Genomic DNA, 72,089 nt, shown 5'->3' on the forward strand with positions numbered 1-72,089 from the left:
AGTAACAAAAAATAAAGGGTAAAAAGGAATTATGTATCTAAGTCTGTATAAAGGACCCTGTGCATACTAAGCATGTGTAAAGGACTGCTGTGTAGTGATTTAACTATATTGCGTCTATAGACAACTGTATTTTGTATCGTAGGAGAAAATGGAGAGGGTTGGAGATAACGAGACTTTGATTGTTTTAAATAAAAGAGTGGTCAGTGTAAATTCCTAAGAATTTCTATGAGTCCTGTAGTATAGCAAGAAAACAGCTCAGACAACTTACTTAAATATACAGATGTGAGTCATTTATCCTCAGGTTACTACCTATAGTACCTTCAATTTCTTTTATTGAATATATTCCTGTATTCTATGTGTTCCATGTTCCATTTTTGTTTTTTATTAATTTAATGTTGTAATAAATTATGTGTTGATTGTCTTCTTTCCCTCCTCTCTATTCCTCCCAGATTGTCTCTCTTATTCACCCAATATGACACTTTTAAAAATAAACTCTTCAAAGGATCTGTCTCTCTGTCCATCTGCATGTATGCACACATGTATTAGAAATGAGTATGTTATTTAACAGAGGCCTGGGTGCCTTCAAATTATATGTATTGGCCAAAGGTAGAGAGATATACTTTCATCTACTAAGCAATAGTGAGCATTGTAGATTTACTTAATCATTACAAAGACTACGTTCTCACTGTCAGCCCTTGTGTCATAAGATGGAAATTCCTGAAAGTGTAGCTATAGAGGGAAATTATGTAGGATGGTATCATCATGAGTTAGGTTTTTTTTTAATAGGCAGTCTCCTAATTCTTGAATTGTGGACTGCACAAATGATCACCAGCTTCAGTAGGTAGCATGGTCTAGGAGATTGGTCCCACTCATTGGCATAAGAGATATCGTTGTTTAAGTCCTGGTACTATTTCTTTGAGCTATTTTGGCCTTGGGCCACCATGTGAAACTTTATGAGCTCGGTACTCTCGCTCCTAAAATTGAAATAAAAATAGCCATTTTAGAAGGCCATTTTAGAAATTAGAGACGGGACACATTTCAGTGCTCAGTGAATGGAAGACTCACCTTCAGTGAAAATTCCCTCTAAGAGATTTTTTTCCTCTTGCCTTCAGATCCCTCCGGAGAAGAAACCTGTTAAGGAATAAAGGAAACTAGCTAGTCAATCACACATACCTCAATGATGGGAAGGCATGCCAGCAAAGGCACAGTGCCAGTACCATATGCCAATTAAATACGCAAATGCACTTTCTCTGTGTCTGTATTTTATTATGCACCAGGTCCCTGAATAAGATAGCTTTCTTTTGACCAGAAATAAGCATCACTGATGACTTTATTGTCTTTTGATGCATAAATGAGTAGGCAGACTGTTAATACATTTTTTTTGTGACAGACGCAGACGTGTACACTTTCTTTTCCTTACAGAATTATAAATTAGCATCTTTACAGAGGCCTCCCTTAAAATATTCCATGGAGTTTATGCCTTGTCTAATAAAATCACAAGTACTGTACATGTATTTGTGCCTAAGCATTTTTCTTTTTGTAACTGAACACATTTACATGAACAAAAACCAGAACCTGTCACATTTCCCAGAAGCTTATTTTTATGCTATAATTGTGTTTCAGAAAATTTACCCTCTGTGTAACCCTTAATCATATTCACACGCACCTAAAGTGTATTGCTTAATGTCAGAAGTTAATAATAATAATAATATGCCTCATTTACATTTTTGTAAGATTGAAAGAACAGAAGAAATTGTAAACGTTTAAAGTTATTTGCTTCATTAAGACATGAATTAATAAAGGTTTTGTGCATATAATTCTCTCACATTTTATAATTTTGGTCATATTCTACTTATCCTTTATTCAGAGAACATGTTGAGAAATTTCAAAGATTAGTATACTGAATGCTGCTTTTAACTGGTTTTAAATGACTTTTATATAATAAATCAAACAGAAAGAAAAATGTAAATAATTACATATTATGTAGGAGCTTTAGAAACTGATAGTATAAGACTAATTTTCATGTACTTATAAAGCATAAAACATCTTTCTGTTCTAGACTGTTCTTTTTATTTCTACTTATTATGTACAAAAACACATAGTACTTTACAATATACACTTGTACTCAGATTTTTTAGAATAATGGTAAACTATGAAGGCGAACTTCATGACACTTCTTATGAAGCTTTCAGATAAGAAAATATTTCTGACTATAAGCAAATGATTTCATTCATGTACCCAACAACTCTTTTCATGTGCTTAAAATAATAGTTCACAATTCTACACTGCTTCCTAATTTAGTGCAAATTTAAGTCATGCTATCTCATTGTGTTTTCAATGCAGCCTTAGGAACTACAGTCCCTTAAAAATGACAGAACAAGAATGCCAAGACTATTTGTGTTGATAATATTATCTAAACATTTGAGTGGCTTCTTGACCAATGATGTATTTGACTAGGTTTAGATAAGGACTAAGGATTTTGCAGATGAGGGAAACGCCACAGATAAAAAAGAGAATTGATGAGGAAGCACAAATTATGCCTGAAAATCTTGTAAAATTGGGTTATACTAGAAAGAACATAAAGGAAAAGAAATGAAGTTTTAGTTTGTTTCTTTTTGAGTGAGGAGTAATTAGAGGAATTTATTTTACCTCTTTGAGTCCTTAAATTACAAATCCCAATGCTGAATGTTACATTTCTAAAGCAAGGTTTGGGTGGTTAAATTTTTTTTTTTTTTGGTTTTTACGAGACAGGGTTTCTCTGTATTGTTTTGGAGGCTGTCGGTCCAGCCCGGCATCGAACTCACAGAGATCCGCCTGCCTCTGCCTCCCGAGTGCTGGGATTAAAGGCATGCACCACCACCCCCAGCCTGGGTGGTTAAATTTTATTTTCTTCAAATAATTAGTTTATTAGTTAACTAAAATTATAATATGACAATATTACTATCACTTTCATTTTATAAATCTACCTGTATTATGAAAAAATTTATTTTTGGAAAAATTTTGGAAGACTCTTCAGAAGAAGGGAATTTTTAGCATCTTGACTGTATACTTATTCTTTGTTTGCTATAAAGTTCTGCTTGTGCTAGAAAAACAACATGGTTTGTTATATTGTACACCTTTCACAATAATTCTGTTTCTACCATTGACATAGTAACCATAAAATTACTTTGCAGTTTCCTGGAAAACACAAATGAGGCAATCTGCCTTTAGAGAGTAAAGGCAATGGGGCATCCTATAGCTGTAAGGCTTATGCTTATGCCAATACTATGCTTGTATGAATGACAATAGAAATTGAAGGAAAATCTTACAATGTAAATGTAGCTCATTGTTTGGTGGCACTAAAGGCTATGTCATCCTTCCAGTAAACATTCCACAGATCTGAATGGAATTGTATATAGGATACATTTGGAAATAAGGAAAATGCATTTACAAAAAACGAAAGCTTTAGATTCAAGTTCCTGTTTATCTTTTTGTTGTTGCTGTTGTTGTCCTGAATGAGCTGAAAATAAATTTCAAAGCCTATTTTGTTCTTTGTTTATTTCCTATCGAGGTTCTATTACTTACAGCTGTGATTAAAAACTAGCAATCATTTTGGTTACAAAATTAAATGATGTGACTAGAACTATCCTTTTTATCCCCTATGTACATTTTATACATTGCAGTTGCTGGAGTCAGTGCTAATTTTATCCGTTGCTTGTGTTGACTTTACATATGAACAAGGCTAGCACAAACACCTTTTAGAACTTTTATGGACTCCATTTGTGTTGTCTCCTCTGCTATATCTCTGATGTACTAATTTTTCTACTTAGTAACACACCTGCTTTGAATGTTGGCTTGCCTATGTTGTTTAGTGTTTTTTCCAAGATCTGTTTTATAATCAGAAAGCTTGCAAACATGTGCCTGTGTGTGTGCATCCATGTGAGAGTGTGTGTGCTCTTAATCCATGATCATAAGCAGATAGAGAAACCAGGGGATGGCCAATATCCTACTCTATAATTTTCCACATATTCTCTCAAGACAGTTTCCTTACTGAACCTGGAACTAGACTGTCAGCCGGAAAGCCATGCAATCCACTTATTTTGAGCTCCTACAGCTCTGAGATTATAGGCTTCTGCTTGACCATGCCCTTAGTTTTACATAAACGCTAGTGATGTGAAGTAAGGTTGTAGCACTTGTAAATGAGCACTCTTGCCTGATGATCTATTTCCTTAGCTCGCTACCCTCCCACGAATCCCTCATATACTCCCACTCTAAGGTTGATTACCTCTTTTTGTTTCGTTGTTTTTGTTACATAAATACATGAATATTTGTTTATGTTATAAATACAACCCATGGAATCCATTTTTGTTGTTTGTGTGTTTATGGTTTCAAGGCTGAAAAATTCTGCTTTGGATAACCAGTAAAGTACCCCATCCCTGGAAAAGGATGCTGGGAAATAAACTTAGAATCTCTGCAAGAGCACTGTGTACTCTTATCTGCTGAGCCACCTCCCCAGCCTCTAGAAAGAATTTTTAAAAATGATGTAGTGGTCAAAGTAAGTTTTAAAAGAACATTTGTAAGAAAAATTTGTGTTGTGAATAGTATGTACCAATCCTGAATAGTACTGGTAAATATAAACAGATATATGCACTTGCCTCATTTCTAGATGCTTGTTTGCAGAATAAGAAGAAATTGTACTTTTATTTGCCAGTCTGTCTGTAACGTTTCCTTCAGTGAAAGAATAATGTTTCCAACATTCCATTCATTATGCTTACCATAATGTTTGCATTCTTCACCTACTCAAATGAGAACAAGCAAGGATCCTCCATTGCCCTAATGCATTTTTTAGTGTTTCCAATTGCCCTTACCTTGTAGATTGGATAATAGAAAACAAATTTAAAGGGGTTTCAACTTATGAAGTTGGCCTTAAATCAACCAGAAACAGTAAGATTGGTGAGAACATGATACTCAGCCCACTTCTGCACTAGTGGACATGTCTTGCCAGCTAGATTGATGTAGCATACAAACATATGCATGTGTCTATGCAAACATGCTTGAGTTTGTGTGTTCACACGTTTGTGTGTGTTTTAAATTCATGATCATACGCAGACAGAGAAGCCAGAGAATGGCTAATATCCTGTTCTATAACTTTACACATGTTTTCTCAAAATAGTTTCCTAATTGAACCTGGATCTAGACAGCCAGCAATCCCATGATGCTTTATCATTTGCAAGTTGAAGAAAAGCAAATAGGAAAATGAAGCAAATGCTTCGAACAGAAAGCAGTCTTCAAATAGATGTAATTAGCACAGTATTTGGCATAATAGATACTCAAAAATTTAAAATAAATATGGTATAAACTTTTGAGAATGTGTATTGAACTGAGAACATGAAAGATCAAATAAAGTTTGCTGTTACAGTGATTAGTGTAAGCAGTATGGTGGAAGAAATAAAATTACTTATGTGTCTGAGTGCATGTACACAGTGATTTAGCTATTCTGTTATAATTCATGAACAAAGCATAGTAACAATAATAATACATTAATGATAGAAAAAGCATAGTATAAGCAGTTTTTATTTACTTATGTAATTATTTTATTTATTTTATATCCAGACTAGAGTTTCCCTTCCTTCTGCTAGTTCCAGTCCGTAACCCCCAAGTTGCTTATGCATGACCCCATTCACTCCTCCTCTATTCCTATTAACAAATGGCAGGCCTTTCAAGGATATCAACAAACAAGACTTGTCAAGTTTCAGTAAGAGTAAACGCCTCCTCATCTATTAAGAATGGGCAAGGCAACCCAGTATGGATAGGATCCCAAAAGTCAGCAAATGCCTCAAAGACAGCCTTGGTTATATTGTAAGGAATCCCACAAGAAGACCAAGCTATACAACTGTCACATATATGCAGAGGACATAGGTCAGTCCCATGCAGTCTCCTTGGTTGTCATTTTAGTCTTTGTCAGCACATATGAGCAAAGGCTAGTTGATCCTGTGGGTTTTATTATGACGTCTTTGACCCTCTCATTCCTGTAATCCTTCCTCCCTCTGTTCTGCAAGAGCTGAAATCAGGGATGGTGATACTTTGGGAAGTCCTTTCATTGTGCAGATTGTTTCACCTATCCTGGGGTTTTTGTCTTTCAATATGAAGTTGAGTGTTTTTCTTTCAAGGTCTGTAAAGAATTTAAAATTTCCCATAATTGGAATTTTAAAGGGGATTTCATTGAACCTGTAGATTGCTTTTGGTAAGAGCCATTTATATTATGGTAATCCTTCTAATTAATGAGCACGGGGAATATTTCCATCCTCTGATATCTGCTCCACTTTCTTTCTTTAAGACTTGAAGTTCTTACTATACACATCTGTCACTTGCTAGGTGAGAGTTTTACCAATATATTTTCTATTATTTGAGGCTATTGTAAAGGGTCTTGATTCTCTGATTTCTTTCTCAGCCCTATTGTCCTTTGTGTGTAGGAAGGCTACTGAATTTTTTCTTTTTTAGTTAATCTTGTATCCAGCCTCTTTGTTTATCAGCTGTAGCACTTCTCTGGTACAGTTTTTTGTGGTCCCTCATGTATACTATCTGCCTAGCTATTGGCTAGTCAGCTTTTTATTAGACCGTTCTGGTGTCTGAAGCAGTCAACTTAAAACAGCAACACATTTTTACATAATTAAACAAGTGAAACATAAACAAATGCAACACATATTTGCCTAGTTAAACAAATGCAGCATAAAAAATGTAGCACAAATTTACTTAGTTAAAGAGATGTTCTACCACAAGTGTTTCTCCATTTACTTTGCTGTTGGCTTTTGGCTTGCTATTACTACTTTTTTATGTTTAGGAATGTCCTTTGTATCCCTGATCTCTCCAAGACTTTTATCAAGAAGTGGTGTTGGATTCTGTCATGTTCTTTTCATCGTCTAATGAAATGGTCATGTGTTTTTTTTCTTTCAGTTTCTTTATATGGTGGATTATATTGAGCGATTTTCATATGTTGAACCACTCCTGCATCTCTGGGGTAAAGACTACATGGTCATGATGGGTGATCATTTTGATGTGTTCTTGAATTCAGTTTGCTAATACTTTATTGAGTATTTTTGCATCTATGTTCATGAGAGAGATTGGTCTGTAATTCTTTTTTGGTGTTGTTGAGTCTTTGTGTTGATTGGGTATCAGGGTCCCTGTGGCCTGCTAAAATAAATGTGAAATATTCCTACTGTTTCTGTTTTGTGGCATAATTTGACGAGTACTGGTATTAACTCTTCCTTGATGGTCTTGTAGAACTCTGTGCTGAAACCATCTGGTCTTGGTTTTTTTTCGCGGGGGGAGAACTGTTAATTACTGCGTTTATTTCCTTAGAGGTTATAGGCCATTTATATTGTTATCTGATCTTGATTTAATTGTTGTGGTTGCATTTATCAAGAAATCTGTACATAGTTTTTCAGTTTTATGGAGTAGAGGTTTGTGAAGTCTGACCTAATGATTCCTTGGATTTCCCCAGTGTCTCTTGTTATGTTCCCCTTTTTGTTTCTGATTTTTATTAATTTGGATATTATCTCTCTGCCTTTTAGTTAAGGAGTTATCTATTTGTTGGCTTTCTTCTCTGATTTTATTGAATATATTTTCTGTGCCTTTGAGCTGTGTATCTTTTCCCTCTTCTATTCCTATTATTCTTAGGTTTGGTCCTTTCATTGTGTCCCTGATTTCCTGGATGTTTTGTGGGTTATTTCAGATTTAACATTTTCATTTATCTATTTCCTCTCATGCCTTCAATGTCTGAGATTCTTTCTTCCATCTCTTGGTGATGCTTGCATCTGTATTTCCTGGTCACTTATCCAGAGTTTCCATTTCTAGAATGCCTTCAGATTTTGTTTGTTTTCCTTATTGCTTCTATTTCAACTTACAAGTCTTGAATTGTTTCTTTTACCTGTTTGTCTTTTCTTGGCTTTCTTCAAGTATTTATTTTCTCTTTAAGGACCTTCATCATCAATATAAAGTTGGTTTTAAGGTTGCTTTCTCATCCTTCAGCTGTGTTAGACTATTCAGTGCTTGCTGTAGTGGGGTGACTGGGCTCTGTTCATAACATTGCCTGGCTGTTGTTGTTTGTCTTCTTACACTTACAGTTAGGCATCTGGATTTGTAGTTATTATAGGTCCAGATGCCCTTTTCCAGAATTGTCTTTGTTGGATGGGTGTTTATTTCCTTTGTTTCTCTTTCCTCTCTGGTCTTCTGGCTGCTGTGGTCTGTGGTTGAACAGACTCTCCACTTGTGTTGGTTGCTGGATGTCTGATGTTTGTATGGCCACTCCTTCATCCAGTTTGGGGTTGGAGTTCTAGCTATGCATATGGCTTCTGATCTCATCAGGTATCCTCTTGAACTCAGGATTGTGGTTTGGTTACAGTGGGGTAGAAGGCTTCTGCCTGGTTTTCAGGGAGTTGGTGTGGTCTCTGAGTTTCAGTATGGTGGTCTGACCTCTGGATTTCAGCATTCTCTGGTGGAGTAGGAGGCTTCTACCAGAGGTTTGAACCAGGACAAGGTGACAAGGACAGGAAGGGCACTTGAGATTAAGTTGGGTGGGCACAAGCCAGGCAGCGATGGATGTTTGGGGGATGGCTTACCTGGTTTTAAGGGAGCAGTCCTAGCTTCTGATGGGGTGGAAATGTGCTGGCCAGGACATGGTAATGACAGAGATAGGGCAGTTGGAGGTATGCTGGTTTTCAGAGATCTTGCCTGGCCTCTGATGGGGTAGAACACAAGCAGTTATTTATTTATTCTCTTGAAAGTTATGATTCTGATTGAGTATATTACATTATCCAAGATAACAGTATTGGCTAATTTGTAGCATAAATAGGAATGATGATTTTCATTTTATAATACTCATCTATTTGCTTGTTTTACCCTTCTGTAAATTCACTGTTTTAGATTTGTAAATATAGCTCTGATTAGCCTATTTGTATTAAAACCTGTAGTATAACATTGTGGTGAAGAAGTGTTCATGATGATCTCTTCATATTTAGTATGAGTTCTTTATGGCCTCAGTGGGGAAAAATAGTTATTTGTTCTTTCTGGATGTCCAATATTGCAATAATTAGGAAGTTTTAGGTTTCAGAGAAAATTCTTTTCAATAATAATATATGTTTATTATTTTGTACCTCTGGTTGTCACACAAACATGCCTTCAGAAAGTCTACAGATTCCCCAAACTCATCTGAAATGTTGAACAAGTGTATCAGAAGCTTTGAACACCCAGAAAGCGTAAATGAGCAGGTTTTAAAATTTTGATTTGTTTAGAAGCAAAAACTCTTGTGTTTTTACATCTTCCAATTTGTACTGACACTTTAAAAATAGATTACAGAATGAAATACTAAATTGATAGCTTCAAATGAGCTTAGAGTTCTCAATTTCCCCTAGCACAGAGTGACAGTAATCCTCTCTGACAAAAGAGGGTTACTACCATTGCTTAATCCTGTTATGGAATATTTTATACAGCCTGTAATATGCATTCATAAAAATATGAGGGTTCATAAATGCCAGATGGTGAAGGAATGCTATTCACCTTAAGCTTAGAATAATACGTGGGTGACCCAGATGTTCACGGCAGATTTTTTTGTATAAAGCAGGTTGGCCTTGGCTTCAGTCTGTGAACTTATTATTGTAAAGTATCTCATTTATGAATTTTATTTAAATTTTAATTTCCTTATGAAATTAAACACTTAGATTTATTTATTTTATTTTGTGTATTTGAGTATTTTGCCTGAATCCATGTCTATGTATCATCTGTGTGCCTGGTACCGTGGATGTCAGAACAGGGCATCACATCCCCTGGGACTGGAGTTGCAACATTTGTGAGCCACCGTATGGATGCTGGGAACTGAATCCCAGGTCATTTGTAAAAGTAGACAGTGCTCTTAATTGCAGAGTCATTTCTCCAACTACGTGGGAAATTTCTTACATTTGGAGATGCTTCCTTGTTTATTTTTGAGAAATCTAAGATATAAAATATAAATTTCATTTATTGATCTGTGATTACAAACTGCCAATATACAAATACCTCACATTAGTTATTTCAGACTTGTAGTTGTCGAATTGATGCCATCAGTATTATTATCTCTATTTCACAGATGAGATTACTCCATATAGACAAAGAAAGAGTCATCAAGTTTTCTGAAGTATTATGTTCAATTCCAAACCGTCATTCGAAATTTAGTTTCTTAGACTCAACCCATCTACAAATAATTTGATGTACTTTTCTCCTAGCTACAAATATTTTAATGTGATCCTTTCTGTAAGAACTCCCCATCAGTGTAGAGCAAATATTCATTGGTTTGTGATATGGAATTTTTATTTATTTATTTGATTTTATTGAAGATGGATTCTTTTCTCATATAATATACACAGTTTCCCATCCATCTACTCCTCTCGTGTTCACATATTTGGGACTCTCATAAAAATACTAAACTAAGTTTAGTTAAGTGTAAAGAGAAATCAAGAAGTCAGTATGGAGTATGCTTGTTTATTTCTTTTCTTGGCTGTGAATGTAGCGTAAGATGCTTGAATTCCTGCTTTCACTTCTTAGAAATGATAGGCTATAAGCTAATTGTATTGCTCATTGACAGAATATTTTCATCACCACAATAGAAATGAAACTAGAACAACATTGTCAGTTTTTATAAGTTTTATTATTGCTTTTATTATACCTGTTAAAGTGGCAAGGGTCTATGAAACGGACTTAATGTGGAATGTCCACTGTCACATATGTTTGAATAATTTGTTCCCAGCAGGCTGTGCCATTGTGGCCCAGCATGGAACGTTTTGAGATGAGATCTAACAGGAAGTTTATGGTGCTTGTGTGCTGGGTTTTGTCCTTATACTGTAGAGAAGTCGTTGGTTGGTTCGTGAGCAGTTGGGCTACATTGTTTCTGATAGACATGGATTTTACCAAGCTGTTTGACCTCAATACAGTAAGTTTGTTTCCCTGACTTTTAGTTTTGGCTTTTGGTGTTATTTATTTATTGATTTTTTTGACAGTATTGGTATGTTTTCAAATTTTGCTTTGTTTTCTTGTTAATTTTTCCTCTTATTGAAAAGATATTGTTTCCTCATACAATAATCCTGATTACAGTTCCCCTCCTCTATTGCCTGCAGTTCGTCTCCACCTCTCTTCCCATCGAGATCCACTCCCTTTCTGCTTCTCATTAGAAAATAATGGGCTTCTAAGAGATAACAATAAAACATATATCAAAGCAAAATAAAATAAGATTAAAAATACTATGGGTGGGAGGTTATTAAGGGGGAGGGAAGGGGGGATGTTAACAGTAGGGAACAAGATGGCTGAGGTGGGGAGGGATGTAATATAAGAGTAATGAATAGAGAGAGCCACTATGGAATTAGGGAGAAGCCTGGTGTTAGCATAACTCACAAGAATCCACAAGGAGGACCCCAACTAAGACTCCTAGCAATAGTATAGTAGAGACGATGCCTGAAAACTGGCCTACCCCTGTAACTAGATTCATGAATACCCTAAATATCATCATATGGAACCAGATGCAGAGTTCCACAACCAAGAACCAGGTTGATCTCTGGGATTTCAGTTGAAGAGAGGGAGAAGGGAATATATGAGCAAGGAAGGTCAAGATCATGATGGAGATATCTACAGAGACAGCTGAACCAAGCTTATAGAAACTCATGGACGCTAGACCAAGAACTGTGGAGACTGCAGGGGACCAACCTAGGTCCTCTGTATGTGGGATACAGTAGTGAGGCTTGGACTATCACAGGGGCCCCTGTCAGTAGGACCATGATACTAACCTGGTACATAAACTAGCTTGTTGGATTCCACTCCCCAGGGTGGGATGCCATACTCAGTCTCAATGAGTGGTGGAGAGGTGCCTGTCCCTGCCCCAACCTAATTGTGCCAGACTATGTTGGTTCTGCATGGGAATCTTAACCATGAGGAAGAATGGACATGGGGTGTGATGGGAGAGGTGAGGGGGTGGAAACAGGAGTGGGAGAACTGTGGTTGGAATGTAAAATGAAATGAGGAGGACATGGGGGAGCAGGATAGTTGAGTAGGGGGAAGAATACAAGAGAGAAGGATGAGAGATACCATAATAGAAGGAGCCATTATAGGTTTGAAGAGAGATCTGGTACTAGTGAGATGTCCAGAGGCCTATAAGGAAGACACCAACTGACAATCTAACCAATACTGGAGAGGCTACCTTAAATGCCCTTCCTTGATAACGTGATTGACGACTTCCTTGCATGTCATCCTAGAGCCTTCATCTGGTGGCTGAAGGAAGCAGAGGCAGACAACCACAGGTAAACACTGAACTGAACTCTTAGAATCCAGTTGCAGAGAGGGAGGAGTGATGAGCAAAGGGGTTATGACTTGACAGGTGAAACTCACAGAATCAGCTGACCTGAACAAGCGGCAGCTCATAGACCCCAGACTGATAGCTGAGAGGCCAGCATGGGACTGATCCAGATCCCCTGAACGTGCGTGTCAGTGAGGAGGCCTCAGCATCCTTTGGGACCTCAGGCAATAGATTAGCATTTAGCCCTGTCATCCAGATGGACTTTGGGAGCCCATTCCACGTAGTGGGATGTTGTCTCTGCCTGGACACATGGGGGAGGGCCTAGGCCCTGACCCAGATCTGGACAGACTTTCGAGATCCCCCATGAAGGGCCTCACCCTCATTGGAGAGTGGAGTGGGGATTGGAGGAGGGGTTGGGGGAGGGTTGAAGGGGACAGGAGAAGAGGGGAGGGAGAGGGAGCTGGGACTGACATGTGAAGCAAACTTGTTTTTAATTTAAATTAAAATTTAAAAAAAGGACTGAAAAAAAAAAAGACCTGAAAGCTCATATCTTAAGGTTTTTTCTGGTGAGAAGACAAAAATGGTTTGTTTATTGATATTTGTATACTAATATTTGGCAGATTTCACAATTGGATAATCAAAAGGACTACTTACAAATGCACCTATGAAGTGTGAAATAACAAAATGACATAGTTTAAATATAGTACTTCATTTAGTGACTAGATTTCAGTCAATTCTCGACCATTCTGAGAAATGGGATTGACAAGGTGCATTAAGGCATATTTTACTCATGGACTACCTTTGTTAGTTTTGCCTTTTTGGCATCTAAATATAAAAATGAATGTTTCTTTATCTTCAGGAAATTTTTTGTGTTGGTGTTTACAAAAGAAAACTTCACTTTACAGAGTAAATGTTCATAAGAGCTCTAAATCAAAAGTGATTCCTAAATTCGACATTCATGATAGGAATTTTGTTTTTTTTTGGGGGGGGGTTCTCAAGACAGGGTTTCTCTGTATTGTTTTGGAGGTTGTCCGGGAACTCACTCTGTAGACCAGGCTGGTCTCGAACTTACAGAGATCAGCCTGCGTCTGCCTTTGGAGTGCTGGGATTAAAGGCGTGCGCCACCAAAGCTCAAAGTGGAATTTTGGTTTTTAACCAACACTGGATTAAGACCCTCTGAGAAATGAAAAAAGGCTAACACAATCTGGAAATAAAGCTGCATCCTTGGTGTGATAGAATGTAACTAATGGAGATAATGTACTTAAGAAATAGTGCAACAGAAGACTCTTGTCTTAAATGAAGCCACTTTTTGATGCAAGTTAAAACAAATGCGGTCTTGTCTATCAGGGGAGTATAATAGTGGGTAATTTTAAGATTTCTGCTAGTGAAGATATGGTTATGAAACAATACAGCATTTTGGTGGCAGTGAATACTTCATATAAATAGGACTCATAATAGGTTGTATAATTTCCAATAGAAAGGGCCAGACATAGTATAAATAGAACCATTTATAAAGATTTCATAAAGATGAAGTTTTAAGTATGTTGAGATACACTAATAATAGCCTATGAAATTAAAATACTTAAAATTAAATTAACAAGAAGGATGTTTTTAATAATGACCAATTTCAAGTTGTATAATCATCCATAAAAACAATTTGTTTTCACTCTTGATATGAAAATAATCATCTTTTGCTTATTTTTTGCAATATATACTTTATAAATTAAGAATGTCCATATGAAGCTTGAGTTGTAGCTTGACACTGATATTTATAGAAACTGTATAAAGGCTCAAAAATAAATCTGAAGCTGAGTATATTTGAAAGCAACCTTGTTTTAAATGCTTTATTTTCAGAATTCTATTGTTTTTTTTTTTAAAAAACAGTTTGAGACTTCATTATGTACATGGAACAATTTCATTGGCTTTAAATGCTTGTATAGTTGAATTCATAGAACTTTAATTCTATTTCACTAACATCTAAGTTTGTATGAAATATTAAGGAGGATGAAAATGCACTTTCCATATAACTTAATTAAACTTAGCTTGTAAGGATTGAAGATAAGAAAATCTATTAGCTCCTTCATTGTCATCTTCATTTTCTTGGATATATTTTTAGCTTTACTGAGATATTATTTAACTAAGGAAGTCAGAATCCTCTACTAAATCTAACTGTTAATGTGCCAATAATTAAAAACTGTAGTGTAAACAGCTCTAATTGTTAGTTTTTGTTCAGTTTTTGTGGGGGTGTGCTTACTGTTTCTATCATTAAATTATTTTTTACTCAAATTCTTTTACATTTCTTTATAAAATCCTTTATAAATCCTTTTATTTATTTTATTTTGTTTAAATTATGTAACTTATCTAGAGATTATCAAAATGCGTTTTGGATATCCAGTTTCCTTTACTAATACATTTTCGAGCAACTTTTCACTTTCAGGGCAAGCTAAGAGTTTATTACTTAAATTTAAAATCATCCCAAAGTCGAATATTTTAGCCTGTTACTTATTGGGTAAAACATGATAGAAATAATTTTATTTTCCTCAAGACAGAGGCCTAAACAAAATACACTCTAATACTGAAAGGGTCAGGGAGATGAGTCAATGGTTTAAGGGTACTTGATGTCAAGATTGGCAATCTGAGTTGAATACCCAGAACTCAACATGGTGAAGGAGAGAAAGAACTACTATAATTTTCCCTCTGATCTCTACATATATGAAAATGCACAGAGAGAGAGAGAGAGAGAGAGAGAGAGAGAGAGAGAGAGAGAAAGGGAGGGAGGGAGGGAGGGAGGGGGAGAGGGAGGGAGAGGGAGCAGGCAGATAGGCACCCCTTTACACACATACAGAACAGACACAGAGGCAGACAAGGTCAGAGACTAAAATATAATAAAAATTAAGGTATGTACTATAATCAAACATGTTTTCTTTGAAGAAGAACTCTAGTTTGATAGAGTGTAAGTAATGTGTGAGAAAAAGTTTATGCCATTTTTTATCACACACACCAGTTCAGAGTACAAGTACTAAATCATGTGTGAAGTACCTATTGGCATAAATATATTAAATAATCAGAAGTATTTAATTAGTATTTTGTGACTGAATTCTGAATGCAGTAACATTTTGTGTAATTATTTTTAAGGGGATCAATATGAAACCATTCAATTCAAAACAAATTGAACTTGGAAGGAATTCTCCTTCTGAGCTTCACTCTAATATTTAGAGAAAAATGAGATGTAAATAAAAGCACGAAGAATAAAAGATGTTTTTCTTACTTCAGTCATGGCCAGAAAAGCTTAATGGTGTTTTAGAAGTGATATTACACTTCAGAAAAAGGGTAATGCATCTTTAAAAGCTAAACTACATCTTCTTTACTTTTATCAAATTCTCTATAAATCTTTCATGACAGTTTATTTAACAAAGTGCCATTGAAACTGTATAGATGATTGATGTGACCCATGTAAGATCAACATGAAATGTTTGTAAATGTCAGCAAAATGTGACCATCTAAAAGCATATAAGGAGTTTCTGTGAAAGTGAAAAACCAACAGAAAAAAATGTTTATCTTATTCTTTGCTTTCTGGTATGCAATTACAAATTCATAAAAGAAGTATTGTATTTGATTTTCCTTGGAGCTCATGTCATCAGAAGTCTAATTTACTTTTGACATTTACCCTTTGAATGCTCTGGTTCATACTCATTGGATAAGTTTTCTTTATCATCTATGTGAAAATAATACAGGCTCAGAATTTCTTAGAAAAATGATAATTGTTTCTGAAACCATTATTGAAACCTTGAAAAGAGCCTTTATGTATAAATTCTAGAAGGAATAAACATAGAACTATCATTATAGAGGCATTATTATCCACAAATGTATATAAAACCTTGTCCTTTATAAATTTATTTAAGAACATTAATTATGTAAAAGCAATTATAGTGGAAAAAGAGAAGTAAATAATGTAACTCAAAAATATCGTATCAGGAAAGTAGAATACTGGCATAATTGAGTCTTTTTAAAAAAATTTCTCGTTGATTGACTTTAGCATAAAATAAATATTATGTTTAGTATAGAACATATTCTCTCCTTGATGATGATAATTTGGTATATGTTTGCATTCATTGGCCCTAAAGCAGAACATGTAGAGTGAAACTCATGCAGCTGGTGAATGGACAATATATAGTAAAGATACAAAATTAAAACATGAAAATAAGTAAAGTTCCCTACTGAGATGAAAGTACTTTCAATGGAGGAGGGTTGGTTATACAAACATTGTTGATCTAAATGGTACACTCTTCACTATTTTATTTGCAAAGAATTTCAAGTGTCTATAAAGAAGTAAACAATGCTTAGTACTTAGTAGATACTATTTCCCATTCTAATGGGAATATAGTGTCTTGATGCTTTATGGGTAGAAAATGTTTGGTAATTGTACAGAGAAACCATAATTACCTAGAAAACTATTAAGACTCCCAAATAAATAAGTTTGTTTGAGGAGTCATATTTAACTTTGAGCAGTATATGACATGATGAAACTCATTTTGGGATAGGCATACACGTGTTTTTATTTATTTTTACATTTCTAGTGTGTCGCAGTTTGCCTATATTACAGTGATTAGTCATCTAAGATAGATCCCATGTAATTTACAAGATTGTAATTACACAAGTAAGAAATTAGTATAATGAAATTTGAGATGATATTCAACTATAGGGACTTCAGTATAATTTTTTATTCTGAAGCAATTCTTATGACAAATTTATATGGTAGACAGTAAATACAGTATCCCCCTATAAACTTTCTTGTTATTTATTATAGTTTTAAAAAGATTTTATTTTGTAAATGTGTGTGTTTGTGTTGTATTTGTGAGTACCTGCAGATGCCAGAAGAGGGTGTCAACTTCCTGTACCTGCATTAGTTGGATTCTGGGAACTGAATTCAGCTGTTCTGGAAGAACAGCAGTGCTATTACCTGCTGAGTCATCTCGCCAGCTCCTTCATTATTGTACTTTAAGTAATATGTTATTATATTTCTATCTATTTTATATGAAGATTTTATTTTCACACATATAATAACATTAAAATATCCTTAGTGGCAATTGTGGGATTACAATAAATAGGGAGATACTGATTCTGTTTTAGTTCTTGAATATTATAGGATGAAGAGAATACTATTTATGTATGAATTGCTTATGATAAAAAAGAATTCTGCTGCTGAAAATGGATATTATGAGAAATAAAAAGGGACATTTCTTTATCAAAAATACAAAACAACAGAAGTGAACTCAGGAATGTACTGCCTATTGGTTTTCTCTTTTTCTATAAATCTTTTCATTTCATTTATTTATTTATTTTCCAAAACATCTCAACTACAGTTTGCCCTCCCTCCACTCACTCCAGTCCCCTGCCATCCTAGATCCACTCCTGCTTTGTTTGTCTTCAGAACCTCCTAGAGATATCCACTGAACATAACATAACAAGACACATAACCCCTCATAACAAGGCAGGGTGAGTGTAAGTGAGCTCCAGGAAAGCTCCAAAGAAACCCTGCCTCAAAAAATCCTGTAAAAAGAAATTTATTATTTCTATTTGTAAGAAAGAACACAAGTGCTTCTTTAAATTTAGACAGAAAAAAATCAAAATATTTGATGGTACCATTATTTTCCAATTTTCAAAAGCAAAGATGCAGATTTTTTACTGAATGTGGAATTATCTTTCATGTAAATAAAAACCAAGAGCAGACATGTGCATACAGGCTACTATCCAAAGGGAAGAGCTGAACTATTTGTTTCCTTTAAGAAGCCTAGGTATACATAACACCAGGCAAACTTGTGTGATTCCTTCAGTTTTACTTTACAGGAGCCTACAATTCACACATGATGCTCAAATATTTGGGGTAGCCATGATAAGGGTAGTGACATTCATAAGAAATGATCACATGTGCATACCATAGCTTATGACAGATATTTAGAAACTCTTTGAAGTGTGGTTCTCAAAATCCAACAGGACTATCCAGAATTTTTAGAATGTGGAAGAAATATGTCCAAAATTTTGTCAAATATCAAGTTGATGGCTTTAATCTTACTGTGCCCTACTCTGAGTCTTAATGGCATCTCTCTCTCTCTCTCTCTCTCTCTCTCTCTCTCTCTCTCTCTCTCACTCTCTCTCTCTCTCTCTCTCTCTGTGTCTGTGTGTGTGTGAATGTATGTGTGAAGATGTGTTGGTCTTTGCCTTCCACTTTAAAACAAGGTCTCTTGTTAGTTACTGTGTACTCTAGGCTGGCTGGCCTACAAGGTTCCAATGATTCTTTGTCTGGCCCCCATCTCTCAGAAAGAGTGGTGAGATTATAGGATTTGAACTACTGACTTAGATTTTTTTGTGCTAGTAACTTAGGTTTTTATGTGCATTCTGTGGCTTTGAACTCAGTTCCTCGCACTTGTTCAATGAACATTTTTACCTATGAAGTCACTTTTTAAGTTATGAGACTTAATGATTTATTTAAGTAACATTTTAAAAGATGGATATTTCTTGCTTCTGAAAAAAATCTCTTCCTCTTATTCGTTATAGATTATTTGTTTTGATATATTATTTGACATGATTTTTCAGAATAGATTATTTGAAGACTTGACAGATAGGACTTCCCACGTTAGAATAAAATCACAAGATAATGTATTTGTTTGCCAAATTACTACTGATACCGTGGCCACTGAAATCAACCGTGAAGACCGTGATGAATCAATTTTATTTTGTTACTTTGTTTCTACAAGATGTTTTCAGAGATTCATGACTGTACTGTTCTCTATAGCTGTGCTCCGTTTCTACATTGATAGGGTACAGCTCGTAAGTCTTTTTCAAAGGCTTACAGCTATTGTCATGTTACATTTTATATGTTTTGGGGACTTGTTTCCAAAACTTTATTTGATAGCTCAGAGAACATTCCAAAAAGTATAACCATGTTGCTTGGAGAAATGACTCTAAAACCTTTCTGTTTTCAAAAGCAATTGTTTTCTCTTAGCAGCAGCTTGAGTGATTATAAAATTCAGATTTTGCTTAAGCATGAAAGATTTGAAGCAGTTATCACATCATCCCTTTCTTACTGCATTCATATTTAGATAATCTCTTTCTCATTTTAAAGTATTTTTTTACGATTTACGATATGTGTGTGTGTTTATGTTTGTAATCTGATACGTATGTATTCTGATTACTTGCACCTTCATCCTCTGCCTCCCACCACTGCCAATTCTGTCTCTTTCCTAAGAATCCTATTTTCTACATCCATATCTTTTTATTTTGTTTTGTCACCACTGAGTTAAATCAAGGGCATCTATGTGACCACCGGTTTTGAACTGTCTATTTGAGCCCAGTTGTCTCAGCAAAGGGCACAAAACTCAAGACAATGGACTCCCTCTTTCCCAGAGTCTATCAGTAGTGAATAGGCTAGCATGTAGTTCAAAGTCTGCAGAGATAATTTTATGCCAGTTTTGTGCAGGTAACAGCAGTTTCTATGAGCTTGTGAATAGAGTGGCGATGGCATGACCAGAAGAAAGCATTTTACAACCTTTCCCCTCATTTGCTGGGTTTTAATTCTGTATCTTCTACGAGATTTCCTGATCCATAGAAGAGGTGGTTATAAATGCCCTATTTAGTGCTAAGCTCTCAATTATGATTTATTCTTGGTATCCTGAGAGGCCAAGAATCTTCGTATTCACTGTCATTCATTATAAAGAGAAGTTTCTCTGACTAAGTATCAGAGTTACATTAATTTATACATCTATGTACATATTTAGAAGACAGTTTAATGACCCATCAATTTCTCTAAACAACGGAAATAAGTTGTCCCATATAACCTAAAACCTCCACAATGATGGGTTTTAAATTGGATTTAAGGTAACTGGCATGAATTTCCTCCTGTGGATAAGGCCTCAAATCTGGAGAGATTGCTTTCCTGTATCATAGAAACATCACTATTGCCCATACTCATCTCTCTTGGCAGCTGGAATTGTAGTTTTTGTGGCTCAAAGCTGGGTAGGCTGATGATACCTTTTCTCCTTCAGCGTCTGCATAGTGCCTTTTTTCCAACACTATGAAAGCTTGCCAGTTTTTAACTCTGTTCTAGTCTATTTTCTCTGTACCTTATAACCAAGATATGACATGTTTTCAGTGGGAGGGTCTTATAATCTAGTTTTTAGACAGTTAAGAGAAAGGGCAAGAGCCTCCTGCATTGTTTTGAGGGGAATCCATGACTTCTCTAACCAACCACTCACAGCATCCCATACCTGGCACTCAGATGTTTTAATAACCCATGGCTAATAAAAATAGCATTACCAACTAATGAAAGCTATGTGCCTTCTAACTTAAGATTTATGTTTTTCATAGGGTTACAAGACAGTAGATTTCTATTGACTTTTTGGTTTTGGTTAATCTTTTCCCATCCTCTTCCTGCTTGAACCTTTTTGCCTCCTTTTCTACTTTCTAATTATCTGTGTTATTCCCATGTCCTTAAAGAGTGCTTTAAACCACTGGTTTTAATTTGTACAATCATTATAGAAAATACTATGAAGATCCCTCAAATGGAAACTATGATGTGATTCAACAATAGTATATTTATAAATGCGTAGAATGTATGTGTTACATATGAACAATAAAATAGTATTCAGCTTTACAAAGAAAGAAAGTCTATTATTAACTATGAGGGTAGTATGTTACATGAAACAAGCTAGGCAGGAAAGAGAAATACCACATAATTTTTCTTTTATATGATGTAAAAACAAGTTGTACTTTTAGAAACAAGATAAAATGGTGGTTTTGGCTGGTATGTAACACAGATAATTATTGTTCAAAGGATACCAGAATTATACTTAGAAAGAATTTTACATGTGAGACTTGCAATCAAATTGATTTTAAGTGTTCTTAACACCGAAGTGTGTTGAGATAAGCACATGGGTTGATTTGAACATTCTATAATGTAAAAATATATCAATAGATCCTGTGATATACCATATTGTTACACAATTTTGCCTGTCACTATAAAAAAGTTCAACAACTAGAAGCAACTTATAATTTCATTTTGACTGATGCATTAGAAATCTCAGAGTTACCACTTTATTTATTTTGCATGGTTTGGTGAGGAAAAGGGAAGTATTAGATAAGGATTAGTAGGTACAGGAAAACATATTTTAACATTCTCAGTTCTAACCTTGGTTCTTAATGAATCTAACAAAACAAACTAAGTGGAGGGGAAAATTTATATTTACTGGTAGAAAAGTAAATTGAACTAGGTCAGAAAGCCATTGAACAATGATTAGAGATTTGCCGCGTGTCTTGCATTCTACTAGGTTATTCTGATGAGCAAATATGCATGCACACACACATATATATGGTATATTTATAAAGTTTATGAATTCTTCTATGTCTATAACAAATGACTATCAGTAGCAAATATTAGTAATTCAGTAAGTATTAGCCCTATTAAATTGAACAGAGAGCATTAGTTGTTGCTTTTTCCTTTATCCTTGGGAATGGAAATTTAGCACCTAAAAGTGCCATTTTCTTTCTTGACAGATGTTCCCAGTCATTGATATTCTAGTGTGGTACTGTTGATCTTATTTTGATTGAAACAGGGTTCTAGACAGCAAAATTGATGAACATTTATGGTGAGAGTGTTGCAAAGAAAAGTGAGAAAGGGCTTAAGTGTGCCTGGTACAAAAATTATGACCTTCCTTGAAGTTGTAATTTAGAAAATATTAAACATATCATGCTTCTCTTAGCACAACGTGGATTATCAATCTAGTTATTTAAATTCTTAAAATCTATATTTTGATTGACATATCTCTTGTCATTTTCAATGATTTTTTTCTGTGTAAGTAATAAATGATAGAGTTTTACAAAGTACAGAACATTTATCTATCTTTCTTATTAGGTGAGGTCTTTTCCATCAAAGGAACACCAACTCAGTTATGATACATAATGATGTCATCATATTTATAATGACAATTTACATGAGAAATATTTATTATATAAGTTAATTTTAGGGCAGTTTATGTAGATGTGGATGATAAATCAGAAATAAATTAAAATTAATATGTATGAAAGTGCTATATTTTTGGAGAAATATATAACAAATGTCAAATATAAAAAATTTTGCAATGCCTTGTAAAGCTCCTGACTATTATTTAAGCATTTAAAATAAATAAAATAATAGGTTAAAACCACAGCAAGTCCAAACTTTTTAAACTAATGTAAAAAATTCCTAATTGAAAACTTTAAAATTTTTAAAAAATACAGTTATGAAATTGATGCTACAATAAATAAACTAAAAATAAAGCATGTTTCCACATATATGACTAGACCAAGTACCATTTCAAATTATACTGTAACCTGACATACTTATTCTTTAGTTTATGTATTTCTAATATAATTCTTTATAATTTTAAAGTATTTTAAACATTTTGTCAATTTGATATTCTATTATATACAGAAACTTGGATGCATTTTATTTATTTTTGGGAATTTAAAATATTAGTAATACAGTTACAACATTCTCTCATCTTCTTTTCTTCAACTCCTGTCTCCACTTATTACTCAAATGTATGGCCTCTTGTAGGTCATGGGGGAACAGGAAGGTGAGTGGGTGGGGGTAGAATAGGGGGAAGAGGGAATCCTAGGTTAGAAGACAGATCAGGAACCAGAGTGACCTCTAGTGATCTAAAGGGATAACACCAATTGGCAAGCTAAGCAATAGTGGAGAGACCACCTCGAATGCCCATTCCTGATAATGAACTTGATGTCTATAACCATTTGGGAGCCTTCATCCAGTGACTGATGGAAGCAGAGGCAAACACACAGTTAATAGCTTGTTTTACATGTTAATCCCAGTTCCCTCTCCCTCCCCTCCTCCCGCACTCCCCTCCCCCCCCACCCTCCCACCCTATTGCCAAATCCTTCCACATAGGGGATCTCTAGAGTCTCTCATTTCACTCTGGGTAGGGTCCAGGCACTCCCCTAAGAGTCCAGGCTGAGAGAGCATCCCTCTTTGTGCTATAGGCACACGATGACAGTTTGTATTCCAGGGATAGACACTGATCCACAACTCAGGGCCCCATAGGTTGCCCAGGCCTTCTCGCTGACACTCACATTTGGGGGGTCCAGATCAGTCCCATGCTGGCCTCCCCACTGTCAGTCTGGGTTCCAAGAGCTCTCCCCTGTTCAGATCAGCTGTCTCTGCTGGTTTTGCCAGCCCATTCTTTGCCAATTTGCTCATCACTCCTCTCTCTCTGTCACTGGGTTCCTTGGGTTCAGTTCAGTGATTAATTGTGTGTTTGCCTCTGCTTCCATCAGTCACAGGATGAAGGCTCCCGGATGGTTATAGACATCAAGTTCATTATCAGGAATGGGCATTCGAGGTGGTCTCTCCACTCTTGCTTGGCTTGCCAATTGGTGTTATCCCTTTAGATCACTCGAGGTCACTCTGGTGCCTGATCTATCTTCGATCCTATGATTCCCTCTTCCCCCTATTCTACCCCCACCCCCTCAACTTCCTGTTCCCCCATGACCAACTCTCTTCCTCTTCACCCCCTCTCTTCTTTCCAGCTCCCACTCCCCCCCACCCCTCGCCGTGTTCCCCATCCATTCAGAGGATCTTGTCTTAATCCTCTTCTCTTGGGTACTATGCATATATGCATATTTTTAGGTTCTTTCCTGTTTCCCAGACTCTCTATCAGTTGAATTGCAGACTGGCACTATCCTGATCCATGTCTAAAATCCATATATGAGTGAGTACATACCATGTTTGTCTTTTTGCGACTGGGTTACCTCACTCAGGATGGTTTCTTCCAGTGCTATCCATTTACCTGCAAATTTCAAGATTCCATTGTTTTTTTCTGCTGAGTAATACTCCATTGTGTAAATGTACCACATTTTCTCTATCCACTCTTCAGTTGAGGGGCATCTAGGTTGCTTCCAGGTTCTGGCTATTACAAATAATGCTGCTATGAACATAGTGGAGCAGATGCCCTTGTTGTATGAATTTGCCTCATTTGGATATATGCCTAAGAGTGGAATTGCTGGGTCTAGTGGTAGATCAATTCCCATTTTCCTGAGGAATCTCCATACTGATTTGCAAAGAGGCTGTATGAGTCGGCACTCCCACCAGCAGTGGAGGAGTGTTCCCCTCTCTCCACATCCTCTCCAGCATAAATTGTCTTCGGTGGTTTTGATTTTAGCCATTCTGACAGGAGTAAGATGGTATCTCAGAGTTGTTTTGATTTGCAGTTCCCTGATGGCTAAGGATGCTAGAGTCATCTGGGAAGACAGAACCTATATTGAGAAAATGCCTCGATCAGTTTGGCCTAGGGAAGTCAGTGTTGCATTTTGTTGATTAATAATTGGTGTGTTAGTGCCAACTCAGTGCGGATGATGCCATCCCGGGGAAGGTGGGCCTGGGAGGTATGAAATGTCATTCAGTGCAAGTCAGAAAGAAGTATTCTTTTATGGTTTTAGCTTCAGTTCTTGCCTCTATGATCCTGCCCTGAAATCCTATACTGCCTTCCTTCAATGATAGATGATTACCTGGAAGCATAAATGAAATAAATCCTTTCGTCTCCATGTTGCATTTGGTCATGGTGCTTATTATATTGATTGATATCAAACAACTCAACTATAACACAATGTTTGTAAATTAAAATTATTTTATTCATTAAATAGAAAGCAAAAGCAATTGTGAGTATGGAGTATTCCATTATTCGTTACTCTCAACAGGCATACAACATTGGAAATACCAGGGATTTTCTGAGATACACCTTTCTACCTACTTCCACCACTAACTTGGTAGGCCTAGAACAAAGGTTACTTATGGAAGGCAAAAAGAAAAGTAAGAGGAAGAGAACTGGAAATTGAGGCAAAGTTGAGGCAGGTATGATTGTTGGTTTTGGATATGATTAAGTGGACTGAACCAAGGAATAAGAAGCTTCCAGAAGGTGGAGAAGGCAAGGAAATATATTGCCTCCTTGAATTTCCAGAAAGAATATAAACCTATTGACCCATCTCATCCAATGTGCCCATTTCAGACCTTTGAACTCAGATATATAAGATAATGTATTCATGTTCTTGTGGTCAACTAAATCAAAATACAAAATTAAATTAAAAACTTAAAGAGAGCTATCTCCTCCAAGGATAAATCTTAATAGTGATAAATGACCAATAACTTCATTTATAGTATTCCTTTAATGACTATGCACCATTCTGCATTGTATAAGCTCAAATATTTTACACATTAGTTAGTTGAGTTTGTACCAATAAGAATTATTTTCTCTTTATGTTTTTAATAGTTTTGTAACTTATGATATTTTCTTGGTTATAATTAAAGCATATGTAAGCTTAATATGCTTTCAGGTGGAGGACTTAAGGCTTGAAAAGCCAATTGAATGCTGGAGCTTAGGATGTAGTAGGGACCAATCTCTGTGCCAGCATTGTTAAATGAACTCTGTAAATCATAATACATACTTTTGTTCACATATAAACTCAAATATTTCCCTCAATATTTGAGCCAAGAAGGGAAGATTAAACAGTCTCCTTGGACACTGCACCAATTTAAAAGTTTTACAATTCAGATATTGTGCAATACTTATTGTTTTGATAATAACATATTATACTAAACTTTATAACAAAGTTTATGGATTGTTTCAGGAATTCGTAATTTTGCCAATTAAGGAAGGCGATAGAGATGAAAAAACAAAGATGTGTTTATTTTCCGAGAGAAAATCCACTATTACTTTTATCTCTATATTTTTTAATGTTTAGCTCTTAATATCTGGTGCATGCATAGTTTATATTAAACAAATTAAATAAACTGGGAAGATGGTAATTACAAAATACAATTTTTATTTCACATAAAAATGTGAGATAATATTAGCCAAATATCAAGGTTATTTTGATTATAGATCGTTTAGATGTACATAAGCTAAAGTTACCGAGATACATGGTCTCTTATTTAACTGTTATTGGTAAATCTGTGTCTATATAAATACAATTTGTGGCATCAATTTAATGTTTAATGGCATCATTTTAATACATACATATATATGTAAAATTAGGAATGACCATTTTGGATTGGATAACCTATCAAGAATCTGGTATCCAGAAAAAAATTGAATCTTATTTTAGGAGTCATTAATTGCCTTTGGCACTTCATCTAGGGTTGGGGTTGAAAGGGAGTAGGGAAACATGGGAGGAATTGAATGAGGGTAGAAATGATGTAAAAACAGTACTGACATATGAAATTGTAACAGCTAAAGTGACCTCTCTTTACAGCATTAATAAAGGGGTAAGGTCTTGTAACTTAATGTGGGGAAAGTGTGCCACTGCTTCTGCTTGCTTGTAGAAATGTTATTTTATAAATGTTATAGATCTATATACATAGATCTCAGTCATCTTTATAAAATTGATTCCCACTTATTTTCCATAGGTTATTTACACATGGTAGACTTTCGTTTTTATATGTGTTTAAACTTATGTATACCATGCCTTCTATCAACTTGGAAATATGGAGATAAAATGTTCAGTTTAAGGGCGTTGTTAATTTGAAACTTATCAATAATGTTTCATGTTTACTCTAATTTAAGAACAGGCCATGAATGAGAGAGGAAATGTTAAATTTCCATCCTCATGTATTTGATGCAATATTAAGTAAAATGCTCACATTTGTTAAACAGAATGAGCCGAATGCAGTCTACCATAGTAGTCTTAATTTTCTAAGCTTTCCTTGGAACTCTGTGGTTGCACTAAGGAAAGACTATGTGTAAATGACTTTCTCCAAGGTATCATTGACTATGGTTTTGGCTTTCTTCAAGGTATCTTTGACTATGGTTTTGTGTATTGCAGTGTGCTTACTGGCACCACTGGAACTTCAGCACCCTGGGAAAGGCAATGGTTTCAAAAACGAGTAATTGATGAATTATATGTAATATGCAAATGTGAGTGCATAAATCTCCTGAATGACAGCTTAATTTATGGGAGCTTTTAAAATGTGGGATTAGATTTTAATTAAATATCTTCAAAGGCACCCTGACTTATTCGGCTTTTTGGCTTCTTTCTTTAGAAAGTAGCATGGGAAGGTTTAATTCATAATTTTAGGCACATTGTCCACATTTTTTCCTACAAACAGGCCATTGTTTTGTCGGAAAATAAAGGTATTTAAAGAAAAAATACATTTGTTTTAAATTATGAAAACAATGCTATTTAATTACAATTGTTGAAGTTTGTCATATATGATAGATGGATATAGGAAAAATGTGGTTTGAAAATAGATTACTTGTATTTCATGTATCATTTTTCATTTTTTAGCAATTACTGTAACTTTTTGTATGTCAAATTAAATAATGGTAATTTCTCCAGATATTTCTTAGTACACATTGTTAGTATGTTAATCCTGTATACAGTTTCCAAATTATTACTTTTCTATAAACTCAAATAGTCCCTGGAGATAGAGCTTATTCCCCTGGTGTTGCTTTTAGATGCGTACTGTGACTATATGGAGCTGCTTTTGTGTATATAAAGGTATCTCAAACATTTTGTAAAATATATATTAGAATAAAAGTTTAAAGTAAAAAATTGAAGTTTACAGGCACTCTCTTCATCATGCTATATAATTAGAGACAAGTTTTAAAGTAAATGAATTGATTACATGAAGTATCTTGTGAACGTGGCTCATTCTTTTAAAATATCTTTCAGTCTATTTATAATGTGTGATATATTTCCTTTGAATGAATAAATTAAAAATACTTTATTATATTACTATCTTTTATTTGCGTTTCCTCCATATTTTCTTGCTCTTCTTTCAAGATATTCATGTCAGCTGCAGCTGAATAACTACATATACTTCTTCTCTTGGATGTGTTCTCCTGTGATACAGTATTCTAGTGATTCACTGCAGGAACTCCAATTCTCACTTCTTTCAATGTGATTTGAAACAAAACATTTAAATGTGCGAGTTTCTGGGTTATTTGAACTATGGGATTTTGTAAGATGTATTATGTAGAGTGATTTTTCTCTTGCACCTTATTGCTGTTATTCATCTCTGTTGTATCAGTCCGTTGTGGGAATTTTCATGGGAAGAAGTTAATAGAGGTCCATTTTCCCAATATGGGAAACCCATGGTAGGCCAAAGAAACAATTTTGGTGAAGCTTTGTGTTTATTAATATTATATGCAGAAGCATGGGCTTTTCAAAAGCAGAAGAATCCCTGAAATAGCCACTTGAGTGTGGCTGCTCCACTCTCAGCTGTTCAGAGAGTTTTTTCTTAGAAGTTATCGTGCAAGGGAGTGGTCCAGATCATCACAGGGAAACCCACAGAGACAGCTATCCATGCTTGTGGGAACTCATGGTCTCTAGACCAACAGCTAGGGAGCCTGCTTGGGACCCACCCAGGTCCTTTGCATGTGTGTGACAGTTGTGTAACAGTTATGTTTGTGGGGCCCCTAGCAGTGGGACCAGGAATTGTCTGTGGTACATGAGCTGGCTTTTTAGAGCCTATTCCCTAAGGTGAAATGCCTTGTTCAGCCTTGGTGGATGGGTGAGGACATTGGTCCAGCCTCAACTTGAAATGCCGTGCTTTCTTGACTCTCATGGGAAGCCTGAGTGGATGGGAGTGGGGTAGAAAGGAGATGGGGGAGGAAATGGGAGAAAGTAGGGAGGGGAAACTGTGACTGGTGTGTAAAATTGAAAAAAAGAAATCATTACTTTATAAATGTGTGCATAGGGCCCTTGTCTATCTTGTAAGTTTCAGGAGCTTCTTGAGTTTGTGACTTAATTTACTTTCTGGGTCTTCCAATAACCTCTCTTCTCCATCCATAAGGAAAAATTTAAGTAAATATGAACTAGATAAACAACACTTCACCAGTTTGTCTGACACATTCTTTTCACTCCTTCTTCCATTATATTCCCTGATCCTTGGAAGAGATGCTGCTGCTGTCTGATTATTTTTCCATATATGGCTTGGCATTGGAACAGAATGTCATAGCAGCAATCTTTTATTTCCTCCTTGACCTCATCTTTAAAATTTTGACCTCTTATAAGGTTGATCTCTTATAAATATTATAAATATCTTCACAGTATCTTACATTGCAAAATATGAGGTTTCATTCCATGATCAATAGGACTGACATCAGTAGTCATATGGATATAAACTCAGTAGTTAATGTATTCCCTTATTTATTTTATTAGCATCACACTTAAATATGTGAAATTTATAGTTCATTTACTAGGTTTGTTTCATGCTCATTTAAAAATCACCTCTAGTGTCAATTCCCTAGCTCTCTTGTCTGATTTGGCATTATCCATGCTTGCTAAATTACAGAGATGCAGGGCAGTTCTCCAAGTGAGATAGCTATATAAAATTCTCTTCCTTAACTCTTTTGTTTACACTGGTTCTGTTATGGTTGTGATTGTTTTTTCCATTTTTAAGGAGTGCTTTTCTGTTTGTTAAAAATTAAGTTAGATCATTTATGTGCTGTTAAATATATTAACATGATATAGTTGATTGTGTGAAACAAATGAGGGCTACAATCCTGGATCTGCTGGCTAACTCACAAAGTTAACTTCTCTTATGCTTAGTTTCCCATTTTAAAGTTGGGTAATGGGGGTGTCAATGAGCAGGCCTAGATAATCTATTGAGTCTTAGGCAGTAGATCAGTGTTCATCCCGAGTATACACACGGACTTTGGACTCCCATCCAACAATGTGAGATGCACTCTCACCCTGAACTATTGGGGGAGGGTCTGGGCCCTGCCCTGGATGAAATGACAGACTGTGGACACCCCCATGGAGGGCCTCACCCTCCCTGGGGAAATGAGGGGATATTGGGGGGGTTGGAGGGAGGGCTCGGGAGGAGGGGAGGGAAAAGGAGAGGGACCTGGAACTGACTTGTGAAGCAACCTTGTTTCTAATCTAAATTTAAATTTAAAAATAAATAATAAAAAACTCATTTTAACTACTTAGAAAATTATAGCATGGTTATATAAACCTACCCTTGTGTTTGACACATAGTAGGTATTAATCTACCACTACATTTCCTTCTCTTTAATCATGCAGTAGCAGTTATAAAAACCTGCAATAATGGGCTATACAATGGAATCAAAGCCCTTCCTTAATTGAGATCTGAAAAGGAAGGGACAATGAAAGGTTTTTCCAGGAGCAATGTGGGACTAAGTTTCCTAATTTCTTCTCTGAAGGCATCAGGATATATAGACTTCTAATTTTAGCATATAATATTATTTTAAAGGAAATGAAAAGAACTGAAATCAGGATGCACCTGTTTTGGATTTTTTTAACACAAACATAGAAAGTGGCTAAACATAAACTCACATTGTTCCAGCTTTAATAGCAGAATACAAATTCCATTTAACTGGATACATCGGAGTAGTTACTTTAAATGTAATCGTTTGGCTATGAAAATTTCTGTTCAGGCAGCAGCCTATTATGCCATTTTCTTGTCAGTCTGGGGAAGCATGTATAATATTTTCTTGTAAATTAAGTCATCCATTGCTTATGTACAAAATGTTATTACAGCAGCTCTACTAGGCTCAAAGGTGAAATCAGTAAGCCTTATACAGCACTGGGTATGAAGACTCAAGATGGAGCTCGTGCAAAGCAATTGGTTCACTTTTTATATAAAATATACTTTACTACAGAACTGAACTCTTTTATAGTAAATGTGTTTTAATTGTATTTGTTTTAAAGCTAACCCTTTTATAGATGGCATTCATAAATTCAAAAATACTAGAAATAGTTTAGCTTCAACAATTTCTGCATATTTTTAAAAATTGTGCATCTTAATGTCATTTTAGTAACACTTTCTTCAAAATTATTCAATGACCACTAATAAATACCATCATAATTATGAACAAACTTATCAATTGTGTGTATACAAGAAAATTATATTATTGACTTATAAAGAAAACATATGCCCCAAAATCTTTTATCCATGGGATATGTAAAATATTTTCAAGTTGGTACTGCACTGCATAGTAAAATAATGTATGAATTTGGAGTTAAGGTGATACAATTTTGAGTTATTTTACTAACTGTATGATACTAATATTGTTACTTAAACTCGATGAGTCTTATTTTCCTAGTTTCCAAATTGAGAACTGTAATGCTTACATAAGGAGCTTTGTTAGTTATCAAGTTGTCTACCTTTGGATTCTTTAACAGAAAATAATACCGCACAGTGAGTCAGGCAGCTACACCTCATTTTAGGTTCCTAGGGCTTTAACCTTAGTGCCACAGTCTACTTACTCTCTTTTGTGACTTGCGTAAGTCATTTTACATCTCTCTGATCATAATTTACTTTAAAGTTCACATGGCAATAATTGGATAAAGGTATGATTTTTATTATTGTCACCAAAATCAAATGATTAATTAGAGATGATAGTTCTGATAATTAGCCTGCTTTTGATCATCATTCTAAGATACACACATGTATTGAAACATCACGTCGTGCTTCATATAGTTATGTACTTTCTTACTATAAATGTAGTATAACTTAAAAATTAATTTTAAAATTTGTTATTGTTGCCTATTCATATCTGCTGATATTTTATTCTAAACATAGCAAGTGGATTCTCATTGATAAGTTAGTAAACTGATATACTTTATAATAACACATAGCAAGTATCTTGATTAACCCATGACATTACTTAATTAAATGGAATTTAATATATACATTTATACATAAATTGTTTTGAACGTCAGCATTATTATTGTTAATGACAATGTATAATGTATTTGAACGTTTCTTAATTTGTGAGATAAGGTAACAGCTTATTTAAAATAACAAACTATGTTGTATCCCATAAATATAAACAATTTCTATATTTCAGCTTCCAGGAAATAAACAAATAGATACAGATTATATATTACATCACTTTACCAGCTACATTTTAGTCTAATTGTTTTTATTCTCACTTTTGGGTTTCCTTCAAATAATATACTTTCTTCTATTATCTTCTAAATGTCAAATGCTTCTTGTTTATACTTTGAAGTTCGAAAACAAATTACATTCTTGTTGAGAGATGAAAGCTTTTTCTGTTGATGGAATTTGCAAGACTCTAAGCCTGTTCTTTATAATTATTTCAAATTTTTACTTACTATGATGCCTTAATGGAAATAGATTAAAAAGTTACTAGAAAATGACCTCTTTGGACAGCAAGGATATTTACTGTATCATAATGTTTACTTAAGAAAAGGCCAGCAACTTGTACAGCCACTTTGGAAATCAGTTTGGAGATTCCTCAGAAAAATGGGAATAAACCTACCACAAGCCCCAGCAACTCCACTCTTAGGCATATATTCAAAAGATGCCCATTCATACAACAAGGATGTCTGTTCCACTATGTTCATAGCAGTATTATTTGTAATAGCCAGCACTTGGAAGCAACCTAGATGCCCCTCAACCAAAGAGTGGATAGAGAAAATGTGGTACATCTACACAATGGAGTACTATTCAGCAGAAAAAAACCAATGGAATCCTGAAATTTGCAGGCAAATGGATGGCACTAGAAGAAACCACCCTGAGCGAGGTAACCCAGTCACAAAAAGAGAAACATGGCATGCACTCTCTCATATATGGACTTTAGACATAGATCTGGGGAGTGCCAGCCTACAATCCCATGACCAGAGAGTCTGGGAAACAGAACCTTCATTCAGTGGCTGATGGAAGCAGAGACAGACTCCCATGGCTAAGCACTGAGCTGAACTCAAGAAATCCAGTGTCAGAGAGGGAGGACTGATGACCAAAGGGGTTAAGACTGGGCTGGTTTAACACCCAGAAACAGCTGACCTGACAAGGGTTAGCTCTTGAATCCCAGACTGATGCCTGGGAATCCAGCATGGGATTGATCAAGACCCCGTGAGTGTGTATGCCAGTGAGGAGGCCTAGGTAGTCTATTGAGCCTTGGGTAGTAGATCAGTATTTATCCCGGGTATACAACTGGACTTTGGACTCCCATCCAACAATGAGGGATGCACTCTCACCCTGAACTCTTGGGAGAGGGTCTAGGCCCTGCCCTGGATGAAATGACAGACTATGGACACCTCTATGGAGGGCCTCACCTTCCCTGGGGAAATGAGGGGATATTGGGGGGTTGGTGGGAGGGCACGGGAGGAGGGGAGGGAAAGGGAGAGGGACCTGGAATAGACATGTGAAGCAACCCTGTTTCTAATTTAAATTTAAAAATAAAAAATATATAATAAAATCTTAAAAATAAAATAAAAAAAGAAAAGGACAGGAAATAGCAGCGTGCTTTAGAGTGAACACTAATCTTGTTTCTGGAGTTTAATACGGAATGCACCCACATTTTAATTGGTGAAAAGGTTGTAGTATGCATGTTGCATAATGGAGACAGGTTTTTTTTTTGTTATTTCTTCCATTTTAGAAGAAATGTCATTTATAGTTATCTCTGATTTGCCTCTTTGGACACTTTTGAAATTATTATAAGGAAAATGTTATATATGTCACTGTAAAAATAAACCAATCCCAGGATTTTTTCATAGAATGTCACAATGAATTCAAGAGATTAACTTCTACTACTGGTCTTTGCACTGCAGGTTATTTTAGATCTTAGATCTGTATACGATCTTTGCTCTTGTAACCTGGAAACAATCTAGTAGGTAACCCTCAAAAACAGAAATGGTATTCAGGTATTCTGAATGTGGATAACAGTATGAAGAAATGCAGTGTGGGTTAGTAGAAGCTGACTCTGTCCAAGTTTTCCCTTTTGAGTTCAGTAAGACCAAACAGAATTCGTAAATCTCCGTGAGTGATCTAGATTACATTGGGCTATGTTCTGGATAGATTACAATGTGGTATTGTACAGATCTCTGTGACTTAAAAGTTAGCCTCTTTTATTCAGAAGATCTGGAGTAAGTCCTGGGAAGTTGTCATTTTTTAAAAAAAAGCTTCACAGGAAATTCTGCTGTGTGGGCTGAGAATTTCCTAGTTCCTCTTCCTGATAAAGCAATCTGTCTTTATTTCCCACATTCTGCAGTCTGAAACTAGCTTCCCACTGGGAGACCACTGATTGAGTGGTGGTATGTTGTAAACATCAGAACTCTAAGCTTCAAATTTTTGAAAAGAGGAATATAATCCACCTCTTATGCAAGGAGGCAGCTCCTTTCAATGGATGCATGTGTGGATATATCAGTATCATTTTCTGTGACAGGATTTAGTGGAGCACTACCCCAAAGAGGACACAACTACATGAAAAATTGACCTACCTATAAGATATAAGCTCCTAGTTAAAACAAAGTGAGTTTCTTAATATTATATACCTAGTAGTTAGTATGATTTAGATTAATTGCACATTAAAATAAAACTTTAGTCTATAATACAACATTTTTCAGCCAGTATTTTTTTTTGCTACTTGCTGTGCACAATGCCTTTTAAGATAGATGCTTTAGCTGCACAGACAAAGCCATTGAACACAACATTTCTTAACTTAGGACTGAATTTCTTCGCTGTGTTTAGATGTAGTTAAATCTAGTTATTTCTGGGAGTTTCCAGATACAAAGAACACTAAATACTTTTTAATATCGTCATCCATGCACAGTGATGCTAGAAATACTGGTTATAATCAATATTGAAATAGCATAAAATAATACAAAGCATTTGATTCAACAAAATATTTGCTTCTGTATGAAAAAGAAATTAACCTTTATTTTGGCAGCAACCATTTCCAAAGGAAGCAAATGTTTAATCACCGTGGCCAAAATAAATGTTTTCTTTTAGGCTCTTAAGGCAGCCAAATGTTTTCATAGCATTTTAAAAATGTTTCCACCCTTTATTTTTACACAGAAACTCTCTCTCCTTCCCACCTATCACCACATGGAAATATTCTGTGAATGTATTTTGGCCTTGAAAACAGCAAAAAAAGTTTCAAAATGTTGCCTTTGTAAGTGTTGAAAAGATACTCTCAATGTTAAAGAAACAGAAAACAAAAATGACAGTCTCCATGGTGCAATTTGAAGAAAACCATAAGCAGCACAATTAAGTCCTAGTCTTTCCTGCAGATGATATTTTAAATGGTAATTTTACATCTTTTTAGCTTTTATTGTATTGATGAATTAGATTTAGTTGTACTGAATGTTATCTAATCTGTGTCTTGTATTTTCTTTTCATATAGTACTACTTATATAATGAATGCATGGCCTTTCATATCTACATATCCCCCATCTCTTCCCAAACACGGACATACACATACATGTACACACATGTAGAAATAATATATGTAGTTTAAATATGTATGTATATAACATTGATGTGCAGTACTGCACAAGCACACACACACTGTTCTTGGTGGGATTTATTTATTTGGAAACGTCATATCAATGTGAAGTGTAGAGCAACCTCTAACTCACTGCACTTCTTTTGCTTGACACTCCTGTATACGGAAATTATAGTCGTAGCCCTAACCCTATCCCTAGCTATTCTACATACTATTTGATTTCATTGTGGTAGGGTTGGTTAATGTCAAGAATCTTTCTTTTGGTGTGTGGTGTATGTTTTTAATGTGTGCTGTGTGCCTGTGTGTACACCCCCATGCTTGTATCCAAAGAGTCTGTTGGATGTCTTCCTCTATAGTACTTATTCCTTTAAGGCAGTTACTTTCCTTGAACTTGAAGGGTGTCATTTTGGCTTTGTTGTCTAATCTCAAGGTCCCATGTTCCATCTGCTTGTTTCCCAAGACTAGAGTTGCAGGCACACAATGGGCTTTTTATGTGGGTGATGGAAATTCAAATGTGGATACTAATGTTTGCAAAGGGGTTGCATGCCTCCACCCCTTCACATGAATTTTTAAATAGGCATTATGCTAATTATATACACAGTGTTATAAGAATACCCTTTGTGTTCAGTTAATATGTATAACTGAAACTTTATTCTTTTTTTTTTTCTTTTTTTATTAATATTTTTTTTATTTTCCATTTTAAATTTAGATAAGAAACAAGGTTGCTTCACAAGTCAGTACGAGGTCCCTCTCCCTTTCCCTCCCCTCCTCCCGTGCCCTACCCCCACCCCCCCCCGTTATCCCCTCTTTCCCCCAGGGAGGGTGAGGCCCTCCATGGGGGTGTCCATAGTCTGTCATTTCATATAGGGCAGGGCCTAGACCCTTCCCCAAGAGTTCAGGGTGAGAGTGCACCTCACATTGTTCTATGGGAGTCCAGAGACCGTGTGTATACTTGGGATGGGTACTGATCTGCTGTCCAAGGCTCAATAGATTACCTAGGCCTCCTCACTGACACCCAGATTCAGGGGGTCTTGATCAGTCCCATGCTACAATCCTATTGCCAGAGAGTCTGGGAAACAGAAACTTCATTTACTGGCTGGTTAAGTACTGAGCTGAACTGAAACTTTATTCTTACTAAACAACTCTCCATTTCCTCCTATCCACAGTCATTGGAAAACACCATCCTACTTTGTGATTATTACTTTGGTTATTTTGATAATTCATGTAAGTAAGTAGAAATTTCATACATTTTTTTTTTTAGTTTTTTAAATGACACATTCTATCTCCCTTGCTTTTTTTATTTGAAAGTAAAACAAACAAATGGAACAGCCAGCTTTATAAACTTGGGTTAAGTCTTGTCAGCAATAGCTATCTCCTAACCGTTGTGTGTGAATTCAAACTTTCTCTACAACAGCGCAATTACCTCTAAAACTCATCCAACAAGTCTTTCTTGCCTCAGTTTTCCATACTGCAGAATAAAGAATGCCTGAATGATTTTGATTTGAATTTGATGGGCAAGATAAAAAGTGAATTTAAATACTACGCCAAACATGAGTATTGTTTTTCTCCTATTCTTCCATTACTGTTTCTTATTATTAGTTAGGGTTTGGCTGTTTAAGGAGTTTTACTCAAAATTTTTTGCTAAGATTTTTCAGTGGAATGTATGGTCGATCATGCACTATACCACCATGAAAGAAAAAAGTGAAACAGTGAAGATTTTCAGTGATTCTTATTTACATTCTTGGTATTAATTACAATATTATTAATCACAAATATTAAAGACAGTATACCAGATAATAATGTTAACCTCTTTTATCTCTCACTCTCAGTTTCATGATTGTGTATGTAAGCATGCATACCTGTGTGTATGTGCATTTGCATATTTGTTCCTTTACAATTCATTCTATCAGTGCTTCCAATTTGTTGATTTGAGGTTAAAAGACTTCAGTAATATCAAAGCTAGTGCATTTGGCAGTAATAATGGGTTCAAACCTTTGTTTTCCTTATAGTATGTATTTTCTTCTTTAAAATCTGTATAAAATAGTGCACTTTATGTTAGTAATGCAATAGATGTGTCAAGATTATGAGCTGGACAGGTCTTCAGTTCCTAGACTTCAGAAAGGGAGTCAGATCGAAGCAATTTTCATTGCCTTGATAAATTATCTGTCCAAAGTTATGCCTGAAAGCCAAGTCTCATAATAATTCTTAAAGATGTATTTGGTGCCAAATGACTTAGAAATCTAAAGGATGCATACAACCTACTAATGTGGCCTAAATGGAGAGTGCGGGATCTGTTTGGTTTGGCTATGATTGTTGATCCCTGATTACTTAAAATATAAGGTAACTTTTGTGGCTGTGTGTGAGCATATAAGAAATCGTCAGGAAAATATACTTAAGATATTTTATTTACATGAACTATAGCTTAAGCTAAGCAGTCGGTTACCAGGTAAAATCTTTGAATTTCCAATTTGATTATGAGTACCATTCTTGAGTTTAAATTTCTTTTATGTTGGAATACTTTGAGACAATTTTATGAGATATAAATAGTTACTCAGTGTTTATAGTCCCAGAACTATTTTCTTCGATGTCTTCTTCTATTTTGGGGGGATTATAGTATAAGTACATCATTTTCTTCTTCCTATTCCTCTTCCTCCAAGTGTCCCATATACTTCTCTTTGCTTTCTTTTAAATTTGCAGCTTGTTTATTTACTGCTATTATATGCATGTGTGTATTTGTTTATACATATATTCCTAAATATAACCTGCCATTCTGTGTAACATTATTTTTATGTCCATTTTAAGGACTGACTATTTGGTATTGGATAACCAGTTGATGCTCTCTTCCTTAGGGAAGACAATTTTTCCCACTTTCTTTAGTTATGTATAGTTTTTTGTGCAAGGTTGGGATTTATTGAACATTGATGCAGAAGGGGTTGAAAGATTTTAAGAGCTTTATTTCTTTTTAATCATCAATGGGTGATGTAAATAAGTAGAAGGATTAAGTTACCGTAAAACGTTTTGAAATCAAGTTAGGAAAATAAAACAAAAATTAAATTTTGAACTGGAGAGTAATTTCAACATATAATATTATAAAAAAACAACATTGCGCTGGGTGTTGGTGGCACACACTTTTAATCCCAGCACTCAGGAGGCAGAGGCAGGCGGATTTCTGTGAGTTCGAGGTCAGCCTGGTCTACCGAGCAAGTTCCAGGACAGAGTCCAAAACAATACAGAGAAACCTTGTCTCGAAAAACCAAAAAAAAAAAAAAATTGCAGGTGAATGAGGCAGACAAGTAAATGTGACTACAAAACTGATGGGATCCTGGGATTTCTTTTACTAAAATAAAATTTTTGATAGAATATATTCTCATCATGGTTTCCCCTCCCTCATTGTTAGGATAAAAGGGTAGATTATTTAATCTCTTTATAAAAAGTAACTACTTGTTTAAATATTTTATATTGATATGGATTTTTGTATATTGGTACAAATTTAAAATTATTTTTGTTAGATCATATTGTACAGACATTTCTAATCTTGTTCAAGTATTGTACTCTACAGCTCATCTAACAATGTAATGTAAATTTCTGGGCCTTGAAAGTTATTATTGCAAACTATTTAGCATAATAAAGAAATGCAGTTTAGTAGTTAGTCACCTATTGTAATTAAACTTGTAGTCATATTAGGTATGTTTTCAAAGTCAAGTAGAAATATATTTTAGATAGACATTTCATTTGTAACACTTCAATGATCTACAGAATATGGCATTTAAATTGTTTTAACAACATACAGTATTATTTTATGACAATGAGACATGTCTGTTCCTGTCTTAGATTACAATTTACTTAAGGGAATTAAGATTTGTCTTTGTTATTTCCAGTATAGTGGATGTGATTTTTATATTATTTTATATTTTTATTCATATATTTTATTTTATATATTTATTTCTGGTTATTGAACTGGTGGCTTAGTTTTATTTTTACGCTGTATACTTAGATACTTTTAAGAATGATACGCATTAAGGGCAGTTCTAGCAGTTCTATTCCTGTGTTAAAAACACCATGACCAAAAAGCAAGCTGGGGAGCAAAGGGTTTATTTGGCTTATCCTTCCATATTGCTGTTATCACCAAAGGAAGCCAGGACACAATCTCAAGCAGGGCTGGAACCTGGAGGCAGGAGCTGATGCAGAGACCATGGAGGAGTGCTGCTTACTGACTTGTTCCCCCTGGCTTCCTCAACCTGCTTTCTTATAGGACCCAGGCTACCAGCCCAGACATGGCATCACACACCATGGGCTGAGCCCTCCCCTATTGATCACTAATTAAGAAAATGCCTTACAACTGGATCTTCTCAGTTGACGTTCCTTCCTTTCAGATAACACTACCTCCTGTCAAGTTGACACAACTGTGTCATCACAGTTGGTAAACGTGTTTGCTTTTGAGAGCCCAAGAAACTCACTTTGAACCTCACCCTCAGAAATACCATTTAAAAGCTGGAGATGCTATTAGTGCTTGTAATCACAGCACTAGGGAGGCGAATGCAGAAGGCTTCTTGGGCCTTACAAGTCAGCCAATGTAGCCTGCTTAGCAAATTCTATGTCAGTGAGATGAGCTTTCTCAAAAAATGGTAAATGGCAACTGAGGTTAAATTCTGCCCCCTCCCACACATGAATATGTGTAGCCACACTCATATATGCACATACACAAGTATATGAACACACAAAAATAATAATAAAAATGAAACAGTTTAAAATGTTCTTATCATATAAAAATATTACCTGATAGCAAAGTGCAATAACTACCTCTGTGTACACAGGAAGTTTGTTTCTTCTGACAATTTCTACTTAGATGCTGAAAAAGCAATTTTGGAGCCAAAATAGCCAATTTTCAGTGGAAGTGGAGAATTAAATTGTGTAGTATGTGAGTGGTTTAGCATGGGATTCGTTGACATTTGTGAATATTTAGCATTCAGAGAATTGAAATTCACCATAATTTGGAAAGTATGTTAGAGAAAGACTCTGAGGAGACAAGCTGCAATTGAATTCTTCATAAGTCATTTCCTTTCATTACCTCCCCCTAAACACAAAAGATAGGAACAATTGACACTTGTGTAAGTCATTAAAGCCACTACAGTTTTACAAAATATCCTGTAATGGGCCCGACGTGTAAGGGTACTTGGTACCAAGCTTGATGACATGAGTCAATCTCTGGGACCCATATGGTGAAAGCAGAGACCCCACTTCTGTAAGTTGTCTCCTGGCCTGCTGTGAAATGTTGTCTTCTGGGCATGACATGAATAATGTACACATGAAATAATGGCAGCTGTAATTCCCTCCACAAAATGCAGCTATCCAAGTTCAAGCTTAGGTGAAGTAGATGATCTCCGATGTCCAGCCCTCGAACAGGAGCTTTTATCAGTGAATAGCTGCTAGGGAAGGGAAATATCGCTTTTTTGGATGATCTGGCCACTGCTAGCTTTCCCATGCTATAATGGATGGTCCCATACCCATCCACATATGGACGATACTAATTGGACTTCCTGAGTTATCAAAACAACAACAAAAAACCCCACAAAGCTATGAAGTTGGGATGGAAGCATGTTGGGGGATAGGAAGGAAGTTAGAATAAACAGTATAGAAATTTTGATTCATTTTATAGTTGCATATAATTCTCAAATATAAAGAGTAAGTATATATAACTATTTTAAGTATTAAAAGTGCTACTTTGGATTATAGTTGTTTACTCAAAGGAATAAGTATAAATTCACATTAATAAGTAGATGTCAGTAGGAAAATAATCTAAACAAAGAGAAGGTTCATAACAATACATATAGTAAGTTTGTGACCAAATCCCTGCGTTTTTTTATTTTGATCTTAGGTCCTAAGTAATGTAGTCTATCTCCTAAATGAACATATTTCATCCACTCTCTGACTCACGCCATCAAGGAATAAAATGGTACAAAACAATGCCATTTCATTTCAGTTAGGATTTTTTTTGAAAATTAACTGTAGTATTCCAGCACAGTGTTTCAGAGGACAGAGGACGGAAACATCTTGTATTCGTTGCAATTTATCTGGACCACAACTTACTTAGACTTTCTGTGGTACTCTTAGTCAGAGGTAATTAACCACCAATTTTAGAGCACCAACAATTGCACAATGTTAATGTTTAATTAGCAAAAGGGAAGCACCTGTAGTATGGAGGAAGAGGCTCCAAGATTAGACTATACACATTCAGTTTGCAACAAAAGACAAATTAAATGAGTGTACTTATCTTCAGGGAAAACATAGTTACTAAGTTGTTAGAGAGCTTCAACTTATGGGAAGTAAAATCAGTAGCAACCTTTTGCATATATAATTCATCATTGGCTTTTTACCAGTAGGCACCAATAATGACTGTTAGCTTTCCTATCCATTCAGCACAAAAGGAGACTTGTTGTGCTTGGGACAATGAAATAGATCTATGACAGCTTTAGTTGAATATGTCATACTTTCTACTTTGTGTGTTGTCTCTCACCCCACCCTCTAAAGAATCAACTCCGGATCCATATTTTTTAAAAATATTTCTGAGTTCATTTGGGGAAGGTTGTTCTGAATACTTTCTTAATACAGTAACTTTGCTGCCATTTTAACATTTATAATTATCTTTTTGTGAGAAGATAAAAAGATTTAAAATGATTGTTCTTGGCAGGAGGCCTAAAGTGAAACTCTGTTGTATTTAATGTGTAAATTATAATGTGTGCAGATGTGAAGAGGGGTTTTGTCAAATGTTCATCTAACCATAAGAATTTAAAGGAAGCTGTCAGAGAGTTTGTACTCTTTAGCAGCTAATACTCAATGAAAAGCACCTCATCATATACTATATACAACGGGGAAATGAGTAGTTTATGTTAAATTCAACCACTAACTTGCTAGAAGACAGGAAGATAAAGGGCCCAGTAGCTTGTGAGCAAGAATTTACCAGAAAGACTACCCTTTCCTTTATTACTGTTACTTTGAAACATATTTGAAATAAATAATTTTCATGTACCTTACTGTAAATTGAGAACTATTTTGCTGATTAACTGCCCTTACTTCCCCACATTTCTTTTTTATGATTACTTATTTTTTATTTAAATTAGAAACAAGCTTCTGTTACATGTCAAACCCAGTTTCCTCTCCCTCCCCTCCTCCCCTGCCCCCCACCAGCCGCATATGCCATCCCCTTTCTGCTCCTCAGGGAGGGTGAGGCCTTCCAAGGACTCGCCCACTTTTCAAGTCTAATGTCTTTAAGGCTTTTCTAATCTAATGCATGTGCAGTAGAACCCAAGCTTCTATGAAACTAAAAGAAAGCATTTTTTAAAAAAATTTGCATATTGACAATTAAAAATAAATGTTCCCTTCCAAATTTAGATTGTGAAAATATTCCATGTGCTTCTTTTCTGCTGTACTGCTTAGTAACATTGCCACCTGTTCTTTCTGTCTTTTAAGTCAGTTAGGTGGCAGTACTTAACAATCATTAGTTTTGGCTCTTGTTTCTACTTCTAAAATTCCAAATGGTGGCCAGACAGTTGGCTCAGAAGTTAAAGAGCACTGTCTGCTCTTCCAGAGGATCCAGGTTTGATTCCCAGCACCCACATTGCAGCTCACAGACATTTGTAACTCAGGTCACAGGAGATCGGGTGATTTCTTCTGGCCTCTGTTTTCCCTGCATTCATGTGGCACAGTGACATGCAAAACACCCATGCATATAAAATGAACTAAATCTTTAAAAAAGACCACCTCCATAGAAGAATTCATGAAAGTGCTTCAAATAGAATATTCTAAAAAAAATCAGCATTTCTCATCTTTTTCAGTCCCTCTTCCTTCCCTCCTTCTATCCTTTGTTGCTGAGGTTTGCGTTGTTCTAGGCAATAATTTGGATAATGCCATGAACTGCTTACACTATAAGCAATGCTTAAATGGAAAGATACACCATTAATAATAAACTTATCTTCTATATAAATAGCTGGAATCTATTGATATATTTTTGCAATAAATAAGGTATGACAAACTGCTAACCCTGCTGTGATGCTGAGATGAATTAATTACATTAAAATTGTGACTGGAATGATACACATGCTTTAGGAGTTCAGAAAATTGAATGTTGTGTTGAAGATGGAAGGTGTTACTATGAAGGCCATTGTAAGCCCTTTCCTTAGGTGGAAGAATCATTACAGAGTCCATCTTATTGACGATGTTCAATTGTCAAAACATTTAACAGCTTTAAATTTCTCATGGTCTTGAAGTTGATGTATCTTATTTTCTCATCCATTGGAAACCACATTCAATGGGTTTTAAATTCTTAGAATGGGTTTTAAGCCTTGTTTTGCAATTGTATACTATATGCATATGGGTTCAATTTATTTCAAGATGTAAATATGCATTTCTATATCCCCCCACATGAGGGAGTATTATTAAACTATGTATTTGTGGTTATCTCACCAGCTATGTCAAAATAGAATTTTCTCCTACCTGAAAAACTAAAGAAAAATTTCCAAGAGAGTGAATACTGTATACCCTATCTCAAAAATTGTCATAGTACAATAATTACAGTAATATCAGTGTAGGAGCAATGAACTATGTGAATTCATGCTAAAAAGTAAATAAAAATACATAATCCACATTTAGGACTATAATCTTCCCATGTACATTTTTGAAGAGACCTTTAATATTCTTTTTTTTGTGTTTTGAGACAAGGTTTATCTGTGTAGCTCTGTCTGTTCTGTAACTCACTATGTAGACCAGACTGGCCTTGAACTCACAGAGACCTGCTTGCCTCTGTGTCTTGAGTGCTGGGATTAAAGCTGTGTTCCACCACCTCGTCGCTAATACTCATTTTTAATTTTTCCCATTATATGTTGGAATAATTGTTGTGATTTAATGTTTAAACAGTGTATTTGTGTGTGTTTAGGTGCATGCAGAAGCACGCACATACAAGCACACATTCATTTCCTCACAGAGTGGTTTTACAATGTGCTACAGAATTTCTTTTCTCTTAGACTGAATTGTTGGCCTAGCCATCAGCAATGTTTCAAGAGAAGCATCCCTGTTCATATAAGGGACACTGAGATTTAATCCTGAAGTTAATTTATATATAAATAAATGAATTTTATTTCAAACTGGTCTTGTATTGAAAGACATTTTTATGTATATAGATTAAATTTCCCTTGTTTTTTTGTAACACTGTCTTGGTGCTATTAGAAGCAACCAATAGAATCAAATTATCATCAACAGCACCCAAGATATTCTCATGAAAAGGTGACTTACATGTCATGTCAGATATAAGAGAATATTTATAAAGTGAAACCTTAAATAAGCAAAATATATATCTAAATTTTTATGTCAACCCTCTATATAAATTATACATATGGAGATACAATTGTTTATTTTTACAAAAAAAGTACTAGAATAAGTTTATTCATATTGGTTCACTGGAAGCTAGCAAGAGGAAATAGGAAAATAATTGTTAGTGGTTTAATTGGTGTGTGTGTGTGTGTGTGTGTGTAAGAGAGAGAGAGAGACAGAGAGACAGAGACAGAGACAGAGACAGAGAGAGAGAGACTGAGACTTTGTGATAGAAACACTGCCAAATAAAATACATGGTGCTCCATTACAATATAAAGTGTCAATCTAGTTAAATTGAAAAATTTGACACAAATATATTCACATTTTGGCCATTTTATTTCATTTTGCATTCAATTTTTACTTAATATTTTATTAGCAGTGACTATGTATCATAATTCTTTGTGTTAATACAGTTTGACCTATTTGACAGTTGATGAAACTCAACCATACCACAGTTCATTTGCTCAGGGAAACAGGTAAATTCACGTATATTTTCAAGTGACCCATCTGTGACTTGCCACATTGAACATTCTCTTAGAAAGTATGATTTAAGAAGAAAAATCAATTTGCAAGTACATTATTCTGTATTTAGTTGCCCAGTCTATTCTGTCTTCAAATTTAGTTGTGATATTTGAGTCTATTCAAATTTAAATGACTTCAAAATGAAAGTGAAAGAGAGGGAATAGAATGAACCATTTCATACATTTACTGTGAAACTGCATTAAAATATATGTATTGTGAAACCTGCCATATTAGCTATTTTCAGTAGTACTATATATACCCCTGACAGTGTAACAGTTATCTGAAAATGTGTCATCTTATAAAATGCCCCTCCTACATTTCTGTGGTTATATATCCTGTGACCGTTATTTATCCTTCCCCTCCCATCTACCTATACTAGCTTAATGTACACTATTCAGCTGAATTTCTTAGGTTTCAAATGTGAGTGAGATCATTCAATGATTTCTTATTCTATACATGAATTATTTCACTTAATGTTATCCAAATTCGTCTATATTTCCACAAAATAAAAATTTAAACTTATTTATTGGTGGTATATGTGTATTATATAGTTTTTATCCATTCATCTGCTGATCTATTTGAATAGTAATGAAATAAATCTGACAGTACAGATGACTTTAACCTATTATTCAACATCTTTGGGTCTATATTCAGTGATGAGACAGCAGAATTGAAGAAATGATTTATTTTTCTAATATTTTAGGACCTCTGTGCATTTTTTCATTATAGTTGTATAAGCTTATGTTTCCTCACTTTTAACCTTTTTTTTTCACTTTTTTTTTCACTTTTAACCTTTTATTCGACATCTTTTCCAGCCCTCACTATCCCTTCTCTTGTTGATAATAACCATTCCAGCAGTAGTAAACTGATAATCCCATTGTACTGCTTTTCCTCTGATGATCCAAGATATTTAAGTACTCTTTAATATACTCATTAGTCAATTTCATATTTTCTATTAAGAAGTTTCTACACAGCATCATAGTTATTCCAGTTGTGTTCTTGTTATTTAGTTGATTGAATTCTATATAAATAATATTTTCCTTATCAGATGCAACTTTTAATGTAGTTTTCCAACTCTGTAAGTAACTTCTTTTTTAAACTAATGCGTGTCCTTGGCACATCTGTTGAAAAACAGTGTAAACATGTATATTTATTTCTTAGCTTTCTATTTTAGTGCATTGGCAAAAAGTGTCTGCATTCATGCAAAACTACTGCTACTTTGACTACTATAGCCTCACGATATATTTTAAAATAAAATAATGTGACACTCTCAGTTTTGTTCTTTTGACTCCCCATAATGGTGCCAATCTAATCTCCCTCATATCCACATGTATTATTTTTTTATTAAGAACTTCTTGTATGTGACAGAGCTGACTATGTACTCATGGGTTTGTAGCCATCCACTGGGCATAGGAACATACTGTCATGCATGTTTCAAGAATCAACTCATAACAGATATGGTTACCGACATAAGATCATGCCAGTCAAAATCCTATCAAGGATTGCTGATTAGCCCTCAAGGTCCTGCCCTTATTAGAGGAGATATTAGAAATTGATGGCTGCTGAAGGAGAGTCATTTGAGAAAATCTTAACTTATTTGAGAAAATAGTTTAGACCTTAAAAGATATTTTGTTTTACAGTTTAAGACATTTCAGTGCATGGTAGTTTGTTTTGGCAAGGCAAAATATAATGGCTGGGGGGGTTCCACCCTATGATAGTAAGGAAGGAGAGAGGAAAAAGTAGTTGGGGAGAGAAGGGAGAAAAGGGGAGGAACATATCCTCGTGTTCCAGTGCATACCAACAATGGCATAATTTTTCTAAGTAAACCATACTGCCTATGTTTCATAACTTCTGAATAGTGACACTGGCTGGAAATAAAGGCAGTACTATATTATCTTTGAAGTACATTAACGGTTCAAACCCTCTGTCTCTGATATCATCCAGGTGGATTCTTGTAAAGGACTTGTATTTTGCTGACGTTGTGTTTTAGAGTTCTCTGTAGTCGACTAATTACTTAGTAAGAAGGTGGTTCTGATTTCCTACATGCCAGAGAGTTCTCACATTGGATCACTGGATAGTTCTGTGGGATAATTCTTTTATTTATATATCATGACCATGATGAGCAAAAACTGATGCACACATGCATTTTGTGACCACCATTGAGGCTGACAATTTCATGTTCATCTCTGGGGTTACATACCGGTAAATCCACAGTGGTTTCCTGGCTGACTAGATCATAGTATCACATGCAGTTGAAGAAAGTAGCTTTTTTTGAAGGTTATTTCAAGATATGATTGAGTGCAAGGCAATATGGGTGGGCTCTTTTATGAAAGTGCAACTTCCAAGTCTCTAATAGGTAGATAGACTGTCATCCTACAGGAAATAGAGGAAGAACCAAAATAAATGGATGCTTATAATCTTCTGGAGGCAATGTCTGGTTGGTCTGACACTTGTTCTCAATGGCATGTTTCTCTCATAAAGAAAGATCTCACCAGTCTAGACTTTTCTCAGGCTGTATTTTGGAATGGCCAAACCTTATGTTTAGGTATGATTCAGGATTTTATATAGGATCAGCGTTGGCAAGACTGTGGGCAAGATTCAGAGAAGTTCTAGATACTGCAGCTGAGAGAGACTGGCACTGACATCGAAAGTCCTTTCTAGAACTCTATAGTTTTTTTTAATGATTTTTTTATTTTAGAAACAATCTTATTTTACATATGAATTCCCCCATTCCCTTGCCCTCCCATTGTCCCATGCGCCCCACTGACTCCACAAATCACCCCCTACCCACTGCCCAAGGATAGTGAGACCCTCCACGGGTGACCATCAAAGTCTATCACATCATTTGGGGGAGGACCTAGACCCTCTTTTCGTTTCCTGTGTTTGGGCTCCATCAGCAGGGGAGGAGTGTTTTAATTTGCATTTCCCTGATGGCTAAGGATATTGAGTACTTTCTTAAGTGTTTTTCAGTCATTTTAGATTCTTCTATTGAGAAGTCTCTATTTAGGTCTGTACCCCACTTTTTAATTGGATTTTTTGGTGTTTTGGTGACTAGCTTCTTAAGTTCTTTGTATATTTAGGAAATCAGCCCTCTGTCAGATGTGGGGTTGGTAAATATCTTTTCCCATTCTGTGGACTGCTGTTTTGTCTTGTTGACAATGTCTTTTGTCTTACAGAAGCTTCTCAGTTTCAGGAGGTCCCGTTTACTAATTGTCTATGTCAGTGCCTGTGCTACTGGTGTTATGTTCAGGAAGTAGTCTTCTGTACCAATTCGTTCAAGGGTACTTCCCACTTTCTCTTCTAAGTGGTTAAATATGGCTGGATTTATGTTGAGGTCTTTGATTCATTTAAACTTAAATTTTGTGCATGGCAATAGATATGGATCAATCTTCATTCAGTTATGCCAGCACCACTTGTTGAAGATGCTTTCCTATTTCTATCATGTAATTTCAGCTTCTTTTTCAACAATCAGGTGTTAGTAGGTGTGGAAGATCAGATGTTCATACATGTACGGTTTAATATCAGGGTGTTCAGTTTGATTCCATTGGTCTACCTGTCTATTTTTGGGCCAATACCAAGCTGTTTTCAGGACTACAGCTCTATAATAGAGCTTGAGGTCAGGGATGGTGATGCCTCCAGATGTTGCTTTGTTGAATAAGGTTGTTTTGACTATTCTGGGTCTTCAGATGGTATTAATGTTTTGCTTTAATTAGTTTTAATAGACTCCTTAATGCTTATTTTAAAGCATTCTTTTGAATATCCATCAAATACCACCTATTTGTTGATACAGACTAACAGAGAAAAAATGAAAATAAACAAAATTTAAAATAGCAGCCAGTGCAGCAGATTATAGTGAGCCCTTCCAAAGGCAGAGGGGTTTAAAAACTGTGGCCTCAGCAATCCAAATACTATGGCATGTCTTATAGTGAAATAGTTGTTAGCAAATACTATAATTAACATAGAGTGAATACAGTAGTCTAGATGACGTACTGACACCTACTTGTAATGCAAGAACTGATATTTATACTTTATATGTAGTAAAGAACATTTGTTGTAGAGCAGAAGAGAATGTGAAGAAAGGAATATTTTATCACAATTCATCGAACGATTTAAGGAGATTGTATTTACAAACAATGAAGCAACCTGGTACAAGCAACTAGAGAATGAAGAGATGAAGACTTGACCTGGAGTGTCACATGTAACTATGAAAAGGAGTTAAAATGTTGATAATGCGTAGAATAGTAAAGTACAATGCTGGGGATTGACAGTGAAAGGAAAGATTAGGGAGAATTTTACAGTATTGGCAACTGAAAGCATTCTTATTTTGCTGGCATAACAAGAGAAGAATGGAGAGTTTTCTTGGGGCATGAATATACTGATTTTTATAATGGTAGTGCAGTGCATCAAGTGTCAATTCTCAAACACTTACTAGATGTTTTCCACAGTTAGATACTCAATGATGCCTTTATTTTATTATTCTTTTTACAAAGGTATATGATACTATTTTGATATATTTTGGGGGAATTTTTTCTTTAATTTTTGAAATATTCTGTGGTTTGTCCTGATTCTACTGATGTTCATAGGAGCTATTAAAGCACAATTAGCAGTAACTGCAAAGTATTCATGGCAGAAAACACGTTTTTGCTATTTTACCTTTGTTAATTATACTATAACTTTACTAGAATTGGGTAAATTTATGTCAAACAGTAAATTCTCTGAAAGGTACTAAAACCATGCCTAGTGTACATTTCATTTAAATATAGAACACTCTAGTAAATGGAGTATAAAATAACTTCACATTTATACATTATATTAAGTAATTAGACAACCCTTAGCAAGGGGACAAAACATCCCAATATTAAATGGTAACTATAAACAAGTCACTTCATTACCCTTATAAAATGAAAGCAAAAACATGGAGTTTTCTTCAGGAACTTTGCTATGATATGCATTAGTCATTCAAACTGGAGGTTTTCCTTTACTTTCTCGGTATATTTATGCTAAAGATAATTCTTGGAATTTCCCCAATACTAAAGGACTTCCACCATTTAACACATCCACATTTAACTTTAGGTTATGCGTATAAATTCTGACAAGCAGTGAATAGTAATGGAATCTTAGTTGTCATTCCTCTGCTGTTATTTTCCCTTTTGTATTAATAACCCCAAGAGATACAGTGATAAGCTACCATGAATCAAGAACTGCTAGATGCCCAGTTTAACAAATCACCATTTTATGAGAGTTACCATAGTGACCCCTTTCTAGTTTTCAACATGAACCATTTAATTTATGATAAATGCTAAATGCTACTTTTGCATGTATGACTTTTTTTCAGGTGCTAAATTGGTTGCTGCTCTCTTTGACGTAGACTGTAATACTATCTATTGCAATGGGTAGACAGCTGATCTGTTTGCCATTATTGAGAAAAGATGGACCCAGGTTGCCATGCAGCCTGAGTTTGTTTTTCTTCATAAACACAAAAAGGTGACGTACAGTTTAACTACCGTTAGCATCTTTGAAGCATTGTAATACATGTCAAACCCCAAATATTATTATTCCATGATTCAATTAAAAACCTAGTGTTCCAGCAAAACAGATCCTTATTTAGTTCAACAAGCACATAGGGAATCACTAACTGGTTTCATAGAAAGGTGGACAACATCTTCAAAGTTATTACGAGTTTTTGTTTTGGGACACTTAATGTAAGACAAAATATTACACATTCCTGGTACTGTCTGAAAGGATTTCAAGTATCAATAATTGTAAATTGCATCACGGCCCACAGATCATCTTTAAGGAATTCAGTTACAGTGGTCTTGCATGCTGCTAGTAAAAGCATCCTTAACTGTTGGTAAGTGCATCTTTGTCTGTCTTCTTAGTCAGCCACAGAATGCTGTGATTTTTTCTTTAACAATAGTACAAAAAAGTTTACTGACAAAGATGATATAACATGATTCTTTATGAAATTAACAGTTGCCTATACAATTTATGCTAAATAACTTAAAGGCTTATGGCATCAGTAATTTATTACATAGTTTTTATAAATTTAGGACAAAGAACGAATTTGCTTTCTCCAGTTGCTTAATTATTGATTTGTAAATGGATGAGTGCATGAAATGAAAAAAAAGTCTAACAGGGAAGTTTTATGATCTTAATGTGGAAAGCATCGCTACAATGTACATTGCAACTAGAAACAGATATGGCACAGAGTCACATATTGTTACTAGAAGACTTACTGAACTCTCTTTGAGAGATACCAAATTTGCAAAGTTTATAAGTTTAATGTGAATTTGGTTCAATTACAGAAACATGACGTACCATTATTATTTATGTGATTTTTAATATTAGGTTAAACTACATAAAAATATGGACTCAGATAAAATCAGGAGACTGCAATCATTTAAATCTACATAATCTTTAAGTGTTGCATGTAGTGTTAATTCTATAGAACAGACTCTGTTAGTAGTTTAGCTAAATAATTTGTGAAAATCGTTGCTATTTTATGGGGTTATTGAGCATGTTTCTTAGCAGCTTCTTTTTATAGTACGTAAGAGTGACATACCGGCAGAGCTATTTGTGTAGGAACTTTAAAGTTGGGGGGTTCATTTTATAGAGTACAAATAACCTTGTAATTAAACTGAAACAAATAATTGCCAAGAAGCAATTATCATTCAATTAAAGAGTAATTACATGGTTATTTGTGCCCTGTAACATAAAGCATTACTGAGATCAGTAATGCAATCAATATTTTAGTAGAAACAGGATGCTGCAATGATGGACCTTGCAACCTATGCTGATTAAATTGTCATCCAAATAACAGTTTACTAGTTAAATCACCACATGTTTATTTGTCTTGATTAATATGTAAATATCTGCCTGATGCTAATAAAGTCTTAAAGATAAGAAGCTTCACAGGATCATCTATGAAGACGTGTGATCTTTCCCAGCTTTTGTAGATCTACATGGTCTGTAATCATGTTCTCAGGTTTATTTTGCAAATGAAATGTAGGATTTTAGAACAATTAATGCCTTCTCATATATTATAATCCAGTCTTAAACTATCAATAATATTAATTATATTGCATATTTTATAAAAATTTACTAATTATAAATTATTTTCACTAACATAATTTCAATTAGTCAATGGGATTTTTGTTCAGGCACATTTGAACATCTTTACAAATAAATACCATATCAACATTCTCATTAAAGACTCAATAAAAATTAAATAATAGTGCAAACATATATTCATGTCACTAGAACACACACTTTTGAAAGACAGAATCGGTTCCTTGTTCTCACTATACCATTAGAAAAATCATAACAAACAATCTTTCCTTTCAAGTTTATATTGTAACCTTTGTATCACTGATACCTAGCACTAACTTAGGTACTGGATACCTAGCACATATGTGTTTATTGGTTTACTGAACAAGTGATATTGTTTCACATATATATGACTGCAGGAATATTTAACCATTAATGACATCTTTGAGCTTCCTGCATCAATCAGAGCATAGTGATATAAAATGGTGATCTGCTGAATACATAATGAAAATAGCTCTCCGTTCATGTTAAACCATCTAATGAATATTTGGAAACTGTAAAAACCATGGCATAAATATTTCCCACCTGTCAACTAATGGGTTTAATTAACCATTTACTGGACATCCTGTATGTTTCAAACTATAAGAATTGCTTAAGATTCAGGGATCTATACCATTAGATTTTCACATGCCTTCATGGAACTCAGGATTCAGTTTGGTTGATTCACAATTATTCATACTAATATAAATTAGAAAATAGAAGTATACAAGAATGGATAATATGATTGCTTGAAATTTATATCCATGTCTATTCTATGTGACATAACCCATCCAAATTTTAGTGGAACCACTAAACCAAGAGTCTTTTAGTATCTCTTAACTCATTTAAAAATTATTTTTAACAAGGAGCATTTGTGTGTGTATGCGTGCTTTCAAATTCTTCTGTTAATAGTTGGCTGTCATATGGCTCCTCGTATAGAATTGGAAAGGGTAGCAGGCTTCATACTTTTGCAGCTGACAGTGTGAGGAGTGATTTTGAGGATGGTGAAAGCACAAAAAAAAAAACCACGAGGAAAGTCCCAAGAGTAACCAGGTGGATTTAAATAAGAGGCTTGAGCTGTGACAAGGCTTGGGATACGATGAAGCATTTAGAATATTTAGATTTGGTGACTATTCTTCAATAAAATAATTTCTCTTCATCAAATGACTATATACTTTGATAAATATCATTCTTTGATCCTGGGTCCTTAAAAGATATTTGAAGTAAATAGTTATGTTTCCTTTTCAGCACCCTTAGAAGACCCAAGAAGACATAAGATGGGCCAGGACAAACAGGGCAATGACACTGAATTAAATAAAATGAATTATGAGCCAGAATTGAATAGAAAGTAAAGGAGAGAAAGTTTATAAAATTGAAACATTAAATGAGAAAAATTTTCTTGCTAGAATGATATACAGTATTGATGTGTAATGGCAGAAAATAACTCTAGCACAATTTGTGGAAAAAATGAGCTTGGTAATAGTACCTCTTTGTAAAGTTGCTAGAAGTTGTCCTCATTGAAAAGCAGAGTTTGTATTATATTGATGGATCACTTTACTACTGCAAAATTGATAGAATATATTTTAACTTATATCTCTTTGTGAACCAGAAGTCATTTTTGGAAATGTTGTCTATCTGAACTTCATACATTTTTTATGCTCACTTTATTTATTAGAGTGTTTTACAGTATTTAGCCGAGTCCTTTTATTCTTCTTTTTGAAATGCATTTACATTAAAAGGCAGTCGTCGTGTCTTAGACAAAAGTAAAAGTAATATGTAAAATATGGAGCCTGCAAGATGATTCAGTGGATAAAAGCACTTGCTGCTAAACTTAAGGCCTTGAGTTCGAGCTCTAGGACACACTTGGTAAGAGGAGAGTAGTGACTCAATATGTTGTCCTCTGACCTCCTCTTTCATGCTATGACATGTAACACTTCAACAGAAAAAAATAAATAAAATTAATAGAATAAAATCTATAGTAACTTGAGAATGTCTTTATTTGAATATTCTATGCTTAAACTATCTTCAAATTGTGGCACCCCAAAGATGATGATTTTAGTGTACTATATTAGGGAATGAGATAGTGAAAATAGATGTACACATTTTTATTTCATTTCTGCAATTGCAATTTATTTTTCCCCACTTCAACTTTGTACTTATGATTGAACTTAGGATTATGTGTGTGTAAAGCAGGCTTTTTATCACTCACCTCAACTCACAGTTTCTGACACTGTCAGTTTTGAACTTTTGGTACTAGAGCGAAGAATGTGTAAATGGAATAGTTTAGGTTAATGCTTCATGTTTGATTCAGCTAGAATATATGGGCAGCAAAAATGGACTTTATGGATTTAAAACAAATAGGATGAAAAGTTGTGTGGATATAGAAGAGGAAGAGGTGAGGGAGGATTGAATATGATACACTGTACAAAACTTTCAATGGACCAATAAAAATGTGTGAATAAATATTTGATTTGAAAAAAAGTATAATGACATGGCAAATTTTCTTAGTCAGCGAATCCAAAAGAGGTAGAACTAAAATGATGTACTTGGACTGAATTTCGTTTGTTCCCTCTGGATTTCCAGCAGCTGCAGAAATGATAATAAACATTAGGTTTTATTCTAAATCTCACAGCTCTTTACCCCTCTCTTCTGGTATGTTGAGTAGAGGCTTATACTGTACAACTTTATATAGTCTAAATTTTGTGAGTCACTTTCTCAGGCCTTCGTTGTGCATACTAAGACCAGGGATCACATACCTTTAAGGGCAAAGAGTAATTTAGGAATTCTTCACAACAGGTGGCTTGTATTGCAAAGTACTGAGTTACAATTGAAATCTAAATTAGAAATTGATCCTTGGTGGCTTTAATATTAGCCATAAGTACATAGTGAATTTTATTGTAAAATGTTGGTTTTTCTTATTAACCCATGACAGTGCATAGTGTCTAGTGTAAAGTTCTATTTATTCCTGACTAATGTATCAAGTAATGGTATTTGACTTTTCTCTTTGTTTTTCAACAGTTCCAGACCTGGCAGGCCCCCTAAGCGTTCTTTGGGAGTGTTGCAAGACAATGCTCGCCTTCTGCCCCATGCAGTCCCAGGCCTTTTATCACCAGGACTGATCACTCCAACAGGTAATGCAATCTGTCTGATGACAGCCTTGATTCTTCTTATTACCAAAAGTTTGAAACAAGCCAATATTGATGTAAGTGCTTTGTCCTTCAAAGCTTTTCAAGCTTCATTAGAGGTTTCACTATAGAATATTTTTGAGTATTCAGGCAAACATATATTCTTTAAAAAAACTTCAGTGCCACAAAGTAAATGGATATGATTTTCTAAATGCCATATCCTTATAAGACATTTGTTTCTGTGTGTATATGTTGTACTGGGAGAAAAGAAGTGGAATGAATAAATTTGTGTCATCTGAAAGATTCATGTGAGACACTTACCTTATGTATCCACTCACTATTTGTTTTTTGTGTTGTGAGCATCTGTGTATATTGTGAAAGTTACTATACCAGTTTAAGGAGGTGTAAAGGAAATGCATCACCTGGAGAGCAACAGTATATTAGTACTAATACTGTGGGTGTTCATTTCCCTGAATAATTTTTGGAACACTGAAGTAAAATTCTAATAATGTTAATTGTGTAAATTATCATAAAACTCTGTTGATACTCTAAAAGTACTCATGGACATACAAAACACTTGAAAAATTAGCCTAATAATATTATAATATAAATGAAAATGTTTAAAACTTTAATGGCAAGGAAAACAAATTTAATGAAAAGTCATTTCGCTCCCTCTCTTTGTATGTATGTATGTATCTATATCTATCTATCATTATCTATCTGTCATCTATCAATAACACAAATTTATGAAGCACTTACTTTGTTTGGATTTCAATAACTTAGGAGACAGACAAATATATGACTAGTGGTCTTGGTCCTCTGAGAATTAAATAAAAAGATAAACTAGTATAATAATAATCATAGTAGAGTATGGGAGAGACCATAATACACCTAAATATAAAGTGGCATAAACTCACACAGATAGAAGCAAACAAATTAATTTGGTAAGTTGGGTAATGATCAGAAAGGTTGACTCTTTAAATCTGTATTTTGTAGGCTTAGTGTTGGATTTGGAGAATTAGGAGATGACATTCTAGGCATATAGAAGCACATAAGAGATGGTAAAGTGCTTATTATCACTGGCGCAATAGAAATGAAATTACAGAGAATAAAGTAGAGATTTGAGGTCAGAGACTTATCACTGATGTGCTTTGAATAGAAAATGAAGACAATTAATGACAGTTGAGGACATTTGATATACTATGTTAAGCAGTTTCTCTTTTCATAGGGAGCACTAATTTCCAAATATATTTCAGAACCCTCTTTTACTTTTTTCTCTTTACTTTTTCTTTTCTTCCTCTTTTTGGTGGCACACACGAAAGAGTTCCGGCATCAGAGTCTCATGTGTTCTAATGTATACCATTTTACTTTTTGTTAAAACATTTTATTATTAGAGGAGCAATTACTAAAGAACTGAGTAAGTATTTAAAAATCATTTGCTGTGGATGGTAGATAAAATGAAACTAATGGCAGAGAGGATGAGCAGTTGTTTCTATTCCAGAGATATACTGATCATCTGAACTAAGGCACATTCAGTTCAGTGGAACAGAAGTTTAAAAGTGATTTATTAATAATAATTTGTTGTTTGATAATGATTCAATGTAGATGTGGAGCTAGTAGAGTAAGATGATTAATGCTCTATTTGTGTAATAGGTTGCATGATGGTTTCATTGGCTAAGAAAGAAGTTAGGAATGGGTGCATGCTTTGGGGAGATGCTAATAACTCTGATGACTTACGTATTTACAAATATATATATGTATATATATATGCACACAAAGTCTTACATTAATGAAAGTTGTTTTGTGCAGATAGCCACATACAGAAGATAAAATAGTTTCTGGAGTCTATCTTGGTTCTCAACAGATAATCTCTATCTGATCTTCTAAAATACATAAAGTATACCTAAAAGCAGATTATGTGAATAATCCAGTCTGAGTTCAGATTTTTAGACAACGTGGAGATGAAAGAAAAAAACTGATTTAAAAAATGCCTTGAAGATAATCCACTATTGAATAAACATTAGTAGCTTATCTATTTTGGGAAAGCATTAATGCATATTAAGTTTCTATGCACTAAATGCTTCATATACATTTCATTTCATCTTTAAACCTTATGGACATTGCCTTCATGTCATTTTCAAGGGATGTGTTACTCAGTGAGCTTAAATTCAGGCACTAAAGTAAATGAGTGGCAGAATTGTGTTTAAACCCAAGCCTTTTAAAATTCTAGAGCTTCAATCTTCTTTGGCATATATTATATTATTTACCTTCTGTGTGAAAATGGAGACTACAAGTGATATTGGAAAATTGTCTTTTCTTCCAACAATTCTGTTGTCCTTGGCTTATGGCTAGAATGGGATGACAGAAGTATCAAGGGAATAAATATGTAAAGTCAAAACATAACTTCTGTAGACCAGACAACTAGGAAATCACAGTTCAGGGGAAGATCAAGGATTCTTCAGATTTCCAGAGGGATACTCTTCCTTATATTGTATATACTATTTCATATGCTGAAGGATATTTTTGTTATACAGTCAAATGTTAGAAAAATGTTTTATGAGGTCAAGTACAAAAAATTTTGAATTGTATGTTAGAATTGTATTTTATTTTGAATTATACAAAACATTTTCTCTTCCACTAGGGGAGGTAAATGTTATAGAATTAACTTCACTATCATTAAATTTCATGTTTGAGCATATCCACCTTGCTTAAATATCATAAATTTGATTTTAAAATATTGAAAAATTTATGTGATCTTTAATTTTCAGTTGTTTTTAATTTTTGAGATTATACCATAATTACACCATTTCTCCTTTCCCTTTCCTCCCTCCAAACTCCCCCATGTGCCCCTCCTTGCTTTCTTTCATATTGATGGCCGCTCTTTTCATTGATGTTTGTTACATCTGTGTGTGTGTGTGTGTGTTTGTTGTTTTCTAAGTCATCTCCGTTTTTATTGTTGTTACACACACACACACACACACACACACAGAGTCAAAAACATGCACACCCCCCTCAGCCTGTATAATGTTACATTGTATTTATTTTTTCATGACTGAGCATTTTGTATCGGATAACCAATTGGTGTGCTCTTCCCTGGAGAAGACTATTTCATCCCCTCTCAGCACTCCTTAGTTGCCTGCTCTCCGCTCCCACATTCGCATATCTATGGTTGTTCTTGTTCAGCTCAAGTGCTAGTCAGTCATGTTGGTGAGACTTTATATGTGACCCCTGACATTGCCAGGAAATACAATGTCACAGCAAACTCTAGATCTGACAGTCTTTCTTCCCCCTCTACTAAAATGTTCCTTCAGCCTTAGATGCAGTAATGTTTTGTAGTTGTATCCATTGGGACTGGGCTCCACAAATTAGCATCTTAATTGCTTCTGTTTTTCTACATATATTTTTTGGTGTGGCCATTACCTTTTCCTTCTACTACTCGCTGATTTTTTTTGAAATGTTCTACAATACGTTCTTGTTTCTGGTTCCTTTGTTTCTGAATATGTTTGATTTAGATACAACGTTTTATATCTGTGTATAAATTTACACAGAACTAATATGTTATTTGATTTTACCTAGGGATTTAATGTCGTATGTGTCTAGAAGTATTTTAAGTACTGCTATGTTTACTTCTGCAACAGGTTTTGTATTGCTTTTATTTGTATTATTAGTTTCTAAATTTATAACATTAAACTGCATCTTAAAGTACAAACTAGAATAATTATAATTGTATCTACTTTCAGATATTGTAATTTTTAGTCATTTTTCTTTTAAGGTTGGATAGAGTAGTTACATAATAGGATTGTTTTTAAAGAATAAGAAGTATCTAAAACATCATGATTAGATTTACCTAAAAGTAGTTCATGGACTTAGATTGGCATGTAAATCTTTAAAGATGGGTACTATATAAGGCAAGTTGTATTTCTTTATTTGCATATTATTTCATAATATTTTCTATTGCATGTGAATTTCATTCACTTTTATGGTTTTTACTTTTCTTTTAATTGCAAGGATGCTCATTTCCCTTGGTCATATTTCCCATAAATAATAAAGTTGATTAATTTAAAGTTTAACTTATTCAGATTTTATAACTTAGGTAATGACTATGCTGAGGTATCTATTACTAATAAAAATACCTTATTTAATTTACCAAGTTGAGTTAAATAATTTTTGTGTGTGACAGAAAATGTACATAGGCCTATTAAAGTGCTTAGACTTTAGCTGGACACTCTGACATGCACCTTCGATTTCAACATTAGAGATATTGAGGGGCAAATTTTGCCATGAGTTTGAGATCAGTTTGGTGTACCAAGTGACTTCCTTGCCACCTTACACTATGTAAAGAGAGTCTTTTTAAAAATATATTTGTAATGGGGAGAACTACGTACCTAAAATTTTTAGTAACATATTTAATAAATTTATCAGCATATAGATACTGAAGATTAATCTTTATGCATGAACTTAGAATCCAAGGTCTGTTCTTATTACTCTTTTACCAGAAAAATACTCTTTTCCTCTTTTTTTAAGTTTTCCCTTTTTATACAATATATCCCAACCATGGTCTCCCTTCCCTTCACTCATCCCAGTAGCCCCTCCACTTCTCCTCCCATAGATCCATTACTTTTTCATTTCTCATCAGAAAAGAGTAGGCCTCCTAGGTATATAAATGGACACATCATAACAAGATGCAATTCAACTAGGCACAATCCCTTGTATCAAGGCTGTATGAAGCAACACAGTAGGAGGAAAAGGGTTTCAAGAGCAGGCAAAAGAGTCAGAGATACTCCACTACCATCGATAACAGTGCCACAAAATCCCCAAGTTATACAGCTACAGCATATAAGCAGAAGACCTAGCACAAACTTATGCAGGTTCTGTGATTGCTGCTTCAGTCTTTGTGAGCCTCTAGGAGCCCTGCTTAGTTGAGTGTGTGGGCCATGTTATCCTGATGTCCTTGACCCTTCTGGCCCTTACAATCCTTCATAAACCCTCTTCTGCAGGGTTCCCTGAACTCTACCTAATGTTTAGCTGTGTCAGCATCTGCTTTCATCAGCTGCTGTAGGAAGCCACTCTGATAACAATTGGAGTAGGCACTGATCTATGAGTAAAGCCGAATATCATTTGGAATCATGTTTGGTTGTACCCTAGGTCTCTGAGTCATCCTACTTCAGATTTCTAGCAAGCTAGGAAGTGTCAGATATGGGATCCCTCTCCTGCAGTGCGTCTCAATTAAGATCAGTCACTGGTTGCCTAGTTCCTTAAATTCAGAGCCACAGTTGTCTTACAGAATGACATCTCCCTAGAGATGCTCCCTAGACAATGGCTGTTGAATAAAGCACTGTTGGCCAATAGGAAAGCAAGATATGTGGGACTATGAGTCGAGAAGGATTCTGGGAAATATAGCAAAGAGGAGACTGGTTGCCATGTGATCGCCCAGGAGCAACGGGTGCTCAGGAGTGAGTCCTCAAAAAGATAAGTTCTTATAAAATATATATTAGTAGTTATGGGTTAATAATCAAGTCAGAGCTAGCCAATAAGAAACCAGTCAAACCGCCAACAGCTTCATAATTAATATAGTGTCTTGTGTGTTATTTGGGGGCTGAAAATGGCAACAGGACCCAGGCGGCAGGAAGGAAGACTAAACGTTGCAGTTGTAGGTTAAAGGTTTGGTGACTGTGTTGGTTTCCCAGTCCCCACACTGGAAGCCTTGCTTGAGTACAGAAGATGGAGAGTTCAGACTCCATCTCGTCCATTATTAGGAGTCTTTGCTAAGGTCACTATCATAAATTTCAATGTATTTCCACTGTACTAGGTTTCTACATCATTGTGCAAATACCCCTCACTTCCAGTAGTCTTTTCCCCAATGTTCTTCCTACATTCTCTATCCCCTATCTGATCCTTCCTCTTCCTACCCCCACCAGCCCCCAGTCCACCTGCAAAATCTGTTCTATTTTCTCTTCCCAGCAAGATTCATGTGACCCCCATCCACAGCCCTCCATGTTACTTAGCCTCTCTGAGTCTGTAGATTATAGCATTAATATCCTTTACTTTATAGCTAATAATTACTTATAAGTGAGGGCTCAACATGTTTTTCTTTCTGAATCTGGGTTACTTACTCAGGATGATTTTTTCTTGTTATATCCATTAGCTTACACATTTCATGTAGTTAATATTTAATAGTTAAGTAATACTCCAATGTGTACCAAATTTTCTTTATCCATTCTTCAGTTGAGGGATATCTACGTTGTTTCCAGTTTCTGGCTATTACAAATAAAGCTGCTATGAACATGTTTGAACATGTCTCCCTGTGTTATGCTTGAGCATCCTTTGTATATATGCCAAGCGTGGTATAGCTGGTTTTTGAGGAAGATTGATTCCTAATTGTCTAAGAAACTGCCATATTGATTTCCAAAATGGCTGTACAAGTTTGCACTCCCACAAGTAGTGAGGGAGTGTTCCCCTTGCTCTGTATCTTCACCAGAATGAGCTATCACCTGTGGTTTTGATATTAGCCATTCAGACAGGTATAAAATGGGGTTTCAGAGTCATTTTTATTTTAATTTCCCTGATGGCTAAGGATGTTGAATATATCTTTTAGGTTTTCCACAGCCATTTGTGATTCCTCTATTGAAAATTCCCTGTTCAGATCTGTACCCAATTTTTAATTGGATTATTTGGTTAGTTGATGCCTGCTTTCTTGAGTTCTTTACACATTTTGGATATTATCCCTCTATCATATATGGAGTTGGTGAAAACCTTTTTCTCATTCTGTAGGCTGCAATTTACTGATATTGACAGTGTCTTTTGCCTTACAGAAGCTTACCAGTTTCATGAGGTCCCATTTATTAGTTGTTGAACTTAGTACCTGTGCTATCAGTGCTCAGCTAAGAAGTTGTCTCCTGTGATGATGAGTTCAAGGCTATTATCTACTTTCTCTTCTATCAAGTTGAGTGTGTCTAGTTTTATGTTGGGGTTATTAATCCACTTGTACTTGAGTTTTGTGCATGGTGATCAGTATGGAAACGTTTGTGTTTTTACACATTCAGCCTTTCAGTGTGACAAATACCATTTATTCAAAATGTTGTCTTTTTTCTATTGTGTATTTTTGGGTTCTTTATAAAAAATCAGGGGTCTATAGGTATATTGATTTATGTCTGTTTCTTCAGTTCGATTCCATTCATGAACATGTTTTTATGCCAGTGCCATGCAGTATTTATTACAATAGCTCTATATTCTTTAAAACAGTGACATATATTCATTTAGGTAATATACTTATATAAACAAACATATAGATATAGTATCAAAATAGATATAGATAAATAGAAATATAGATATCTATATGCTTTTATTTCATTGAGCATATATTTATTGAACAATTTGTTCTATATTTAAAGAGCATAAGAAAACATAACAAGCACTAAAATTTTATTTTGTGAGTTATTGTTTATCAAATTTTACCTTGACATTTTCCCTAGTCATCATTGAATGCTGATAGTAAACTGCATTTAAGTATCATGTAATTGAACTACTGATATTATAGCATTATATTCATTTTCTCTTACTCTTATATAATCAATATCTCAGTCCCCTGACAGAGTTTCATACAAAAACATATTTTTCTAAACAAAATTTGTGATGTACAAGAGGATAAAAGAAGGCCGATCTTTTAAACTCACCTTTGTATCTCTTGTTCTATGTAACTTTCAATTTCCTGGAAGATGACCACCCGCTTCTCCATGGGTTATGAAGTCTTTCAAAAAGACAAATGTGGAAACAGGCCTGAGAGAGCTTTACACTGACAGCTTACAAGGAAGTAATAAAGTGAATCTGATGGAATTCTTGTAGTATTCATTTCTGAAATGTTGGTCTAATATTTAGTTTATTTTGTTTTTTCCCTCATGGTATATTGTGATAAATTATTTTTGAACAGCAGCTGCCATCCAGATCTCCATGGAATTAATTAATTTTCTGGAGAACCAGGCCTAGAATCGCGAATTCAATGCTCACCTCAAGCTAGAAGAATTATGACTAGCTTTGATAGTATGGCGCCATTTTCATTTTCTAGTTATCTTGATTGCATCATTGAAATTAATATTTTTCACTTTAATGAAGTGTGCAATTTTCTCAGTCATTAAATTTGGAATCTAAGAAGTCATAACAATGCATCTTGTACTATTCTGTATACTAGACAAAAAGGGTAAACACAATATAAACAAACCAAAAGAATATTTGTTATGTGATGATGAATTGAAAGCATGTCTTTATGGATTTTCTATAAGCAGTTTTATAAATTATGATAAGTGTTACATAAACACTGAATATTTTCCCTTATTTCACTGAATTTTCTTTGCATCTTGTGTGTTTGCCAAGAACCATTGTCTTAGAATCGGCTGGACTTTCCAATTATGAATTTTTAATAATAATTGTATTAATTCCTGGACAACTTCCTACAATGTATATTTTGGTCATGTTCATTCTCTGCACTATCCCCTCCGGATGTCCTCTCATCATTTTACCTACCAAACTTTGTTTTCGCTCTCTTCTCTTTTTTCAAACTCATCAAATCCATTTGTGTTATCCTGGGTATAGAAAGTGCCCTGGAATGTGGTCAATATACTAAGTGACCTATAATTGAAGTAAACAGACTTTCCCTCTCCTATCAGCATTTAATTGCTAGTAACTTTCCAGCTAGACTTGGGAGCTCATGCTTACATCCCTTTTTCCATGCTGGGATTTTACTTAAGCTTGTGCTGGTCTTATGCATACTGCCTCAATTATTGTCAGTTCATATGTTTATCTGCCTTCCTTTGTCAGGCAATCACCTTCCTTTGAGTCAGCTTCCTTGAACTACCTTAGGTTGTGTTATATTGCATATTTTTCTGTCTCTTCTTTCTCTTAGAACCTTGAAATTTGGAGAGAGAGGTATGATATGAATATCTGGTTCAGGACTGAGCACTCTGAAATATTGAAATATCCTACTTTATCTCATAACCAATTGTGGCTCTCTGTTTTAATTGTTGTCTCCCACAAAAATATGCTTCTCTTATAAGTACTGAATGACACACTGATGTATGGGTATAACAATAATTAATTAGGAGTCATTCTAATGCTATGCCCATTTAACAGAATGAAAATAGAAGCTTTTCCCCTTGCTTGGCCTCATTTGCAGTGTCAGGTTTGGGTTCCACATTGTGAGATGGCCCTTAAATACAATCAAATATGAATGGTTGCTTCTGTAAGATTTGTGCCACTATATAGTATATTTTGGAGAGAGGTTATCATTGTAGCTTTTAGGGTTTATAGTTGAGTAAGACTGATTATTATTTTTCTCTTCTGGTAGTGTGTATAATACCTTCCAGTACAATGAAATCTAGACAGTAAGGATGAAGTTTCCTGTTGAGCACATTTAGATTTCTCAATCATCTATGATTCAATTGTGTAGCATCTTGAGCAATAGTGTCTTACTGTCAAATTCTAGAGGGTAATCAATAGCATTGTTGATAGCCTGTAATATTTGTAATATTCAATGAAGAAAATACTGACTAAGAACTCAAAACAAGGTGAACCATTCCTGGTAGTGAGTTTTGTATTTAATAGCATATGGTATATAATTAGCGGCATTGTCTCCATTACAGTATAATTCCACTTAGACTCTTTTTATATGTCTTTCAGAAATCTTTAATAATAGTTCATTTCCATATGACTTTTCAAAAGGCCTTCAGTGTTAGTTATTGCTCTCCACAATCTCTTCTTCTCTCTGTCCTTCTATCCATCCCCCCATTTAAACCTTCTTGTTTTATTTCCCCAACTTCCACTTTGTAATACTATATTTCCAATTCCTTGAAAGATCCATTTGGTATTCCAAATGAAATACATATATGTCAAGTTATGTTTTCCAAAATTAGGGAATTTATGAGGTGTTTTTCTTTTGTGGTTTGCATCTTCTCACTTAGGATATTTGTTCCTGGTTCCATCCATTTGCTTGAAAATTTTGTAATTTTGTGTTTGTTTATAGTTCAATAGTATCTAACTATATAAATGTATCATGTCTTTATTGTCCATTATTAACCTATGTTCATTTAGCTTTTTTTCCATTTCCTAGATATTGTCAAAAGCCTAAAAATTTGTATTGTAGGTTAAAATATTATGCTACACATATAAAAAAGCACTGAGATATTAACCAAGAAATAAATATTCAGGTCTGGAGAGATGGCTCAGAGGTTGGGAGCACTGACTGCTCTTCCAAGGGTCCTCAGCTCAATTCCCAGCAACCACATGGTGGCTCATATCCATCTACAATTCAGTCTGGTACCCTCTTCTGGCATGTAGGCAGAACACTGCATATGTAGTAAATAAATAAATCTTTTAGAAAAAGAAATAAATATTCACATACACACATTTTCCTTTTGGCCATCTTGAATGTGATAAGATGAAATCCTCAAAACAGTTTTTATTTACATTTCCCTGATGGCTAAGGATTTTTAAAAAATGTTATATCAGTCACTTGTATTTCAACATTGAGAACTCTTTTTTTTTAGTTCCCTGCTTCATTTTTTTGAGACAGGGTTTCTCAGTACTGTTTTGGAGCCTGTCCTGGAACTCTCTTGGTAGACCAGGCTGGCCTCTACCTCGCAGAGATCCACCTATCTCTGACTCCAAAGTGCTGGGATTAAAGGTATGTGCCACCAACACCCGGTTCCTTGCTTCATTTTTAATGATCTTGTTTGTTTTGTTGAATTCTTTGTATATTCTAGAGAATAACCCTCTGTCAGATGTATAGATGATAGATTTTTAAAAAAATATTCTATAGGCTCTTCACTAGAATGATGGTGTCCTTGGATGTACAGAAGTATTTTAGCTTCACATGTTCCTACTTGTCAGTATTTGATTTTAATGACTACACTATCACACTCCTGTTCAGAAAGTCTTTTACTGTACAAATGAATTCACTTCAACAGTATTCTCTATTTTTTCCATCTAGTAGTTTCAGAGTATCAGGTTTTGTGTTTGTGAGTTTTTAATTTAGTGTTGAATATTGACAATAGCATGAATTTCTGGTTTCTCTGTTCAGTAACAGGTTTGAATATGCCTTATTCATTGTAAGGAGTTTGTTACATTTGTTGTTTTGTTCCTCAGTTTTCAATTTCTTTGTTAATATCTCAGTGTATTTTTATGTGGGTAACGTAACATTTTAACCTAGAATATCAAGTTTTAGGCTTTTGAAAATGTTTGTGCCTCCTCATGGGTGGCTAATAGAACAAGTATCACAGCTTATTTCTGATATCGAGTGATGAAGACTTGGAAATTAAACACATTTTAGATGATGATAAAACTTATAATGATTATGTGGCAACATATAAAAAACATCTCCATAATACTTCCTCACATCATTATGTCTCATTTTATAACACACACACAGGCACACACACACACACGCACACACAGATACACATGTCCTTTAAGTTTACATTTAAAAAGAAGTGTTTTAAATTCTTATTTAATACTCTTAATCATATTATGAGATTAACACTGTTAATTATTTTTACTGTGTTGCTGAAGATCTAACACAGGACATTTCACATGATTCCAGGAGATTCTAACCCCGAAGTCTGTTCTCTTTCTGGGGTTAAAAATGTTATTATTTGTAAGCAATGAATAAAGCAAATAAGTTTTTAAGAAGTTTAGTAACGTTCCCTAAGTCACTGAAATCCTAAGACATGGGTATCAGTTTAAAAGCCCAGACTCTGTTTATCACAAGGTTCAAATACCTTGAATGATCTCTTAAGACAACTTAATTTTGGAAGCTAAAGCAGAGATCCACAGCTAAGCACTGAGCCAAACTCCTGGAACCCAGTTTTAGAGAGGGAGAAGTGATGAGTAATGGGGTCAAGACCATGCTGGGGAAACCCACAGAAACAGCTGACCTGAGCAAGTGGGAACTCATGGACTCCAGTCAGACAGCTGGGGAGTTAGCATAGGACTGAACCAAGCCCCCTGAATGTGGGTGTCACTTAGTAGGCCTGGGCAGTCTATGCGGCCTCTGGCAATGGAACTAGTATTTATTCTTGTTGCACAAAAGGACTTTGGGAGCCCATTCCCTATGGAGGGAGACTCTTTCAGCCTAGATACACAGAGGAGGGACTAGGCCCTGCCCCACATGATATCATAGACTTTGGTGATCCACCATGGAAGCCTTACTCTCCCTGACAAGTGGATGGGGGAGTTGGTTGGGGGCATGGGAGGATGGGAGAGACAGGGAGGGACCTGGTATTGATATGTAAAGTAATATTGTTTCTAATTTAAATAAAAACAGAAATAAAAAGAAAACTGAACTTTGAAATTTTCAATTATAAAGCCTCAGGCTCATACTGGAACTACTCCTTCTTCTTTTTAATACAAGAAATTGAATACCTGTTGTTTCAGACTTAGGCAATCCTGCAAACAATATAGCTAATTAATTGCTGGTGATCATGTTCTTTATACTCAATGTTGATTTAATTTTTGATGATTATTGTAGTAGGTGACAGTGCTTGCATAAGCTAGATGATGATTGATACTATTATGTGTAAGTATATTTTTTTCTTATGAAATGTAAAAACTTATTTATCTTCTGAATGTCTGAAATCTACTTTTCATACAGAGAAATTAAGCATGTACAAGTTGTTATGTGTAAAACTTCTTTGTGAATTACTTCAGTATATATGGTTAATGAATTAATATGATTAAGTTAATGAAAAGTATAATTATTGCCAAAATCCAGTTTTTCAATGCCATGCTACTCCACATTTGTTTCCCCCAGTATTGGGAGGACCACTGATACCTAAGTACTGTCATTGTGGTTGGAATCCCACTGTGCTCTGCTTTCCATTTTGTTGATCCTAAAGCTACACCCTAGTGAGAGAACACAAAAAAAATCATAGTCTTGTGCCAAGTTTTTGGGAATATGGAATGAGGTTTTTATCTGTAAGTGCCAATTTTAACTACTTTCCCTGCACTATACATATCTCTATGAAATGAAATACATAATTCTTTACCTACTTTTTTTCTGTTATTTTTTTATTTTTTATTTTTTGGTTTTTACGAGACAAGGTTTCTCTGTATTGTTTTGGAGGCTATCGGCCCAGCCCAGCCTCGAACTCACAGAGATCCGCCTGCCTCTGCCTCCCGAGTGCTGGGATTAAAGGCGTGTGCCACCACTGCCCGGCCTGTTATTTTTTCAATGCCTGTTTTTTATGTTGGTTTTCTTTTTTCTAAAGAGTATGTTTAAAAATTATAATAAAACTTGCTCTTGTATGAAAGACTTGACATATAACAAGCTTCCTTATTAAGTACTTTGATTTATTGGGCAAAGAGGTTGACTGTACTGAAATAACTCATTATAATAAAACATGAAATTAAAAAAATAAATTGTTATTCATCAAATGAATCCTTCAAAACAAAATTTATTTTATCATTTTGTATTAAAGTGGCAAAAGGTATCTTCATATTGGAGAACTGACTAACAGAAACACAGCTTGAATACCTAGAAAATCCCTCTGAAAATTCAGTTCATAAAATATATCTTTTATTTTTAATCAAATATTGAAGTATAGGTGCTAGTTATTGTAATGGCAATGATGAAAATCTCTGATATGTGTTCTTGTACTTCGTATATTTTTAGTAATATTTTGAACTCATTTAAATTTATATCCTTTACAAGGCAAATTCTTGAGAGTTCTCATATATAAATATTTACTACATAAAAACTGATGGTTTATAATATTTTGTACACATTCAAGAGTCAAAATGATTCTCAAATACTGATATTAAGAATGTTATGAGTTTTGTCGTGAAGGGGTGTTGGATTTTGTCAAGGCTTTTTCAGCATATTGTGAGATGATCATGAGGTTTTCTTTTTCAGTTTGTTTATATGGTGGATTACATTGGCAGATTTTCATATGTTGGACCGTCCCTGCATCTCTGGGATGAAGCCTACTTGGTCATGTTGGGTGATTTTTCTAATGTGTTCTTGGATTTGATTTGCCAGCATTTTATTGAGTATTTTTGCATCAATGTTTATGAGGGAGATTTGTCTGTAGATCTCTTTCTTAGTTGTGTCTGTGTGGTTTGGGTGCCAGGGTAATTGTAGCCTTGTAAAAAAAAGTTTGGCAGCCACTCGTTGGCTTCTATTGTGTGGAACAATTTGAGGAGTATTGGTATTAGCTCTTCTTTGAATTTCTGGTAGAATTCTGCACTGAAATGATATGGCCCTGGGCTTTTTTTGGTTGGAAAACTTTTGATGATTGCTTCTGTTTTGTTAGGGGTTATAGGTCTTTTTAAATTGCTTACCTGTTCTTGATTTAATTTTGGTAAGTAATATATATTCAAAAAATTGTCCATTTCCTTTGAGTTCTCCAGTTTTGTGGAGTACAGATTTTCGAAGTGTGACTTAAAGATTCTCTGGACTTCCTCAGCGTCCACTGTTTTATCCTTCTTTTCATTTCTGATTTTGTTAATTCGCAAGTTATCTCTCTCTGCATTTGGTTCGGTTGGGTAAAGGTTTGTTTATCTTGTTGATTTTCTCGAAGAATCAACTGTTTCGTTGATTGTATTGTTTTCTTTGTTTCTCCTTTATTGATTTCAGCTCTCAATTTGATTATTTCCTGGCATCTACTCCTCCTGGGTGAGTTTGCTTCTTGTCATTCTAGAGCTTTCAGGTGTGCTGCTAAGTCTCTAGTATGACTATTCTCCAGTTCCTTAATGTAGGCATTTAGTGCTATGAGCTTTCCTCTTAGCACTGCTTTCAATGTGTCCCATAAGTTTAGGTATGTTGTGTCTTCATTTTCATTGAATTCTAGGAAGTCTTTAATTCCTTTCTTTATTTCTTCCTTGACCCAGGAGTGATGCAGTTGAGCATTGTTCAATTTCCATAAGTTTGAAGACTTTCTGCAATTTGTCTTGTTGTCAAATTATATCTTTAGACCACGGTGATCAGATAAGATACAGGGGGTTCTTCCATTTTTTGTATCTGCTGAGATTTGCTTTGTTGCTGAGTATGTGGTCGATTTTAGGAAGGTTCCATGTGGTGCTGAGAAGAAAGGTTTATTATTTTATTTTTGGAGGGAATGTTCTATACATGTCTGTTAAATCCAGTTGGGTCATCACCTCTGTTAATTACTTTATTTCTTTGTAAGTTTCTGTCTGGTAGTTCCATCCAGTGGTGAGAGTAGGATTTTGAATTCTCCCACTGTAAGTGTGTGGGATTTTATGTGTGATTTGAGTTTTAGAAATGTTTCTTCTATGGGTGTGGGTGCCTTTGTATTTGGGGAAGATGTTCAGAAATGAGACATCATCCTGATGGATTTTTCCTTAGATGAATATGAAATGTCCTTCTTCATCTCTTTTGATTAATTTTAGTTTGGAATCTAATTAGTTAGATATCGGTATATCTTAACCAGCTTGTTTTGAAAAAAATATTTTGTCAACTCTTTTCTCTGAGTTAATATCTGTCTTTGAAGTTGGAATGTGCTCTGGGGCCTAGGGTTTAGAGACAGGGCAGTCCACCTGGGAGACCAGTCACTGTCCTCTTCGTTTAATCAGTGCAGGTGGTACCTGTGCCTCTGGATGTGCTGTTGCTACAGGGGAAGGTTGCTCAGGGGGAGGATGGTAGGTTAGGTGTGTTTCAGTGGTATCGTGGGTCTTGTAGTTTACAGATTCCAATGGGTGGCTTCAGTGGTGGGCCTCTAGCCTGCACAGCTCTCACCTTTTGACATGGCTGTTAGGGCTGCAATGAGAGAGGAAACATTTTAGAGATTTTAAAGAACTTGTGTGAATATTACTACCTGAAATTTTTTATAGATAACTAAGAAAGACTATTTAGTACAACATTTGGTTGAAGACAACACAAGAGAACTTTAAAAAACTTAATTATACAGGTTTCATCAAGAATTCCTGATGAAATGGAATAAAAATTGATATGCAATTTTTCTGGTTGCATGTTAAATGTTCTTTGAATTGCAACATGCTGAAAGACTTTTACATTGACAAGTGAGAGAGACAAATAAACAATTTTAGTGCTGAGTATTTTATTCTGAACACATTAGTTTTCCCTTTTCTTCCTGACTTTGCTCATATGTGAAATGAAGATTATAAAAATTAGTTTCCTAGATTTGTTGTAAATGCTAAATGAGAATATGCCTATAAATAGCATGTTGTATTACTTAGAAAGGACAGCCGTTATTATTGCTATGGTTTTATACTTGTGAAATCTGACTTAAATAATATATTTTATGACAGTTGATTCTTTTCATAATGAATCTGTCTTTATTTGATTGCAAAAGTTTAGAAAATGGAATTAATTGAAATTGGGAATAATTATAAAATCATGGTTATATGGCAGCTCATTTTTCTCTACCTGAAAATATTTTCAATGTATTTTATGTTTAGGTAAAATAAAATATA

Source organism: Mesocricetus auratus, unplaced genomic scaffold (assembly GCF_017639785.1).
Source record: "Mesocricetus auratus isolate SY011 unplaced genomic scaffold, BCM_Maur_2.0 Super-Scaffold_100003, whole genome shotgun sequence".
NCBI lineage: Eukaryota > Metazoa > Chordata > Mammalia > Rodentia > Cricetidae > Mesocricetus > Mesocricetus auratus.